Here is a 72,089-nt window from a genome sequence, read left to right as displayed (position 1 = left end):
CTGAGGCGTGGCCCACTTCAATTTTGAATCTGCCTCATTTTTGGCCCCAAATACAAATACAAGAATATTTGCATTTGGTTGGGAAGCAGAGCATGCTACAACAACGTATTCGCCTTTGCATTTTCTTTTCAACAAGAGAATATAACTTCTTGTTTTTTCTTCTTCTTCTTTCAAAAATTCAAGCGAAGGGAAAAAAGTGTTTGTCTGACATGAGGTTGAAGGGGTGGGGAAGTTTTCCTTCGTGGGGTTGCCAACTAAAATAGTTTCAAATGTAATGGAAAATAAAAAATAAAAAAATCTAAGGATTTGCTTCCCTTAATGATAATGTCAGCTTAACTTCTACTTATGTCATATGTTTGGTTTTAGTTTACCTCTAATTGAAGTAGGCCATGACGTGTTTGGATAGTGGGAAAGAAAAAGAAAAAGAGAGGAAAAAACTTTAGTAAGAAAACTATAGTGATTATCTAAAGATGATTTGCCAAGATATCCAATGAGCATTGATTTTCAGGAATTCCATTTAGGGTTTATTTGATTTTTTAGGTCAAAAGTTATTACGTTGTAAATGGTAATGATTATTTAAATAAGTAATTACAATATCGCTGGATGTTGATGGCCAACTTTTTTAATACGAAAATTGAGGACAAGTGCCAAATGGATGTCTACTGTGATGTATGTGGCTTATCCACACTGTTCGTCCGTTATATTAGCTGAATTTAGAGTTGTGAACACCCCACCTTAAGTTGATAAGCTGATAAAGTTTGAATGAATGGATGGACAACTACACTCTGATTCTAAACCCTAACCCTAGAAGCCTAAACCTTAGGAAACTTGGTCCTAAGCCCCAAACTCAGCTCATTCAACCCATTCAACCTGAAAATTAACCCTGTGAACCCAAAACCCCAAAGCCTTAAAGTCGACTCGGCGAGTCAACTCACCTGGTCAGCCTACTCAAGCCGGCAAGCCGATAACCCAGACAACTCACCTAGTCAAGCCGAAAACCAAGTCTGAACCCAAGCCCAAAACCAAACTCAATCGGAGAGATGATCGAAATCTCAAAACAACAACCCTCATGGTAGATGCTCCACATGCTTGGAGGATGATCCCTGCCAAAGTGGGGAGTCCAAGTAAGGACCGACAACAGCCTAGTTGACGTCGTCCACGTGGTACTCTCACTCTTTCGGGCAACATCCCTCAAACATGTGGGTTCCTCTTTTTTCGAACCTTAAGTGTGTGGCTGAGGTGTATTTACTCCAATGTTTATCTCCTTACTCAAAATTACCATTTTTCCAACCCATCCAATCCATGAGATGACGGCATGTGGCAATCTCTAATCCCAGCCATTTAAACACATTTTACCCCTAAGATCATCATGAATTACAAGAAAAATCAGAGTTTGAGACTATAAATAGCCTCCTTCCCTTCTCATTTAAAAAGACACCAAGCTTCAGAGAGCCTTATCATTTCAGAGAAGCTCACTCATTAGCATTAGCCATTCTTCTACCAAGGAGAGAGAGAGAGAGAGAGAGAGAGAGAGAGAGAGAGAGACTAGCCATGGTCTGGTCTAGCCTAACCTAGCCAGAGTCTAAACCTCTTGAGTCACCCAAGTTCAAATCTGAGCCACTCAATCTCGCTTTCATGATTACCCGTGCACCCTTAGATACCTTAAGGGGGCTATTTGATTTTCGATTCTTTGTGGTAAATACAGGTAAATGTAAATAATCATTATTTACATTTTCGCCTGTAAGACTGTCGGGTGGAAGTAGTAGTTGGGTGATCCTGTTTGCTTGCTCCCGTGATGGCTGTAAATAGGGTGAAGACTTACCTGACGCTGTTTGATTTGTAGCTTGCAAATGACCTGCAAGAGTACGGCAGTCGTTGGATGGAGTGTAATAGTTTTCGCCACTACGAATGACCTGCAGGAGTACGGCGAATTTCGTACATGACGCGGATTGGGTACTAATCCCTCACGTCCATCTCTGAGGAGCCACTGTGCTGTATGTATTTTATCCACATCGTCCATCTGTTTTTAAAGAAAATTTTAGAGTAGGAGCTCAAAAGTTTGCCATATCGAAGTCTCAAATGGACCCATATAGTGGGATTTAACGCCTGCCATTAATAATTTCTTAGGAGCCTACGGTGTTTCATGACATCTGATATTTGTGTTCCCACGCATCCAGGTATATGTTAACCTTTTGAACAGGTTGGATGACAAATAAAAATACCATGGGCCGCTCGAATGTCTCAACAGCGAATGACATTTTCACCACAGCGCCCTGTGGTGTGGCTCACTTGAGCCTTGGATCTGCCAAAGTTGGGGCCTTATTCACTAATATGATCTGTCAAAATGGATGTACGGCGCGGATAAAATACATATATAACGGTAGTGAATTGGAGCTTCCTACATCCGTGGGGCGTTCAGCGAAGCTACAATATTTCTGTATGGATGGCTCTGGGGTGAGTGATCATACTTTATGGTTTGGGATTTCATTTTGTACAACTAGAGCCTACTTTTCAGTGATTCAGTCTATTCTTCCACGCCATCCATTAGTTGTGGCTCACTGTCCACTGTCCCGTGTACTGTCCTTGTACAAAAATAGTCCAGTCTGCTCATCCAATGGGCCACAATGTTAGCCTTAAATTTTCTTCTTTGTCCACGTTATTTAGTAACTGTAGCACATATGATCAGTATTATGCCTCAAAATTTTGCTAGGAGATCTACATGGTGGAAGCCGTCTGATTGTTGGCTTGAATCATGTGTAGGCCATGCTTGCATATGACTCCCCTGTAAATGTGAGCAGTAGTTGAACGGTGTGGATAATCCCCTGCATGAAGGTGGCTCCTCAGAGCCTCTATCAGTTCCTAATATATTAATTTACCACTTAAGAATTTCCAAATCAAAAAAGCAAAGTCATAGAAGACCATTAAAACATGTTCTACAACAACATCATACATGTGAATGCATGTTGGACATCCACCACTACAAGTTTAATGGTTCAGAGAGATGAGGTGAACCGCCATAATGACAATCAATACACCTAGTAGAAACAGTAGTGTAGTACCGTCGTCTTCATTTGAACTGTTCTCCGCCTTCAGAGGTGGAGGGTTTGAAGTTGAGGCTTCATTATATAAGGTATCATGACGGCTAATATAATTAACTTCAATTTCATGACCATGCATAGCTTGATGTATAACCGTACTGTCATCGTCACCAGTCAGGGGTGGAAATTCTCGGTTTGGCATCTCTGGATGTTGTGGTTTTGCATGAAAAGCCTCCCATGCACAGACCGCCAATTCCTACGACTTGTACGATTGGAATAGCGCCCGATGGAACCCATCTACCTTGGCATTACACGCCTCCCAAGTAAAGTAAATATCATGTCTTCTTCCCCTAAATACAACGTACACCTTTCCCATCTAACATCAAAAAGCAACTTTCATTAGAAAACAGATTCATATTTCAATATTAGTGTAAATAGAGACATTAGAGAGATTGCAAGTAGACGTTAGATGTACTGTAGAAATATATTGGAGTTACTACTTCGACGATAATGTAACATGTGATAGCAAATGATCGACCTATTAGATGTTGCGCAACGTGAAATATCTAACATAGTAAATGGCAAGCAACACAGAAGACAGATAAGAGTACTATCTCTATTAGAAATTAAACCAGCATAGTAAAGCGTTAATTATCCTGTGGTGTAGCATCACAATATTAAAGTCAAATTGTCCAAAAAAAAATAGAAAGCAAGTCTCAAATGATTTTCAGTGGAGCATTCAACAACAACTCCTCCGCAAACTCATATGGGTGCCCAAAGGCTTCACTGGTTGGACATTATCAACATCCGGAGAAAATTCAGCCTCTTATGATTGGGCAGGTTAAGGAAAGCAGCACCATATTCTTCCTCCTTGGAAAGTAGTTTTGTTGCGAAAAGTACTTCTTGCCCGTTCAGTCCATCCAACTGCTCCAGCTCTGGAATGATAACAACCATTCTTGTAAAAAAAATTTCTTTTGTCATATTTGTTGCAATCGATTGCAGAGCTTCAGCCTTGTCAGTCAAACCGTGACCAATCACATCAGTTAGATGTGTAGCCCTCGCCCTCTTCCTGGAGTTTGCACTGCTGTTTGTAGTGTTGGAGTTATTTCCCTTTGCAGGTGGAGTCGAATGTGGTATATTGGCGGCTTCACGACTGTCCCACTCCCAATGGATAGTTGGGCCATTGTCCCCAAAATCGTCAGACTCAAGATCAACTAATGTGGAATTGAAGTCCACAGTCTATGTCATCGGATCATTTGGATTCCTTAGGCTACAAAAAGAACCCGTGTCAAAATTATAATTTTCAGTTGCACATCTTTTACTAGTGGCACGATCGTCTCCAAAAATGTACTCTAGGTCATCATATCCCAGGTTCCGCACACCGACGTCGGCTTGATCCGAAACCTATATCTTGGCGACCGCGCCGTCGCCGCGGTTCCAACGCCGCGACTTGCGCACCGAACCGATACCCAGGCTAGGAGATGTGGACCTGCGTTCATTCCGAAGAAACGCCGCGCGTTGCGAATCTCGAGGGAATCTCTACGATATGTCCCATCAATCAATCAATCAATCAATGTCAAGTACAAGTCAAGTCACACCTTACCCAAGTACAACAACCCATCCCTCTTTCTCCACAAAGTCAACTCTCTCTCTCTTCACCCATCCCTCTTTTACCCATTTTTCAAATCAACCCATGCTTCATTAATTACACCCATCACTCCATCACCTCATATCACCCATCACTTCTCTCTCTCCCTCATTTCTTCCAAGCAAAAAAAAATTCACATGTCCAAGCTTCCCTCTCCCTCCCAAGTGTGGTCCACCTTCTTATCTTCCATCTACACCCTCTCATCTCTCATCCACACCATTAATCTCTCATCATCCACCGTCCAAGGAAAAGGCAAGGAGCGTTTGAGGCCAAGGGAGCAAGGAGGAGGCTTAAAGGTGGGTGATCCACCGTTGAAATCTTGATCTTTAGGGCCCACTTATTGTGGGACCCATTTTGATGTATGTGTTGTATCAATGGAGGGCCCATAGTGGCAGGGTCCCTCCTCTCTATCTCACCATATATTTCTCTCTCTCTCTCTCTCTCTTGTTGTGATGGTGTAGATCCCACCAATATGTGTTATATCTACCCCGTCCATCTACATCAGACGGTGTGGCCCACTCTATTGCAGGTGATGATCCACACCATCCATTGTTTGGATGGGCCCAATGCATTTATATATATATATATGTTATATTTTATATATTATATATATAATATATATAATATAATATATATATTATATGCATATATGTTGGTGGGCCACATCTACGTGGGACCCACCACAATAATGTGTTTATGTATGCCGTCTAGCGTCCCTGGACGCTGGACGTTGGCAAACAGTGAAGTGTTAACTGACATGGGAGGGTACTACCAAGTTAACCAAAGAGAAAGGAGAGGTGGGCCACTCATGCAGGCCCCACCTTGATGTACATACAAAATCCAAGCCGTCCATTTCGTTCCCCAGATCATTTTAGGCGTTGAGCCAAAAAATGAAACCGATCCCTTTTCTTGGTGGGCCATACCATAGGAAACGGTAGTGTTTACCGTTGAAAACCACCTGGATCTTTTTATTCGCCAGAAACAGGCCGCATATTGGACTCTGTTTGACTGTATCGAGCCAAGGAATGCAATGAGTGGGATAGATTTCCTCGATGTGGGCCCCACCTGTGAAAAACCACAGAAAACCCGGTTTAAAAAAAACAGAAAGCAGCAGAAGCAGCAGCGCTGCTGCTGTCAAAAGACGCAGGCAGCGCCTGCGGCTGCGCTGGCCGCTGATGGACGGACGGGCTGGGGGTCACGGCCCCAGCTGTGGGCCCCACTTTGATGCGTTTCGTCCATCAGCACCGTGCATTTGATGGGTCCCCTTTGTCCATGGGATGTCTCCAAAAATCAGCCGTAAACGGAACTCAGGTGGGCCATACCATCTAAAATCATGTGTAGACATGCCTAAAACTTATAAAATCGCTTGGTGGGGCCTACCTAGGTTTTGGATGTTGCTGAAATCTGGTCTGGACCGTTAGTCCAGTGAGACACACATAATGGGTGGGCTGGATCGTGGACCACATCACGGTGGGCCCCAGATTTGGGTGGCTTCTCAACCGTTTGCATGATAAATAAACATTACTGTGGGCCTGGTCCACATGACCCCACGCGACCCTATCAACCGGTTGGATGGAAAATAAATAGTATGGTGGGCCCTTTGGTCCACGTGGCCCTATCAACTGGTGGGGTGAAAGATAAACATTACAGTGGGACCCCCCCCCTGACCGTGTGACCCTGTTAATTGGTTGCATGGCAAATAAACGTTAAGGTGGGCCCCAGTTTCCCAAGGTCCACGTGACCTTATGAATAGATTGGAATGCAAATGAATATTATAGTGGGCCCTACCTTGGTCCACGTGATTTTATGAACAGTTGGGTGGGAAATAAACATTATGTTGGGCCCTAAATTGGGTGGAAAATAAATATTATATTGGGCCCTAGGCTGGGTGGAGAATAAGCATTATGGTGAGTCCTACTTAGAACCCACCTATGTATGTATTGTAATCCACACCCTCCATTAGTGTGGGCTCCATCATGATGCATGTGTTTTATCCAACTGTCAAACCATTTTGGAGATAATTTAAGGCCCATTGTTGAGGCTCATCTTCATGTATTGGTGGTCCTTGTTGAGGCCCACCTTGATTTGTATTAGGCCCATATTATGAGGCCCATTTGATGTACTGGAGGCCCATGGGTCAAGGCCCAATAGGACGTACATAAGGCCCATTGTAGTGTGATTCCACCATGATATATATATATATATATATATATATATATATATATATATATATATATATATATATTGATTTTATAATGGGCTATACCTTGGGAGCAATGATGGTTTGATGTCCACATTATGAGGATGATGTTGGTTAGATGTCCGCATTGTCACTCTCTCCCTAGGGCCCATTAATAGGCCCATACCTGTAGTATATAGGCCGTCTAGGCCCATCTTCATTTTGATCAAAGCCCATCACCGCATAACATGCTTAGTATAGATTCATGATTCATGATCATACGCATCATATGTAAGCCTAATATGAGAAGTGATTGATCATAGCATATGCTTTCGGGCAGATCGTTTATGGGCTCCCGGATAAGCGGAGTCGCCCCACATGAGCGCTCGGTACGCGCAGGATTGTTGCATGTTTGGTAGGGTGATTCATGCACTTGCATTTGTGTGATCATGATCATTGTATGCCCTAGCAACATCAGGGCCATAGCCTCCACAGACACATCGTGGGTGGCTGGGTTGGATACCGAAAATGTTTGGTTCTAGCATACGGGCGCCATAGATGTCCCTAGGTGAAAATTCCTAAACCCGATGGTACCAGAGGATGACTCCAACGTCGAGACCGAGTGGATATATGAGCGCATGAGGGCCGAATACCAGGAGGCCACGTCTCCCACTGTGTCGTGGTCGGTTGGAAAGGAGTGTGGCCTTACTCGCCCGAGGGTAGGGGGCAATACTAGGCTGAGTTTGACCAGCTCATGAATGGGTCCGCTATCGACGTGTCGGATAGGTATTGGCAGACTATTGGCCAGGCGGATAGTGAGGTTTCTTACGCTCACTTGGACTGTGCGGCTAGGAGAGCGACAGTGCCATTTGGAGTGTATTGAACCCCGGTGATTATCCAGAATGAGAATTGTACTGATATATGATGAGGATTGGCATGTTTGAGTTGCATCTCGCATCGCATAGCCGTGTTATGGCCGATAGCGTTCATATCTTGCATCGCATAGCCTTGGTACGGCTGATTGTATTCATGTACTCATCATAATGATTCCGCATTACTCTGACCTTGCATTTTGAGCACGCTTATATTGCGCACATACTTACACCACCCTCTAAGCTTTCTATAAGCTTATGCACGATTAATGCGTGCAGGTGACGCCAAGACGCAGTCGCAGCCATACTCTTACTATAGTTGGAGTGTGCAGACGAGCTTTAGAGTTTCTATCTTTTGCATTATCTTTGTATTTCCCCTTTCAGACGCATTGTACTCAAAAGTTTTTTTTATCATAGTGAATTTTGTGGTGGTGTTCTTGTGGTTATTGTTCGTGGGTTATGCTTTTGGTTACGCTTATTATGAATCAGACTGATGATTATAAATCCTCCTTATAGTATCCCAGGATCAGAACCTGGTGAATGGGTGTTGGGAGCCGAGAATAGGGTTCAACTGATGTGGAATTAAGGTCCACAGTCTGTGTCATCGGATCATCTGGATTCCTCAGGCCACCAAAAGAGCCCGTGTCAAAATTATAATTTTCAGTTGCACATCTTTTACTAGTGGCACGATCGTCTCCAAAAATGTACTCTAGGTCATCATATCTTGAACACGGCTTACCACGAACATGTTGTGCGTACGGGTGTGACTATTAAGAAAATAAGAAATTTGAATGTCAAGTTAAGGGATAAATAGTCGGCCTAAATTACAATTGAAATTGATTTAAAGGTTTGAAAAATAATATTGTCTAACAAACCTTTATGTAGTCGACCCAAACATCATCCGTTGCTACCACCACCTTCAAACCATCATCCCACCCGAAACCACTAGCACTGCACAGATCCCGTATTGTAAAGTACAATTTTTTCACAATACGTAAGCGGTTAATGACGTTCTTCAACGTGAGAATGATCCCCAACTTATCTCTGATGTTGTCAACACATGGTTTGTACGTCTCCTTCTTAAACCCATGCTCACTCTTCTTCCCATTTGCAACCTGCTCCACCAGACTATCGATAAGACAGTTGTCCATGAGTTCTGTCCAGCGAAGTATACCGCCAGGGGAATGCGCTTCATCTACAGATTTTCCCGCATTCTTCTTTGGTGTCCTTCTTGGTGTTGTTGCTGCATTGCATCCGGTAGCCCACTTTGTGAGGGTGGACGGTTGAGATCTCGCATTCATTGGAGTTGATGAGGATGAATCTTCAAGTATCTAAAAAAAATACACATGTTTGAGTGAAATGAGAGGAACCACCTGAAGGTCTAAAGTGGCCAAAATGTTCATTGTAATATTGCCTATGAATGTGATGATCAAAATATACAATGAGTAATACGGCAAAAGAAAACAATAATCCTCAGGACATCAATTTTTTTTCAAAAAAAGCAAAATTGAAAAATAGCTTATACCCTTTGACTCACTGTACTATAATCATTCCACATCCTCTGTGCAATGCTGTCACAAAATGCCATCCATGCATCCCTCTGTCTGAGGGGCATTAAGCACATTGCGTAGGTCATCGATAGCAGCATTCTCCAACGTTGATGGTGACAGTCCTACATCACCATCTCTTGATGTACTATCAGCATCCACAATTTCGTCATCCCCCGACAAATGAATAAAATTGTGAAGGACACAACAAGCAAGCAGAATCTTGACCTGTGTCACTATTAGGTATTGTGGAGCCATTTTTAGAATGAAAAATCTAGACTTTAATACCCCAAAGTAACGCTTAATAACATTTCTGAGTTGTGCATGGTGATAATTAAACAGCTCTTTTACATTTGCGGGATTACATTCGGTACGATATTCATTGAGATGGTAATGGACACCTCGATATGGAGCCATAAATCCAGGAGAATACGCATACCCAGCATCCACAACGTAATATTTCCTTTCACGTACGGTAAAATGATCATGTTCATTGGTCAAAGCACTTTGTAGGACGCGTGCATCTGAAACAGATCTCTACCAACCCGCAAGCATGTAGACGAATTTCATATCAAAATCACAAACCGCCATTACATTCTGAGAAATTATTCATTTTCTATTACGGTAGACGCCACTCTCATTATTAGAAACAAATGCAGGTATATGCGTCCCATCTATAGCACCAATACAATCCTACGGATGCATATAATGAAAAAAATCATTATTATTTATAAGCTGAAGAAACGCTATTACTTCAACGACGAAATTGCTAATCAAGTGATAAATTACTAACCTGAAAGTAGTTATTCCAATTTGGATTACTGGTAATCTGAGGTGGAGTTTCTAGACCGGGTAGTTGTACATAGACAGGGTATAAAGACACTATAGCATCTAGAACCTGATTAAAATAACGACTCATCGTTTCACCGGACCATATGAATCGATGTCCAATGACTCTGCTACGCACATTATGTCCTAACGTGTGGAGAAACATCACAAGTTGTTCTTCCATACTTACATGCTTCGCATCGTTTAATTTATTAATATCTCGTAGTACTGAACATAGGTGGAAAAAAGTCGTCCTTCGCATTCTCAACTGAGAGATGCAATCGTTGTCTGTAGCCCTAATTATTCCGTTGATGATCCAAGCTCGTTCATTATCCGCACGCCTTGGTGGATTCCGAAATAAATAGTTGCGACAATATTCTCCGGCTGCCATAGCTGCTGACACAGATGCAAATATAATTGCAAACATATTCATCTCCTCTTCTGTCCATTCGCTTGGATCCATTGTCCGGAGATTGTAGTATCTACACAACATCATCCCCCAAAATCAAGGCTCTGGGTTCCTTCTTGTATATGTTAATTAAATGCAAGTTTGCGTGACCTTATCGACAGGTTGGATGTAAAATAAACATGATAGTGGACCCTAGGAAGTTGTAATGGACAACGTTTAATCAGCACTATTTTCCTGTGGTGTGGTCCACTTGAGATTTGGATCTGTCTCAATTTTGGGATCCAGATCTAGAATAATGATCCAAAATGGGCGTAGCTCATTATTTAAATTTTTTTGGCAAGCTTTGTAGATAGGACTGACGGTGGGATGGGCCTAGATCTGCACAAATCCAGCCCTTTCAAATATCGGGACTGAAATGAACAACCCGCCTGATAATCAGGCAATTCTTTCCTGCCTGACCAACCACAGAACTCTGCATGGCCCACCACTGTCAGTTGCACTTGTGGCCCACCTGAAATATGGGCCAGGGCATCGTACGTTGCCGACCTGAAGAATGGTCGATATGTAGCACATGTGCCATGTTTGGCATCTGTGTGGGACTGGGTTCCGGTGGACCATGTTCCACTCTGGGAGGAGGGTTCGAAAAATCTCCCCAGAATTGATCTGCAGATCTACTAGTGTAGCATCCGTGGGTGGAATCCGGACCATTCATCATGTGTGCCATATTCCAAAAGTTAGGCTGGTGCGGTCCGCATTGTGCAATGGAGGGCCAATTTTTTGAACTGATCATTTCCTCGTGTGATCTTCATTGAGTGAGCTGGCGTAGCTTTGGGTCGGGGCACATACACGCTGGGGCGTGCCCACTGAAAGGCATCGATCATGCACACGTGTCCGCGAGTAATTTTAGCCATTGATTTTGGATCATCCAATTTTTAGGCCCTATCATGAATGGATGAGTGGGTCATCCTGTTCCTTCTACCATTGTCATCTTTATTTTCTACCGTTAAGTTATGGGCCACTGATCAGATGGATGGGCGTAGCTCAGTACAACCTTTCACTAAAATAATGATCCAAAATGGATGGACGGCGTGGATAGAAAGTTTTAATGGTGATCCATAATGATCCTAATTTTTTGGGATCTTAGCTTAAAATGATGTACTAACGAAGATCAATGAGGTAGATAGAATACGTACATTGAGGTGGGCCCCAAAGCGCCTTGCCCGGACGGAATACAGTCCGGGTGGAAATAGGATTGCGTACTGAGTTACTCAGTACACTTTTATCGTACTGAGTAAACTCAGATGGGCCTACTATGAATGTATGTGGGTTATCCACGCCGTCCATCCGTTTTTACAGATCATTTTAATGGTTGAGTCTAAAATACAAGCATGCCCAGAGGTCAAGTGGACCACACCGATGGAAACAGTGGGCATAATGACTTCCACCGTTGAAACCTTGCTAGGGCCTACGGTGATGTTTATTTGTCATCCAACATGTTCATAACATCACACAGATATGGATGAAAGGACCACACAAATATCAGCTTGATCCAAAAATTCTGTGGGCCCGAGAAGTTTTCAACGGTAGAATTTCAATTCACATGTTTCCCGTGGTGAGGTTCACTTGAGATTTGGATATATGTCATTTTTGGGCTCAAGACATACATCTATCTTTTAAAATGGATGGATGGAGTAGATAAAATACGTGTATCATGGTGGACCCCACAAAGTCTACTCAGTATGCTTATCGTACTGAGTTACTTAGTACGCAATGCGTTTCGGTCTGGGTGGGGGCCTTAGCAAATCTGTGTCCATATCCTTTGTCGTACAGGGTTTGGAACACAGATTGGCTAATCCCCTGCCACCAGCCACTGGATTATGGTCGGTGCTCTATGGGCCCACCATGATGTATGTGTTTCACCCATTTATGGCTACGTTTTGAGATTCAACTGACCTGTTGAGAGGATGAAGAACGGTAGGAAACCGGCAACTCGTTTTACCTGTTGCAACAGAAGATGATAAGTAGGTTGCATTCGTACTGAAAAATGAAGAAGACGATCCGGATAGAACAGAACACATACCAGGAGCCCAGTGACGGTGGAGGGTGATTGTTAACACGGACGTTGTGATGTTTTTATAACATTACTCCGTTGCAGGCACAGTGATTATTTACTCCCGAGGAACAGATTCATATTTCAACCCATCCGTCTCACGTCACTGGTGAAAAATGATGGCTACGGGTGATAGCTGTTTGTAGTAGTAGGCTACGATGGAGCTTTAGGTGGGTGGAAGACCCTCCATCTGATCTCAAATATGGCCCACCATACATGTGTTTGCTACAATCCATGCCGACCAGTATTTTCGTAATAAGGATTAAGCTGTTTAATCCAAAAATGAAACTTCCACCACGACGAAGTGGATCACAATATAGAAGAGCCCAGTACAAGCCGATGCAACCATTGAAGGAGATGGGAGACCCAACTCCTACATCGCAAAACCGTCCAGGGTTAACCCATAAAATCAGCCACCTGGTGTGATGGAGGGTGCGGATCTCCTTTGTCGATGACGGTGGACCCCACATGAAGCTTCCGAACACCCCGTGCGTTGCATATGCGTGCACCGAGCCATTACATACGTGATTTCGTTCCAGTGCGGATAACCATTGCATCTCTTCCGCAGGAAGAAATCCTGTAGGAAATCTCACTTTATATTCAAACGGCGGAAATATCTCTGACAGCCGTAATTCCGAGAATTTCACGGGTGAATTGTGAAATCAAACAAGCCCTAAACCTCTATCAGTTTCATCAAATCAATGCATCGACATCGTGCAATGTTCGTTCCCTTCTCAACTCCATGCTCCTCATATACATTAGCATCGTAGTGCATTTTCATCATTTTTATGCATATGACTGGCGGGCATATACTTTGTGGCTTGTCGATATAATCGTATCATGCCCATAAAAAACCTTAGCCAATTAGCCGTCGTTTTAGCATATACATTGCATTTCATCATTTTTCATTATATTTGACTAGCGGGCGTATGCTATAAGACCTAATAATATAATCACAGCAGGTCCACCATAAACCTTAGCCGATTGGCCGTCATTTTATCATAAGCATTCATACAGCATCAAGTGTCCTATACATACACACACCCTATACTTAATCGTTTCAAACGTATGCTCTGCGGCTTGTTGATATAAGTGGATCCTGCCCATCATAAATTTATATCAATCAATCACTAATATCATTGCATTGCATTACACTTTCTATAAGAAAAAACTATCATTATTCTTCAAAAATTAGTCAGATCTTGTGAAGTAAAGACCATACATCCGAACGAGTAAAGTGGGTGTCCAACACCTTCCCTCTTTGTAACCCTGGTTCTTTACTTGGAATCTCTGGAACGTAAACTCACGAGTTATCTTAGGATTAAGAATTTTCAGGTGCATTTCTACGGGATCTAATCGACTGCAGAATTGTAATAATTGGTTAGTGGTGATTATGGCCAAATATAACACTTTCACCCCTTAACAAAAGCCCTCGACCAAGGTAGCCAGTGGGAAAAAGGGAGTAGATTTCCCGAACCCTCGGAAATTGCGCTCCCTCCAGCGTCCACAAGGGCATAAACCTAAAAATGAGGTAGATCAAGCTGATTTTTGTGTTTTCTCCTTATCCATGTATGTGTAACCTTATGAACAGTTTAAATGACAAATAAACATCAATGTGACCCCAGCGAAAAAGATAACTTTCAATAGTGCACGTTTTATGAACACCATTTCTTTTTATGTGGGCCACTATTTAATTTACCTATTTTTTCAGCTCATGCCTCAAAATGTTATGCTAAAATGGATAAACAATACATATATGTCAAATATTTCACTATACAACCTATAATTTTAAGTCAATTTTTTTGATCGGTTTTCAAAGCAAAAATACAATTGGATTATCAAACAAGCTAAAAAAGTAATCATTATCTATTTACAGTGCATTTACAATTGAGGTTTAAAAAAAATCAAATAGGAGGTCTCAATTAGATAACATATATGAAAATCCAAATAAAAGCTCTTAAGAAAGTCACCTTGTATTTCGTGTATGAGAAATTGAGTTTCCTATTTCGTCATGATTGCACTCTCCCAATCTAATGTTTCCAGTTTCCTTTTGATATATAAATATGGTGAAAGGTCCCATTATAAAAAAAGGTCATCCATTTTCTTTTTTCTTTTCTATTTTATTTTCCCATCATTCAAATGGCCCTTAAGATTGCAATTTCTAGCCATAATGATTTCTAAAGGGTTGTTTAGTTGTTGGTTGTTATTCTTAGCTTAATAATCCCCTGATTTTCACAAGAAACATGTTTTGTTTGCTCATTTTCATTGGTTTTAATTAGGGCTGAAAGTCAGGACGGTTAGGTCGGGATGGTGCTCAACCCTATCCTAACCCAAGGTTCCTATACCTTAACCCTAACCCAACCTAACCTCAGGTTGGGAATTCTCAACCCAAGCCCAACTCAAGCGGGCTCGGTCGGGTGGATACATCATACATGCTAATCATTTGTTATTACATTAGTTTATTATATTTCAATACATGTCTTATTTTTTGTATCTATGATTTTATTAATTATATATGTAGTTATTTATCATAAAGAACTTCATTTTTTTTTCTAAACAAACAAGTAAAATATAGGATAATTACTCCTTTAAAAGTCTTGTTGTGTAGCACACAATCTATTTGGGAGAGAGAAATTTGACGTATCTTGTTAGCTTGAGTCATCGGAAATGACGTGGAGTAATGAGACCTGGCGACACTGGAATTTCCTGTGCCTTCAACACAGACGATCCACGCTTAATTATAATTTATAAGTAGCTTATATATTGATCAGGTTTGGGCAACCCGAGACCTCAACCTGAGCTCGACCCAAGTTTTATAGGGTTGGTGTCTGTATAGCCCAAGCCTGAGACCAAACCCGATACATCCTTTCTGATCCTAACCTAATGTCGAGTCGGTCACGGGTGAGTCGGGTTGAACCCGCCCTAGTTTTAATATATATTTATAAGAAATCTATTCCCCAACTTTTCCTTATAAAACTTGCCCTAGGTTTTAGACTTTTTGTAAATTATTCAAAAAACTTGGTACATAAACCAAACAAAAATTTAATCATTTTTCAATAAATATTAAGCCAACTCTAACATTCCTTGGAAAACATCAATATCAAGGAATGAATCTAAAAAAAAAAACTAAACATGCTTAGGAGGGATGACAATCAAGGGTGGGACCCATGTAATAGACAATTTGGATAGATGTTCATACCATCCGTGGTGGACCAATCATTTTCCTAGCCATTTTATTAGGATCACAGGCAAAGTGATACTTTGAGATGGATGGTCTACCTCCTACATTCCCATCATAAAAGCAAGCATGGCTCTGGGTAAATTGATCTAGGACCGCCCATCTAGTGAGGCCTAGATGGACCATACAAAAAAATCTTAGTCACTGACTTTTCCATGTAACCACTCACCACCCAATAAAGCCCCCTTTTATATCTTTCATCATCCATCTTGTGTGTGTGTGTGTGTGTGTGTGTAAACCAAGATACATCAAAATCAGGGACTATTAGATAGATGGTGTCCATTCACCTCATCCAGTGCCATGAGGATAGGGCAATCCTAGGGTACCCGACATATTATTATGCCATTACATCACAAAGGGTAGGTAAATTATCGTATACCACATTATGTTGTGACCCACATACCTATTTGTTGCACAAAAGTGGGTTGCATCCTGCTCTTACCTAGACGAACATGTCCACGCAAAGGCTCTGTAGGGCCCACCATGGTGTGTGGGTTTTGTCCATGCCGTCTATTCATTTTGCCGGATCATTTCAGAACATAAGGACAAAAATTAGGTAGATCCATGGCTCAAGTGTACCAGAAGTGGACTATGCCATTGGAAGCAGTGGTGATAATGATACCCATAGTTGAAACTTTTAGAGCTCATGGGGTGTTTATTTTCCATCTGATATGTTCATAAGTTCGAGTAGACCTGAATGAAGAGAAAACACAAATATTAGCTTGATCAAAACTTCCGCGGCTTTTAAAAAGTTTCTAATGATTGGCATTCAATCCCTACTATGTGGTTCACTTGAGCCTTAGATCTGCTTAATTTTTGGGGTCACGTCCTTAAACGATTTGATAAGATGAACTTTCCTTTCATCAATAAGCTCCCCTTTTCAACAAAAAAATAAAATAAATTCCTAAAATGATTTAATAAGATGAATGGATGGCATCAATAAAGCTCATATATGGGCCATGTGGCCTCACCCAACACAATGCATCCTTGACCCTTGTGGCCCACTTGGTGTATTTATTGTATATCCACAGTCCACCCATTTTAAAGCTCACCGTAGAGCATGAGCCCCAGGGGATTGTTTGAAAATATGCATTGCATTGTATTAGATGAAATTAACACTATTATTATACAATGATTACATGTCTAGAAATACTGTGGTAATTTGCCGGTCCAATACCATGTTTGGTATCAAATTATTCCTTTCAAGAAACATCATATTTTGTGAAACTAGTGCCCAGTGGATGTTAGAATTGAAATCAATGAACTGGATTTCATAATTAATTTCCGTCACTCATTTTCATATGCAACTCGAGCATCACACTAAAAGGGCGCATATGAATGAATGGTGTGCATAAAACACATGCATCAACGTGGCCCCATAGATGTAGTGAATTCTTCCCATTTGTTCCAAAAACATAATGAAATTTATGTCTCATCAAATGCAATTCAATAACATATAATTTTGAAACCAAATAGGCCCTAAAATGAAGTAGATCCATATCTAAGTTAAATCAAACTATAGAAAATAGTAGTGATTGAACACATATCATTAAAAATCACTTAGGGGTCACATTAATGCCCAAACATTCTAGGCCCACATCAATGTCCACGGCAATGTTTATTTTCCATCTATCCTATTGATAAGGTCACACAAACTTACATGAAGGGAAAAAAATCAGCTTGATCTAAAACTTCTGTGACCCAAATGAAGCTTTTAATGGTCAATCACCGCTATTTCTTAGTATATGATATACATGAGATTTGGATCTGCTTCATTTTTTTGGGCTCATGCCCTGTAGTAATTTGGCAAAATAGATGGACGGCCTGGATATACGATGCATATATATTTAGGTGGTCCAACGGTCAAGGCCGCACCTAATCCGGTCCCAGCCCGGACGGAGTCCTTCGAGGTGGGTATGCTGGACGCAAACCGCTTCTTTGTTGCACGTGGCTCCATCTAAGAACCGCGCTGGAAGTTTCCTATAGCATGTGCGGGTCATCGTATGGTGGGCGCAGGTGTACGTGTGAGCATGCACCTTCTCATGCACAAAGGTCCAATAGTCTCGTGTGGGGCAAAGAGGCACTCGGTCCATCATAGTTTCCGTGTTTCTCATGTCCTATCCAAGATGAGGCCCACCTATTGAACGGATGGCATCACTCGCATGACAAGTGCCCTACCGCAGGAGCACAGTTCAAATCGTCGTCCCTCGTTTCAATTTTTTTTCCCTTTCCTGAAACAATGATAAAATAAATAAAAGTCAAAGGAAAGGGATGTTTTTGATAGTCTGGTGATTTATGACGCTTGATACACGCACGCTGAAAAAAACACTGTAAATTGTAGTCCGCTGTCTCTACGTCAGTCGGACGCTGATTGCGTACTATCCTGCTGACTCTAGCCACGAACGGGCAGTTTTGCAGGCGGGCTTACCGTGATCTATCTATTTATCCTGCCGTTTATTTCTTTTCTCAGGTCTTTCTAAGGTAGATGCACAGAAATAAGATAGATCCAACGTTCAAGTGCACCCACCACATATGTAACTCTCGCATTGAATGCAATTGGCATTTAATGCTTCATGCATTTAATACAACCCAAGCTTATTATTTGATGCGGTCCACTTCATTCATGGATCTGTCTTAATTCTCCGTCTTAATTGTATGTACATGCATTAAAATGATTTGAAAAAATAAATGGAAATTATGAATTAACATATGCATCACAATGGGCCTGCCCGCTAAATTGATCCTTTGGAGGTAGAAACAAGTAGGGTAGTATGCAATCTAAGTTAATAATGTCAGTCTCAAAATTAATTTGGTCAAACTTACCCAACTTTGATTATCGACACTTGTTTATTGAAATGGATGTACATTAGGGGCCGTTTGGCACAATGGAAATCCCCGGTTTATTTCGCAGCATGAAGTAACTGCGAGTTCAAATCTAGGGGGTTTCAAATCCCCCTCAAAGAGGAGTTTGAAATTCACGGTAATAGCTTGGATTACACCTAAATCCTTTCAATAGTTGCAAGTGTAACACGTGTCACTATATAAAATCCCCCTCAAAGAGGAGGTTTGAAATTCACAGTAAAATCTTGAACAACATCTAAAACCTTTTAATAGTTGCAAGTGTAACACATGTCATTATATTATCATTCTATGAGACACATAACCCACTAATAATATCCAAAAACAATTAGATTATTAACTGCATTACTATAATTACTTTAATATATTGATTAACATTGTCCAAATATTGTCCATGTAAATCATAGGTTAAAAATTATTAGTTAGTCGCTTGGACATGGCCTTGTGTCTGTGGCTCATTTGAAACTTGAAATTTCATCATTTTCAAACAAAACATATATTTTAACGAGCTTATTACAACATTATATCAAAAATTACATATATCACTAATTAGATATATTAAATTTATTTTAGTACTTAAATTCAAACCCCAATAAATATGCCATCTATAGCTATTTTTAGATTAAAGTTTCCCAAATCAGGTCCAAATACACTAGAAGGATTTCAAATCAGGGGGGTTCCAAATCCACACTCCCAAACAGGCGGTTGGTACCACCACCGTCCCTCCCTAAGTAGGGAAAGTGGGTCACCATTATGTACAGGTTTTATCTAAATCACCGGTTCATTTTGCCCAATCATTTTAGGGACGCAGGTTAGATACTCAAGACTTGCTACTGAAGTGATGTCACTAAACTCGATAGGCCTAACCATGATGTGTGTGTGATATCCACACCATCCACTTATTTGAAGAGGTCATTTTAGGAAAAGAGTGGAAAAAAATGAGGCAGGTCCAAAGATCAAGTGGACCTCACCATGGAAAACAGTATAGAAAATAGTGGGACAGTGACATCCATTGTTCAAAACTTCCTACGAGCCATGGACGTTCTGGATGAAGCTGATATTTGGTTTTTCACTTCATCTACTGTTAAGTTATGAATAGCTTGGATCTCAAAAATACATCAAGTTGGGCCCTTGAAAATTTTCAACGGTGAGTGTCACTGCCCCACTGTTTGCTGTGGTGGGTCTGCTTGTACTTTAGATATACCTCATTGTTTTGTTCATGCCATCATGGTGGGGTACAGCACATACATCATGGCGGGATACACATAGCTTGGTGACGTCACTTCAGTAGCGATTTGGCTACTGGCGTTGTCAGTATCTAATCCAAATCCCATTTTAGTATAACACGGAGGCAGATGCACAGCACCATACCGGGGAAAAGCATTGAAGATTGAAACTCTCCACCGTGATGGTTAGTTACCATCCAACCTGTTAAAAAGATCACATGGGCGATGATGAATGGAAAACGCAAATATCAGCTTATCCAAAACTTATCTAGGCCCTAAAATGTATTTCAACGGTAGGTGTTTAATCCCCATTGTGTGGTTCCTTTCATCCTCAGAACTGGCTTATTTTTGAGATTGTATCCTAAAAAGATATTGGAAAATGGATATACGGTGCGGATAAGACCCATCCATAACGGTGGCTCCTCATAGCCCCCGTCCGTTCCTATCTATAAACCTGTTCGCTTGATTTCAACAAATTGTTTTGAATTAATTACTTGTATGACACGTATGTAAGGGCCTGTTTGGGAGCGTGGATTTGGAACCCCCTGGATTCGCAACCCCCAAGGATTGGAAACCCCCTGGATTGGCAATCCTCTGGGTGTGTTTGGTACCCTTGAGTGTGAATCAACTTTAATTCAAAAATACCTATACATGGTATATTCACGGGGGTTTAAATTTAATTACTAAATCAACTTTAATATCCTCAATTAGTGAGATATATAATTTTTGACACGGATGGTTGATGATACAGCACCATACCGGGGAATATATGTTTTGTCTAAGAGTGATGAAACTCTCCAAGTCGTGATGGTTAGTTACCATCCAACCTGTTTAGTGACTAACCAACGATTTTTACATGGGCTGATTGATATGAATGTTTGAAAACGACAATATTTGCAGCTTATCCATAGAACAATGTATCTGAGGCGCCTAAAATCGTATTTCAACGGTAGGTGTTTATGTGCCCATTGAATGTGGTGTCGACTTTCATTTATACAGCAACTGGCTTCAAATGATTTTGAGATTGTATCCTAAAGCTCTCACTTGGATTACAATGGACCTCATACGAGTGCGGATTGAAGACCCATCCATAACGGATTGGCTCCTCATAGCCCCCGTTGCGTTTCGCTGCCTATACAACCTGTTCGCTTGGATTTGAAACCCCCTCTAATCCTCTCCAATCCCCTCCAATCCAAGGTGCCAAACGACCCCTAAGTGAATTTCAAAGAGCCAGCGTATCATCGCTCGGCCAGAGTATAAAAGATTTTTCTCAGAAGAAAAGGTCGTCTTCTTCGTTACATTCTTTGCTGTCTTTACCTTCTCTTCCCCTCCCTCCGGCCTGCACCCACCAACCCAACCTTCCGTACAACCTAAGATCCCAAAAATACCCTTATCCTTTCTAAAAAAATCCCCCAATCTTCGCTCCAAATCCCGATTCCCACCCTCACCTCTCCAAAATCCTCCCAATTTCTCAAAACCCCCAAAACCCTTTCCTCCAAATTCCTCCAAATTAGGGTTAGGGTTTTGAGATTCTGATCTTTACAGGAATTTATTTTTGTAATTTGAATTTTGCCGATGGCGGTCGTGTTGGAAGACTTAATTCATTCGATTGAGATATGGTTGAAGCTGATCAAGAAGGAGCAGACTTTTGTAAACCCTAATCTCGATCCGGTCCTCCTCGTCCCGGGAATAGCTGGATCGATACTGAAAGCCGTTGATGATGCTAACGGCAGCGAAGAGCGGGTGTGGGTTCGGATTCTCAGCGCTGATCGTGAATTCTGTACGAAGCTCTGGTCCCGGTTCGATCCTGAGACTGGTGAGTGATTTTTTTTTTTTTTTTTTTGGTGCAAAAAAATAACTTTTTCCTTTGAATTTTGAAAAAAGAAATATGTTGAATTTTGAAATTGAATGCTGTTGCTTTTGTTTGGGATGTACATGAATTCTTTATCTTGAGGTTTACCCATGATTAAGGATAAAGTGTTAGGTGTGCAAGCAGCGGCCTGGAACGTGTGTGGCCCACCTATGCTGATCCGTGCCTCTTATCAGGTGGGCCCTGCTGTGGAGATGCATTTTCTTCAAAGTCGGGGATGAATGTATCGGCAGGTGGGCCATATGCGTATGAAAGATTGGAAGGTTAAAGTGAAATTCACTGATATTGGCATTCAAATTGCATTCCTGGCCCACCTGATGCTTGGGTCTTGTTTTTAAGAGAAGGAATCAATAGAGTGGTGAGCCACCTCGGCGCCTACTTTTAATAAAATTCCAGTTATCTTTAAAAAAAGTAAATAAAATAATCTATAGTGGGGATGGGTATACTCCTGAAGTAGGCATGTGTGGTTGCTTGCCTACAGGTGTAATTGACCATAAATGGATGATGATTATTGCTCGTATTAGATGAAATATTTGTTATTCTGATGGAGTACAGAGGATCATACTTACACATCCGCTGCACACGTGGCATACATGTAAGTTGATTGGGACTGTCTGCATCTTGGATCTGTTGCAGATGAGGTGCAGACCAAGGGCACATTGCTTTGATAGCACCACCAGAAGGGAAAAAAAGTGAAACGGCTAATGTTCCGAATTCAACAGGTGAAATAGGATGATTATGAATTGTGTCCCACACGGTCTGACTTTGGATGGTCTGGATTGGCACTTGTTTTTGTCATATCTATGCTAGAAGCGTGTGTCTATATGATCAACATACTTCGGCCAAGAATGATATGGTCTATATTCCCTCTTTTGATGGTCTGGATTGGCACATGTGTTTGCCTATGCGTGGTCTAAGTGTGTGTATGTGTCATCCAACAGTCTCTGCCCTTGGATGGCATGATCTATATTCCCTCATTTTTATAATGAGTTGAGAGCTTATTTGCCAGGATTGGGGAGCTTGTGATGTTTATTAATGGAGAATGACGTGTTTGAATTTTTTTTTCGTTGGTATTTACGGACTTGGGACAAATACTTATGGAATGGGAAATACAAACTGTTATACAGAAAATTGTATAATTGAAAATGTGTGCATGCTTGTGGATCTCAGATTTTGATGGGTTTTGATTACTTGACCCTTTGTTTGTTGGTTGGCAATCTGGGTCTCGTTGCTCTTGAGTTGGTTGGAAGTGTTGAGAACAGGAAGATGTCATCCAGGCGGAGACTGAGGTGGTGGTTATGCAAGCGGCTCACTCTCAACTATATTCATATGTCATTGGGTGACTCTTTAGCATAAGAGGCCTTCAGTTATGGCACTTGGAAAATGAGATTAGTTACAACACTTGTGAAATGACACTTGATTACACTCTTGAAACTGAACGAACAAAGTTTCATACTTTCATTAATGTTTGCATCTAGTGTACAAACTTACAAGCCATGTTTGGTACAAATGCAAGGTTGGACATGATGACTTATAAAAGCCACCAACATGACCATACAAATCCGTAAGATAATAAATGTTATATCTGAATTATGTGTTGTACTCCAATTTCAGTAACAATAGTAGTGGAAACGAGGAACTAGTTGAGGATTGTTGACCAAGAAGTATCCCAAAACGACCCTTTTTTATATTTTGGCTGGATAATGTGAGATTAACTCACGCTAGGGCCCCCTTGTAAGAAACATGCTGCATCGGAACTTGGGTGTAGCGAGAAATGGGCAAAGGTTGGCTAGGGTGTCCCCAGAAGCGATGCGTTGCAAGAGTGCTTAGTTGCTATGAGAAGCAAGCAAGGGTTACTACGACATTCTGCCCGCACGCGGGTAAAGAAGCTAGTCCAGGAGAATAGGATCCGTCTTGCAACATGGAATATAAGAACATTGACAAGTAAGAGCATGAAGTTAGTAGATACAATGAAACGAATGAGAGTTGACATAGCTTGTGCTCAGACCAAGTAGAAAGGGGCCAAAACTAGAGAAATTGATGGATTTACACTTTGGTATGTAGGAAGGGACACTACTAGATTTGGGTAAGGATAGTGGTAGATAAAGATTTAAAGGATAAATTGATAAAGTTTTAGATATTAAGAGAGTAAGTGATGGGATTTTATTAATAAACCTTGTGTTAGGAGAAGAAATAATTAATGCTATGAGTGCATATGTGCCATATGTAGGGTTAGATGATAGAATCAAGAGTTAATTCCAGGAGGATATAGAATTATAGATGGACTAATTGAAGAAATTCTGAATGGAGAGGATATTTGTAGGAGGAGATTTAAGTGGTCATGTTGTAATGGAAAGTAGAGGATATGAGAGGGTATATGGAAGAAGAAATGAGATGGGGGAAGCTATATTTGATTTTGCTATTGCATACAATCTAGCTTTAGCAAACACGTACTTTAAGAAGAGAGATGAATATTTAATAACTCTTGAAAGTGGATCATATACAAGCCAAGTTGATTTCTCTTTACTTAGGAAGATAAGCATGGTGTGCCGTAAAGGCCGTTACGGGGCCGTAAAGGCCGTTACGTATAGGTTACAGTGGCAACCGTTACGTGTTACGGGGTCGTAATGGCCGTAACAACCGTTATGGGAAAAAAATGACTCGTGATTGCCGTTAACGGCATGTTACATCCCCTATAAAGGCCATAACAGCTCCGTAATTGTCTATTATGGGGCAGATACAGGTTTTCCATACTTTTTAATTAACATTACGGGGCAAATATAGGTTTTTTGGGATTTTTTTCAATAAAAAAAGAGACGGTAATGGCCGTTACGGGATGTATTGTAAAGGTAACGGTGGTGGCCGTTACGGCCACCGTTACCGTTACATAACACCTTGAAGATATGACAATCAATATGTAAGGACTGTAAGGTGATATTTGGAGAGAGTTTTGATTGCACAACATAGGTTAATGGTTATGGATTTTTATTTTATTTTTCCTGAAGGGTAATAAGAGCTTTTATTCAAAAGGCGCCGAGCTAGCACTACAAATTACAAAGAAAGTAGAAAATCTAAATTTCAATCCTCTAAATTTTTTATATTTGAAGCCCATTCTAAAACAAAGGATTTAGCCCTTAGAAGAGTGTCTTATTCCTTGCTAGAGGCATTACGAAAGCGTCTACTATTTCTTTCCCCCCAAATCGCCAACCAAATAGCCAAAATTGTCATCCTCCGTATGGCGGTTTTCACTTCCCAATTCTTAAACCATGTCAACTTGTGAGTAACATCTCAACTGACTTAGGCATTACCCAAGACATGCCAAAGGAAGTAATGAATTAGCTCCACATTTCCGCAGTGGCCTTGTAGTGAATAAAGTGATGATTGATCAACTCTGCAACGGCCATACACATGACACACGTTTGGAAGAAATGTAGATCTTCTTTGAAGGTCATTGATGGTGAGAACTCTCTTCCTTCTAACCAACCAACTGAATGCCGCAACTTTCGATGGGGCCCCGTAGTACCACACATGGGATGCATAATCACACCGATCAACCATAGACGAGGAACGCAAGCATTCTTAGAGTGTCCGAACCGAGAAACGACCTGACTTATTCTTGAGCAAAAGCGCTCATTTTGGAGCGTACAAAGTAAGCTTATCCAGAAGCCTCACAAGCTCTCCTACTTCCTCATCATCTTAAAGATGGAAGAAAGGAAATGAAATTAATAAGTGTCCAAAAACTAGGTGGTGGAATTTAAAAGGAGAGGAAACAATGTTATTTATAAGTGAATTGATGGAAGAAGGAAATCGGAATGTTAAGGAAGAAGTAAATGTTATGTGGAATAAGATGGTTGAGTGCATTAAGAAAGCGGCAAAAGAAGTTTTAGGAGTATTTAGAGGGAAAAGGCAATCATAGAAGGAAACTTGGTGATGGAATGCCGATGTGCAAAAAGCTATTAACGAGAAATGTGCATGTTTCAAAGTCCAACAAGAACTAGAAACAATGAAAATCCTGAACAATATAGAAATGCCAAAAGATTGTTGAAAAGTAGTGAGGCTAAAATTAAAGCTTATGATGATCATTAGGTTTAAAGCTTATGATAATCTTTACAGTAGATTGGGGACAAGAGAAGATGAGAAAGATGCCTTCAAACTTGCAAAAATGAGAGATAGGAAGAGTGGGGACCTAGATCATGTTAGTTGCACAAAGAGCAATGACTATAGTTACTACTCAAGGACAATGAGATGACCAAAGGTACTAGTTAAGGAACAATGAAAGGTGGAGAAGCTATTTTCAGAACTTGTTAAATGACAATCACTTTAAGAGCTTAAAGATAGAAGGAACCATCAACTTAAATAATGTCCGAGTCCATAGATGCTTCTGTAGGATTAGGATATCTGAAGTGAATGAAGCTTTGGAAAGATGAAAACAGGAAAGGCCCTTGGACCAGATGATATTCCAGTACAGGTTTGAATTTGTATGGGAAATACTGGCTTATTTTGGTTGACAAAGTTGTTCAACGATATTGCAAGATCGAAGAAAATGCTAAAAGAGTGGAGGAAAAGTATTGTTCTACCTATTTATAAGATTAAGCTATTGACTATCGTGGTATTAAACTTATGAGCTATACTATAAAACTTTGGGAAGAAGTTATTGAGCAAAGACCAAGGCATGTGATGAGTTTATCAGAAAATCAGTTTGGTTTCAAGCCAAGGAGGTCTACCATAGAAGCTATTTTCTTACTTAGACAATTGATGGAGAAATATAAGGAGAAGAGGAAGGATCTCGACATGGTCTTTATTGACTTAAAAGAAAGCTTGCGACAGGGTCCCTAGAGAGTTAATTGGGTAAAGGAGTTTCAAGAGGATATATTTACATGATTAATGATATGTATGAGGGAGCAGTAACAAATGTGAAGACCATTAGTGGAGAGACAAATGCAATCCCAATTACTATAGGCTTGCATCATTGGTTGGCATTGAGTTTGTACCTTTTCGCATTGGTTACGGACGAGTTAATGAAGCATTTACTGGAAGAGATCCCATGAATGTTGTTTGCAGTTGTAGATGACATAGTTTTGATTGAGAAGACAAAGTAGGGCATAAACACAATGCTAAATTTATAGAGAGGTGTTTTAGAATCTAAAGGATTTACAATTAGTCAGACTAAAACAGAGTATATGGAGTGCAATTTTAGTAACAATAGGAGTGGGAATGGGGAATTAGCAAAGATTGCTAACCAAGAAGTTCTCCAAAATGATCACTTCCGATATCTTGGGTTGATAATTCATGAGAGTGGAGAGAATGAGAAGGATATTCCCCATAAAGTTCAAATGGGTTGGAAGAAATAAAGATGTCTTGTCACGCCTCAAACTCGGGAATTGGACTCACAAAATTCCCGGCCGCCGAATTCAGTGCCGATAGCCTCCGTAGTACCCCATTATCAGATCCCAACTCTCATATGCCAAGTTCCGATCTCGGGATTCTACAAGGAGGATTTTCATGGTGATTTTATTTATTTATTTTGTAAAGGAGCATAACCATAAGTGTACCCAAGTCACAAAATAACATTATCATCATATATCTACTAATATAATCTTTGAGTACAATGCTGGAAAGGAAATACAAGATATAATCAAAACTTAAAAGAACAGGCTCATGCTTTGGGCTCAATGCTGCTGATACGCCTTAGCATCACCTGCAGTGTAAACAAACGTGCATAAGCCTCCTACGAAGCTCAGAAGAGTGCGTGTGTGCACGCACAATGCATATGACAATAATACAAAATCAAAGTATGTGGAAGATGATGGAGGGCTAAGCTGCCAAGTCCATGAATTCTGTTAGCCATAACAAGGCTATGCAATGTAAGGCATACATGGTTGATGTCATAAGCTAGAGATGTAACACAAGTATGCCAATATTCAACTAGACCACGTATCAGTACGGTTTGTCACTGGAAATATCACCGGTGTCTAGTACACTCTAACACTGGCTGCCGCCCCATTGAGCGCATGACCAAGTAAGTGGAAAAGACTTTACTATCCGCCTCATTAGTGGTATGCCAATGTCCACTTGGCTTGTCGATAGCGGACTCATTTACGAGCTGGTTAGACTCAACCTAGCTTACAATTCCCTACCCTCGGGTGGATAATGTCACACCTCTTTTCAACTGACCACGACACAGTGGGAGACGCGACCTACTGATATTAGGCACTCGGGTGCTCATGTTATCCACTCGATCTCGACGTTGAAGAATCCTACTGGTACCACAAGGGTTTAAAAACTTTGACGTAAGGACATCCATAATACCCTAATGCTAGAACATATATTTCCAGTAGCCAATCCGGCCATCCACGATAGCCCTGTGGAGTCCACAACCCCGATGTTGCTAGGGCGTAAAAGTGATTGTGACATATAGATTCAAAATACATTGTCATACTATCCAAGTCATTCACCAAACCTGCGCGTATCGTGCGATCATGTGGGGCAACCCTATCTCACATGGGGTCTCCTAAGTATCTCAAGCCAATAGGTGTATGCTATGATCAATCGTCATCCACAACAAGCATGCAAATTATGTGTGTGGGCATATTAATGGGTATGATATCCATTATACCAGACATGTTATCTGTGTGTCCTACCAGGCTAAATACACCAGCATGTTATCTGACATCATGAGATAATCGGCCTTAATTGGCACATCATATACAAAGAGTGAGAACCGAACGGCAGACCCCACTAGAAATATAGAAGTCTGTGGTGTGGCCCACGTTAGACTAACATCGGCTCCTCATGTAGCCTGTAAAGCATGGATAAAATACATATACCAAGGCGGGGTCCATTGGGAGTGACCCGGATGGACACCCACATGTACAACATGTGTGCCATTAGGCTACCAATCTATTTGGGCATATGGCCCACTGATGATATTCCAAAACAATCAAATTATCAACGAAATCACTATAATTACTTTAATAGGATGATCTACATTGTCTGAACATTGCTGACGTAAACCGACGGTTATAGATTGATGGTTAGTCACTAGGATGTGATCCTGTGCTTATGACCCATCTGAGTATCATAGCATAACTTGAGAATACCTGCGAATGACATCACATATTTGCTAATGGTCTTAGATTAACTACTGTTTACTGCGTGATTGTTGTGAACTTAGAATGATTAGAATCCTAATATTGAAAATTTTGAAACACACCCTAGGTTTCCATTGCAATGTAGTCTAAATTAGCATTCCCATTTGAGAACTTAGCAACTTTAAACATAACACCCTGGCAAGTGTGCCTTGTGTAAGGTTTGTTTGTTGAGAAATTTCAAGGATGAAACTTTTTTGTTAGGAGGGTAGAGTTGTAAGACCCGTAACCCTATGAGACCGACCGTATGCTTCGTTTTTGGTGCAGCACGTTCCTGGTGGAATGGATCAGCAAGCTTCGATTATAACCCTATTTCTGTATCACAATGACTCGAGACTTGTACCCTAGCGACTGCGTAGGTGTTACGATTCCAACGCCGCACGACATGCTCTATTGTGACACCCATATTAGAAGTTGTAATTTTTGGCGTAATCCGAGGTGGACCGTGTAGCACATGCGTGGCGCGGGCCCCACTTGTACAAATCCCAAAGTAGTCCAATCAATCCATCAATCAATCAACCCATCAATCTATTACTCTCTCTTCCCTTGAGGTCAAATGCTACACCCCTACCCTACAAAAGCCCATCATTTCTTCCCATTTCTAGCCCTTATCTCCTTTTCTATTTCTCTCTACGCAAAATCTCCAACAATAAAAATCTCTGAACTCACGTATGGATTTCTTCCATTTATTTTTTTCAAGCATTTTAGAAAGAAAGAAAGAGATGGGAGATTAAAGGGAGATTACTTTCCTTTGGACCGATCCTCTCCATCCATCCTTGCCAAGGGGTTTTGAAGGAACCATCCGAGCCGTTGAATCGATGTGAGTGCATGGGAGGATCAAAACCTTCAATTTCTTTGTGATTTATCTGTTTTTGGTGAGCCCACAAGGGTAGGACCCACCTTGATCATGTGTGGAGTGTATGGTGGACCCCATAGTGGCGGGGACCCCATCAAAAGTAAGAGAAAGAAAGGGAAAGAGAATGGAAAGAAGCAAGGGAAGGGGATCTGGCCATTGGGGTGGCCCCCGTCAAAAACAGATAAATCACAAAGAAATGGAGGGTTTTAATCCTCCCATGCACTAACATTGATCCAACGGCTCGGATGGTTCCTCCAAGACCCCTAGGCAAGGATGGAAGGAGATGATCGACCCAAAGTAATCTCCCTCTAATCTCCCTCCCCCCCCCCCCTTTCTAAAATGCTTGAAAAAAATGAATCGGAGAAATCCATGTGTGGGTGGGGGGATTTTTATTGTTGGGGATTTTGGGTAGAGAGAGAAATAGAAATGAAGAGAAGGGGCAGAAATGAGAAGAAAATATTGGAGAAATGATTTGCTTTGGTAGGGTAGGGGTGTAGGCTTTGACTTTAGGGGAAGAGAGAGAGTGATGGATTGATTGATTGGACTACTTTGTGATTTGTGTAAGTAGCATGCGTTGAGCGGTCCACCTTGGATTACACCAAAAACTGCAACTTCTAATATGGGTGTCGCAATAGGGCATGTCGCATGGTGTTGGAAACGTAACGCCTACGTGATCGCCAAGGTACAAGTCTCGGGTAGTTGCGGTACTGAAATAGGGAAATGATCGAAGCTTGCCGATCCGTTCCATCGGGAACGTGTTGGCACCGAAAACAGCACATATGGTTGGTCTCACAAGGTTACAGGTCTTACATATCCCTCTAGAGTTTTACGTGATCGTCATGTGCCCCTTAAATTGAAAGGGAAATATTATAAGACGGCTATAAGACTAGCTATGCTTTATGATATAGAATGTTGGGCAGTTAAGAAACAACATGTCCATAGGATGGGTGTAGCTGCAATGAGGATGTTGAGTTGGATGAGTGGCAAGACAAGGAAGGATAAATTAGAAGTGAATGCATTTGAGGGAATTTAGGACTAACACCAATTGTTAACAAGATGAAGGAATCTCATGTGCAATGGAGATCGAGAATTGTGCCGATTAGAAGGATTGAGTTCGCACAAGTTGAAGGCTCTAAAAGGGCAAGGGGAGGGCCCAAAAGGACTTGGGTGGAGGTAGAAAAGACTTGATAACCTATGGTCTAACTTTTGGCCCTTGATGAAGTGGAATGGTAGAAAAGGATTCATGTAGCCAACCCCAGTTAGTTGGGATCTTCTTGTGAGGTCTATCTCTGTGGGCCCCACCGTGATGGGTGATGGACATCCATCCCATCAATCAGATGCACCCTTCTATGGTGGGGCATTGGAAAAAAAAAAATTCAGGCCAATCCATGACTTAGGTGGGCCACACCATATGCAACGTTTAAGAGTGGATGCTCGCCTAGTGAAACCCTCCTGATTGTATATAAGGCCCAATGAGATGTGATTTGGACATCCAGCCCATCCATTGTGTGTGTCCAACTTGGATGAGGGGTCACACCAAATTGCAGGCCATTCCAAAACTAAGGTGGGCCCCGCCAAGTGCGTAGATGTTTTAGCCATGATCTTCCATGGTTTTAGATGGTGTGGCCAAATTGAGTTCTGGATACAGATGGTTTTTGGCACATCCCATAACCTAGAGGGGACTTACCAAATGCACGGCCTGGACGTCCATACTCCATCACACATCAGCGTGGGGCCCATAGAGCTCGACCTCATGGGAAGCTCCCAATAGATTGACCTCATAGTACCATTTCCTTAGATAATGTATGCATGTATATATGTATGTATTAAATTTCGTAAAGGAGGCCATTTGAAAACAGAATTTGAATATGTGGACTTACGAATCGTAGTGATGTCTAAGCTTTAGAGCTTAGTTCAGAAGTTTTCTAGAAGTATGAATAATTTGGCTGAAGCCTACCTATGCCAATGATTCATGTTACTTTCTACGATCAAATATAGAAACACAACCACACGTTAAAAAAAGAGAGGGTGAAATGTAACTCTTGTTGCAAGTTGTCACTCTGTGAAAGATGAAACTGCTTGGCGTAGGATGGAACCAACTCGTGCTGTTATCTTGATTCAATATGGCTTCCTTTCTTTTGTATGTCAAACATGCATGTTTTGTTAAGGATATTCTAATTTCTTAAATTATTGAATGTTGCAATATGATGTCTGGAATGTGACTCTAATAACTATCCAAGACAGCATGGACATTGTTATCTTTTGTCTTTCCGCCACAGCCGGATACTTTTTACTGTCATGATTTTATATGAGAGATGTTGAATGCTTTTGAAGCTGATATGGAAGATGTTGAATGCTGTGGAACAGGTAAAACCGTGTCGTTGGATCCAAAAACAAGAATAGTTGTTCCTGATGACAGATATGGGCTTTATGCGATAGATTGCCTGGACCCTGATTTGGTATGTTTCTTGCTTCTGTACAACATGTATGTTCAAACTGTTCCAATAGTGCTTAAACTATTAGCTCTTAGAAGATTCCCTTTTCTTCTTCCTGTTTTTTTTTTTTTTTTTTTTTTTTTTTTAAATTTTTTTTTAAATTTTTTTATTATTATAAAAAAAATTAAATTCTTCTGTTAGATTTGTTACTAAATGTGTCATTATTTATAATCATTTAGAAGTCTCAGGGTACTGATTCAGAATTTAAGTCAAGGATGCTTGGTTATGTGAAAGTTGCAAATGTCTAAATATTTAAATTTCAATTTGTTTTGGAGTGTAACGTAATCCTAATATATTTTTCCATAGAAACTTGGTTACTTGTTTCTTTCTTTTTCATTTTTTCATTTTTACTTTTATTGGTCATCTCTCATATGAGGTTATTTTACTGATGGAGCATTTTCTTGCATTCTGTTAAATTGTAGATGTTAAAAAGGATTTGCTGCATCACTTTCTGCTTATTAGTTGATTTTACAGGCCTCTCAAAAAATGAGTGATTGTAAAGGGTGTGCACTTAGTGAAATATATATACTTTTTACGCTGTTGTGATCTGAGCATTATTTTGGTTCCTCGAGCGTTCATTCATTCAAACTAAACTTGGCATCTGCTTGGATTTGTTGAAATATAAATTGCGGAAACGCCATTTCCATGAAAATAGTGTTTCTGTTGTTATTTATTTATTTATTTCAATTTCTTGGAAATGCCATTTCCATTTCTCTCTCATTTCCTGAAAAATGTTCCTTTTTCGCTTCCTTGCCCAGACTTAAGAAATGTTATTTCTAAGAAAATTGAGGGAACTGAGAGGAAATGGCCCCTCTTTTTATAAAGTGCCCCATATGGTAGTCACATATGCCACCGCCATTCTAAGTGCCCCGCATTTCCAACCATCCATCTTCAAGTGCCCCATATGTGCAGCATGTGCCATCATTCATCTTAAAGTGCCACACGTGCTATTATGCCATGTGTGCAACATGTGCCATCATCCATCTTTTAGGGCCTGTTTGGTTGGATGTATTTCGGAATTGCAGTGTATTTTACACTTTTTTAGCATTAATTACATGCTACATGAATTTGTGATGGAAGGGATGCTGTATGACATTGACAACAGCAATTTTTGGTATGGAAAACGAGATGGACTCTGTGGGGCCCGCCATAATGTATATGTTTTATCCACGCCATCCATTCATTTGGCTAGATCATTCTAGGGTATGCCTAAAAAAATGAGATAGATCCAAAGGCACTATGGGAAGAATATTTAAATGGTTAGCATTCAATCTCCAGTATTTTATGTAGTGTGGTGCACTTGATCTTTGAATCTGCCTCATTTTTGGGCCCATGCCCCAAAATGATCTGTACTAATTAATGGATAGAGTGGATATAACACACATATCATGGTGGGGCCCACCAAGCTTTGGCTTCAAATTATCATGAAATCTGATCCGGGGCAACTCCTCTGCATTTTCAAACACATGTGGTGTTGTTTGATGTATGCATTTTATGCTGATTTGAGAGAAATTACATGAAAATACATGTAATTACATCAAACCAAACGGGCCCTTAGTGATCCACTTTTCAATGTACCACGTGCAAGATGTGCCACCCCCATCTTCAAACGGCAACATGCGCCATATGTGCTATTGAGCAACATGCGCCACATGCGCTATTGAGCAACATGCGCCACATGCCTAAGCTGTCAATGGGCCCGGCCTGGGCCTATGTGCGACATACGCAACATGTGCCATTGACCACCTTCCAACTGCCCATGTACAATAAAGTGCCTCCAATGTGCCATGTTCCACAATCCATCCTAAAGCACTATACACATGCCAATGTGTCACGTGTACGAGATATATAGGACCATAGGTACTCATCTTCAATTGTGTCAATGTGCCATTGTGCCCCACCCACCAATGTGCCACATGCGCAACATGTGCCATGTACAATCCCTCATCTTCAAGCACCCCACGTATGCAAATGTACCACAGGTGCTATTGTGCCATGTGCTGCCATCCATCATTAAGTGCTCCACATGTGCCACACGTGTTAGCATGCCACATGTATAACACGTCCCACCCTCCATCTTCAAGGATCCCACATGTTGCAATGTCCCCAGTGTGCCATTGTGTCACGTATGACAATGCGACGCGTGCCCCAATACATTTTCAATGCACATGTGTCACCTTCCATCTTCGAGTAAAACTTTCATGAAAAATCTTTCTTTCTGAACAATAGATTTGGTAATAGAGATTTTTTTTTTTTCAAGAAAATCTTGTTAAAAATCAATAAAGGGAAATGACATTTCATTTCTCACTATTTTCTAGAAATGTTGTTTCCCAAGAAACTGGTGTTTCCCAAGAAACACCATTTTCCTGAAATTTTTTACCCCAAATCCAAATAGGCCATTAAGGAATTTGGAACTTGGTGGCTAGATTTGTTTCATAAACCCTGTTGACTTCTTTCCTAGAAGCAGCAAGCCCCACCATATTTAGGTTAGTACTATCGTTAGTACCTTATTGAAGTGTGCACTTTATGAAGAAATTCTTATCCAGTCATTTCCCATTGACGCATGATGTAAGCTGTCAGCAGCATGATTTGGTTTCGCAAATGGTGTGGATCTGACATGTTGGGCATGTAGGGAATAGGGATCGAAGCCACTAAGCATCCAAGATTTCTTTTAAAATTTTGAACATTGACGAAAGAAATTTTTATTAAAGAAGCAAGAAAGAAAGTTTAGTGATCAGCCTTGGCAGTGATCGGTTCTTCACCTAATCAATTCAAGGGCCACCCTTAAAAAAAAAGCAAAGAAAAAAGGGAAAAAAAATCTGCAACAGCAAGCCAAAAACAGAAGATCACAAAGCAGAAAGGCAAAAAGCAAATGGCCCAGGCCCATTTTGTATCCATAATGGGCTCCTCTCTCTTTTAGACAGCCATAATATCATCATAAGAGCATCCTTGAATATTTGATCTAGCAGGTGCCCAGTCCACAATCATCGAGGTAGTATTGCGATTGACAGTTGATCGATTTAGATTCTCTTTAGAATATGCGGAGTTTCTATTCCACCACATGCCTAGTTCACACAGTAGGGAAGCTTCCTCCAAAGGAGATTCCTTCTCTACCCACTCTTCAACCATTCATCAACCAGAAAAGGGCACCATTAATGGCCCAGTTCACCCTAAACCAATGTAAAAAGTGTTTACTCCCTTTTCCATCTTTAGCCACCGTGTTTAATTTTGCTTTCGGGTCATGTCTTTTCTTTGGTTTGGGGTTGTGCACGAATATGATTAGGAGCTTTTGTATTTATTTTTTTCTTGAACTCTCATTGAATTTGAAGTTAGGAGATTGCCAATGAAGTTTAAAATTTTGGTCTGTTTACTAACATTGTTGATTAAGCACTTATTTATTCATCTCCATTTTTAGTGTTTGTTTGGTTATTGCCAAGTTGATGTAAACATTTGGATTTTGGATCCAAAACTATCACAGCATCGCTCGTCACTGCAGATCAACTTGATGATCAGTGTCCAGCACTCCGTGACATTGGATACAATTTATTTATGTTGTCATGTATACTGTTTAACTTGTGTGATTGCGTGTATCCGCAGGGATTATTCTCACTTCAAAAAAGAGGTGGGGACACCCCGTGTGTTCAAGAAAAAATGTATATTGTTTAACTTGTGTGAACTATTTAGTAGTAGATGATATAAACTTATGCATATGGCCTACATCATAACATACTTGATATTTGTTTTACAATGGATGATACTAATGGACTGGAATGCTATACATGCTCTAAGTTGTGCTCATTTTGATATATGCTGTGGCATGATAGAGCGTCAAACATGCATTGTACTGCAAAATACCCATTATTCATTTTCTTCTTTAAACTTTAAAGTGTTGCCCCTTTTCTAATTTTAATTTCTAAAACATTAAATTGTTGTGCACCTTTCTTGGAGCCAGGTCACCTCCGTTTTACCAATTGAGACCTCTTATACATGTTTGACTTGATTCCAACACATGTATCTTTATGAAGGTGACATAGATTTTCGAGAATGCATATGTGGTTTTGAGAGGTTTTCCATTTAAAACTCAAAAAAAAATAAAATTGTTTGTTTGAAATAACTGTCAAAATGTTACATGAAATTAAGCACAGCTAAAAGAAGGTTTGGGCGAATGGTCTTCACCATAGGTTTGCTCCCTATAGGTGAGGGTTCGATTCCCCTCCTTGGCTTTACCTGATACACGTGGTTGTGGGTGATTGCGTGTATGCGCAGGGATTAGTCTCACTTCAAAAAAGAGGTGGGGACACCCTGTGTCTTCAAAAAAAAAGAAAGAAAAAAAGGGCTGACATAAATACTTTTGCTTTTACAATAAAAAGGCTAATTGATTACTGTTTTTGGTAGGAAAGGTTGGTTTGTTATCATATACTTGAAATGCACGGTAATCACCTCTCTTGATTAAATGCTTTATCTGATCTCTACAACTAATGTCTCAATGAGAGAAGATCATGTATTAAGAAGATTTTTTTCTTTCAAACTTGCCTCTTGCAGATCATTGGACGTGATTCTGCAGAATATTTCCATGATATGATAGAGGAGATGATTAAATGGGGTTTCCAAGAGGGTAAAACACTATTCGGATTTGGCTACGATTTCCGCCAGAGTAACAGGTTTGTATTGCCTCTTTTGATGGTATTTTATTTGGAATTATATGATTTAATGCTTTCTGTAAATATGTTTGAAAGGAACAGAATGATAGACTCTTTGGTGATGAAGTTGATCTTGTTGGTGGGATTGTGTACGATGAACTCATCAGCACCATCTAAGCCTTTCTAATCAGGCCAGCTGATCATCCGACTGAGGCTTAGATATGGTCGATGATTCATTTAAGGGTTCGGATTGAAGGTCAGGACCTAGCCAACCATCCAGATTGAAGATGTAGACCGTGCCAAGGGTCTGAATTGACCGGATTGTGGATCAGGGTTATATCAAAGCCATGATGACAGATCTGGACCAAATCAATGGTCCAATTGGATGATGGGATTTCTAGATCCAATCTGATTGCCCATCCAATCAAGGTTGAAAATTGGTTCTGGTCTGTACTGTGTTGTGTCACTACTGAAACTGAGCCTTATAGGGCTGATACAGGTCAATACTAGCACAACGTTCATGGGCGAAACAGGTTGCTATTGGGCAATATATTTCAGTTTTAGCTGATACTTTAAACCTTGCACCCAATGGTCAATCAAGTGTCTTTAAAAGATAAATGCAAACCACAGAATTTTCGCTATTATAATAATTGTACAGCCCTAATGCACATACTGTTGTTTATAAACTCCATACCATCTTTTATATGCGACAACAGTTTATTAAAAGAAAAGAGAGGACTATATCCATTAAGAATAATAAGAGACACCAACGAACAGGGAATGCTTGGCCATTCCACTCTTAGCCAAGTCATCCGCAATAGCATTAGCATCTCTGGGAGTAATGAAAAAGAGACTAAACAAGGAGCACACATCCCATTAATTTCTTTTAGACTAAAAATCCGCTTTCAAGGAGCCTGAATGGAATCCACTTCGGCAGGAGATGGTGCTCTTAGAGTTCCCTTCTAGGGAACCCATAAAACTCTTCGCCAAAACTCAGACCCACCTTGAGTGCTTCCAACTTTGCATGGTTGGAGTCTCCCACTCTGCAAAGCTCCATTTAGACCCCCATACGATTGGTGTCTATAGAGTCTCGCATTATTTGGAAAATTTTCCTTTTTGGATCCTTATTTTGTCCGTTTTTATTAACAACAGAAACAATTTATGAAAGGTTAAATTTTGGACCAATTGGCTGAGGAATTTTTATGTTTCTTTATATAACCATATTGAGAATCTAATGAGGAAGGTTGCTTATATGCCAAAGAGGGTGCCTCGAAGATATCATTCTGTTGTGGGGAGTAATTTCCATTTTTAGAGCTTTGAATACAATTTATACCTGCTTTTATTATCGTATTAGTACAATGTTTTTACTACAAAAATAAAAAATATAGAAATAATTGAATAATCCAAATATAGTAAGCACAATCAATAAATAAGCTAATCTTTGATGCTTTTGTGAAATGTAAGTACATGTTATAGACATTTAGTTATTGTTTTGTGAAGATGCTTCATCCGCTGTGTCTCCAGCTACCTAAGTTTTTTGTGAACCATCAATCTTGAACATAATTTACATATGCAGACATGTAGGTGGGATTAGCAGAACTTCTTATATTGGGTGAGTGCTAATATAATTAGTGTGATTGCCACAGCGTTCTTTTGTTTGATCTACAACGATCAGATTTCTCCAGTACTACTTGCTTCGCAATAACTGCTATCTATTTAGTTCTGGAGATGGTTTAAATTATTACTATAAAGTTATTGCACTTTATATGCATTGAAATTCTTAAGCCTATTTATTTTTAGAGATCTGAATTTAGTTTTTCTCATGTATAGATTGTCAATTAATTTGCAGATCATTGCAGCAAAAGGTTGTCTAGATATGTTTTTTTTTTTTCCTTTGTTGCAAACTAACATTTCTTTGAACAGTTCTCTACTCGAAATTGAGAATTTCTGAGATATCCCTCTTTGTTTTTTCCTTGCAGGTTTCAGGAAACGTTGGATAGCTTTTCTGCAAAGTTGGAGTCAGTGTACACTGCTTCAGGAGGGAAGAAAATAAATATTATCACTCACTCTATGGGGGGTCTGCTGGTGAAATGCTTCATGGGTCTACATAGTGATGTAAGGATGTATCAGTTACTTCTCCTAACCAGTGAATGCAGTATCTATAGTATCGGCTGATATATCAGCTGATATTATCGGTATCGCACGAGCCCGATACGAAACCCCACCTAAGTTCATGTTTTTGGGATATCGGAGATATTATCACGATGTATTGCACATTGTGATATATTGTCGTTAATCTTCGAAAAAATTGTGATATATTATCGATATGTCCGGTGTATCAACGATATCAATGATAGGAGACCAGAAAAAATAAATTGGAAAAAAAGTTCCTCTTCTTCTTCTCTGTCCTGTTTTTCTGTTCTCCTCTTTTGCTTTTCCTCTCTCTCTCCCTCTATATATGTGTGTGTGCGCGCGCGCGCGCGTGTATATATCTGCAGTCTGCAGCAGTCATTTCGAAATTAAAAAAAAAGGTTGCAAGCCTTTATTACTTCGGCAACGCGTCACCCCATGTTAGGCAAAGGGGTCAGCGACTCAGGTGGGCCCCACCTTGATGTTTATGTGAATTCCAATCCATTCACCCAGGTGTGTCACCCCATTTTAGGCTCAGCGCCCAAAACTCTGCCCCATTCACGATTTAGGTGGACCACATGATTGGAAACAGTGTATCGGCAATGCTCACCCTCAAAATTATTTCCCTTGGTGTGGCCCACGTGAATCATGGATGAGCCTGATTTTTGGGCTCCATTTCTAAAATTTATTGTGGCATCTAATAGTTGGAGTGGATTTTATATAATCATCATGGTGGGCCCTATAAAAATTAATGATGGACGTCTCCTTACCAACTGTTTCCTTTAGTGTGGCCCACCTGAATCACGGGCCAGCCTGATTTTTTGTCCCTGTGCCTAAAGTGAGATTACACTTCTAATGGTCGGAGTGGATTTACCATACTGCATCATGGTGGGCCCCGAAAAAAATGAAGGTGGGCCTCCTTGATTTTAGCTAATATATTTTAAAATTTTACGGACCCCTTGATTTTTCATGGGGTCCATCTTGATGTGTATGTGAGATCCACTTGGACAATTATGAAATCGGATTGCGTACTAAGTTACTCAGTACACTTTTATTGTATTGAGTAAACTCTGTTGGGCCCACTATGAATGTATGTGGTTTATACACGCTGCCCATCCGTTTTTCCAGCTCATTTGAGGGTTGAGCTCAAAATTGAAGCATATCCAAACCTCAAGTTGGTCACACAACAAGAAACGTTGGGAATAATGATTTCCATCGTTGTAGCCTTGCTAGGTCCCACAATAATGTTTATCTGTCATCCAACCTGTTCATAAGATCACATGCATGGATGAAGGAAAAACACAAATATTAGCTTGATCCAAAACTTCTGTGGTCCCCTAGAAATTTTCAACAGTAGAAGTTCAATTCACACAGTTTCTTGTGGTGTGGTCCACTTGAGCTTTGGATATGCTTCATTTTTGGGCTCAACCCCAAAAATTATCTAGTAAAATGGATGGACGAAGTGGATAAAATACATAAATCACAATGGACCCCACAAAGTTTACTCATTACGCTTAGCATGCTGAGTTACTCGATACATTGTCTACTTCCGTCCACTATATGTGCAATCCTATGTTAGGTCCACAGCCAACAAATCAGGTTGATGTGTGATTCAAGTGGGCCACACCAAAGGAAACAATTGGTGGAGAGACGCCCACCCTTGATTTTTACAGGGCCCATTGTGATGATTATATGATGAAATTCACTCCAACCTTTAGATGCCACAACAAAATTTAGACATGGGGCCCAAAAATCATGCCTATCCGTGATTTAGGTGGGCCACACCAAGGGCAATAGTTTGGAGGGATAGCATTGCCATGTACACTATTTCCAATCGTGTGGTCCATCTAAATTATGGATGGGGCTGATTTTATTAGCCCTGGTCCTAAAATGGGGTGACACATCTGGTAGTCGGAGAGGATTTCACGTAAACATCATGGTGGGGTCCACTTGAGCCGTCGGGATCCCTATTATTTATTTAAAGGCATGCACAAATTGTACATGTGAATGCTTGCACTCAGAAATTATATGCATGTCATGTATTAACTCAAATTAAATCAATTAATTGTGGAACCACTTATGGTCCCAAGATTGTTTGAATGATCCTGACCTTTCATTCGTGGACACTTGTCTATTGAAATAGGACCATTGGATATTTTTCGTTCTTAACTGTCCAAGAATCTCATTGTCTTATGCGGAAATAGACTTGATTTTTGGGTTAGGAGACATAAAATGGACACCTTAATTTCAATTGGTTGTACGCCACGTGTGCAATTTTTAAAAATAATTAATCGATTGTGTTTTCATACATGTCTTCTATGATTTATAAATTATATTAGTTGATTTTGAATATAGTTGCATCACTTTGTAATCTTTTGATTTCTAAGTGTGCAATGATGTCTTTTTGGGCATCCCTTGAAGTGTCATTAAAAAATTTGACCAATTTCCTAGTGTTTCCCAAAAACAGCGACACATTACGTGATACATCTGATATTTCCCATGTGATAACTGATATGTTTTCATATCCCAAGGGTGCGATGCATCCATTGATATTGATGCTGAAAACATTGCTCCTAACCCTTGTTTTTTGGAGCATCCATTTGCGCTTCTGTTCTGTACCATGCTTGTGTAGGCACTTGCACATTCATTATTTAAATCATGTAATTTTCATTCCACATTCTTTGTTCCTCTGTAGGTTTTTGAGAAGTATGTGAAGAGCTGGATTGCAATTGCTGCACCATTTCGGGGTGAGTAATATGCTCATGGTTTATGATCTCTATATTTAGTGATGGATTGTGAAACAATATGAAATGGAAAATGGACACTTAATTGGAATAGTTAATATAAATTGTATGTACTGGGTTTCAGACATTGTCTCGAAATTCTTCAATGTAATTGCCGAGATTTTCTCTCGAGTAATAAAATTATATTAACAAAAATGAGAAGAAAAAGGAGAAGAAAAGAAGGGAGATATGTAAAGAGGCTGATTCTTATATCTCCTTTAATGTTTTTATAATGAATCCCTAAGCATAAAAGATACAATAGGATCATCAATGGAAAAGACACCATCACCATCATCTAAGCCCGATCTCAACTACTTGGGGCTGGCTATTCGATTCCTGTTTTGCCATTCAACTCTATCAGGGTCCATATCCTCCACTATAACAATAATACATACAAGCATGCATGTACGTACACGCACACAATCTCCTAAACTCCCCCTTAAGCTAGAATGCAGATGTCACACATGCCTAGCTAGTACACAATCGTCTGAAGTTAACAAGAAGAGATGACCTCGATGAGAATATCTGCTAATTGATTGTTGGACTACACATACGGAGTATATAGCAATTGGGAAGAAATCTTCTCACACACGAAGTGACAATTAACGTCAAGGGGCTTTGTTCTCTCATGAAATACAAGATTAGATGCACTATGAATAACTGCTTGGTGGTCACAATACAATTGACTTGTGGAACTGGAGTGGTAAAATCAATTCCATTCTACTGTGAAGGTTTTGTGTGCTATGGGAGTCTCTTTAATTGCCCGCATTCCTAAAATTGAAGGGGCTTATGAACTTATGGACTTTCGGTCAGTAAGTCATTTGGAAGCCCCCAATAAAATCTTGGCAAAACTGCTTGCCTCCAAATTATGTCCCGTTCTATCCACGATCTGAAGCTTAGGGGGCCTTTCTTGCTAATAGATAGATTTTGGACTGTACCTTGTTGGCCCATGAGTGTATTGATTCTCGGCACATATCTGAGGAAGGGGGTTTTGTTTGCAAATTAGATATAGAAAAGGCATTTGACCACGTCGATTGGAATTACCTAGACTACATGTTGTGTAAATTTGGTTTTGGTTGGAAATGGAGGGGATGGATTTCAGACCGTCTTTCATCGGCTTCCTTCTCAGTCCTGGTTAATGGCTCTCCTAAAGGCTTCTTTCATGCTTCTAGGGGCCTCAGACAACGGGACCCCCTCTCCCCCCTTTTGTCATAGCACGGATCATCTTAGTCGTATGCTTTTTAAAGGGACCTCCGTAGGTTACTTCAAAGGGTTCAATGTAGCTACTTCCCACCACCCCATCTCCCACATTCAATTCATAGACAAGACTTTGCTATTATGTGAAGCTTTTGAATCTATTGTTTTTAGTTTACGTATGGTCATCAGATGTTTTGAAGCCATTTATGGGCTCAAGGTTAACCTTTGTAAAAGTGAGATGCTGGGCATTAACATGACTAGTGATTCCCTCTCATACCTTGCGGAAATCTTTGGGTGCAAAATTGGATCGTTTCCTTCTAAATACTTGGGCCTTCCTCTCTGCATTGGGAAACCTCCCAAACACCTTTGGGATGTTGTTCTAGAGAGAATGGAAAGGAAACTTGCCCTTTCGAAAAACAAATGCTTATCCTTGGGAGGATGCCTTACTCTTATCAAATTCTGCCTTTCCAACCTCCCTTCCTACTTCCACTCTCTATTCTGATGCCTCAAATCCATTATCCTAAAGATTGAAAAAACTAGAAGAGATTTTCTTTGGAATGGAAGCTCCCCTCATCCCAACTTCATCTCCTTGGTCTAAGGTCTGTAGACCTTACACTCAGGGAGGGGCTGGGATTAGAGTCCTTTTAGATGTTAATTCTGTCCTGCTGGGAAATGGCTTTGGCGTTTCGGACCTAAGGCGGGGTGTAGGTGGAGGGAAGCCATTGCTACTAAGTACAGTGTTGAGGAAGGTGGTTGGTTCACTAAACTTTCCTCCCTTTATAGGGATTCTAGCATTTGGAAAGCTATATTAGGTGTTAGGGAAACCTTTACAGAGGGAGTCTCTTTCAGCTTGGAAGTGATAGATAATATTTTGGCTGAACAAATGGGTTTCAAACAGTCCTCTTGCTGATGCTTTCCTCAATCTGGCCAACATCTCCTCTAACATCTCAATATATACTGCTGATTGTTACTCTTAAGTTGTTCAGGAGCCTGGTGCTCCCCTTGCAGAAGAAACCTTACTAAGATGGAGACTGAAGCCTTACTCACTCTCATTCACCTCTTATAAGGGATTCAACCATCTCCAGACCACGATGATAGCCTAGCCTGGACCCTTTCCTCGTCCGGGAACTTCTCAACAAAGACTTTCTACAGTCGCATCTCAACCTCGTCCTCTCCTCAAGTTCAATCATTCTCCTCCTTCTGGACTTATAAAGCTCCTCGAAAGTTGCTGCATTCACTTGGTTGCTTGCTTGAGGGAGAACGCTGACCACTGACAACTTACAGAGATGTGGAATGATCCTCCCTAATGTCTACCCTCTTTGCCTTAGAGATGCGGATTCTATCTCTCACCTCTTCCTCCTTTGTGCTTTCTCATCAGCCATCTGGATCGATATCTGCTCGAAGTTCTCAGTGGTGTGGGTGATGCCAGGGTGTATCCCCTCGTTCCTGCAGGCCTAGCATAGCCCAGGCCTTGACAAGGACTCCGCTGCTTTTTGGAGACTCTCCGGGTTGGCTTCCTTATGGCTTGGCATAGTGGGGCAGAGGAACCAAGGATGGGAGTCGTTGAGTCGCTCTGGAGAAGCTTGTGCTTTGGGAAGTTTAGAAGGAATGCAACAGCAGGTTGTTTTAAGATAAGTCTAGGCTCTGGAGAAGCTCGTGCTTTGGGAAGTTTAGAAGGAATGCAACAACAGGTTGTTTTAAGATAAGTCTAAGCTCTCGAATGCTTCGCTTCTTAAAATTCAGCAGTCTATTGTTGAATGGTACCAAGTGGTGTAAAGTGTTAAGGTCAATCTGGGGTTATGTTGAATGGTACCAAGTGGTGTAAAGTGTTGAGTTCTCCTCATTCGGATTCGAAGAGATATGGGTGTTGATTTGGTCAGTTCCTTTAGATCTATGGAACGAAGGTTTCTTCTTTGCCGTGGCTGCTCTGCTTGGCACCCTTGTTCAAGTGGACCCCAAAACTCTATCGGGAGGAGATGGGTGTCATCAGGGTGCTGGTGTGTAGGAAGAAGCGGATGCCAGCTCCATCAGCTATCCAGATCCTGACTGAAGAGCCCGTTTTTCATTTTCCTGTTCAAATGGAGCGCAAAAACGATCCGATCCAAAGATGGGGGAATCTATGGAGATCCAGAGAAGGGGCTAAGATTGCCGCTGTTAGTGGAGTGGACGGGGAGATGGAAGATGGTGTACGGATTGCATGCTCCGCTGGAGTACCAAACCTGAAGGGCAGTCTAGCCCGACTTTCCACAGACCTACCATACAAAACGACTGATACTTGGCATGAAAATCACGCTTTCGATCCTCACGTGGAAGATGCAGACGCTATCGTGCAGAACGCCTTACCTTTTATCAGCGTTCCTGACACGTGTCGAGCGACTCTCCCAGAAGAAACTGGTAACAACAAATGGATGGCAGAGATTCCTTCGGATATTAACCGTTGCCACATGGAAAGCTCGTGCGATTCGTGCTAACTTCCTCTTATTCCTTCGAACATATGGAACTTCACTTGACAGATGACATTCATTCACAGACTCCTCGCGCATGTTCAACTCTCACCCCTATTGATCCGAAAGATCTAGACGATCGGTCTCCCACGCTTTAAGCCTCCCTCAATCTCAACCTTCCCACCTGGCCTCCCCCTCTTGCAAATAGGTATGTGAATTGTTTGGGGTCTCTGCCCAATTTCCTCAGGAACATAGACCTCCAGATTCCGCGGCGAGAGACTGACTCGTCTCCCTTCTCCTCCCCCCCAAGGGATTTGGTCCCTACCGAATCTCATTCCGTCGTCTCCATCCCTCCGACTGAATGTGACAGATTGATAATCGGTTTCTCCCCGCGAGCTGCCTTTGATCCCCAGAGCATGGAAGATTCCGTTGTTGTTGCCTTATTTCAGGAAGGAACAGGAGGCCACATAATAGACGCTGAGCCGCTCTAGTTTAGAATGGGCTCCCCATCTCAAGAAACGGAAATGGAGGTTGCGGCCGCGAGATCAGAACCGGCGGCCTCCATACAAAAAAATGGTGGATCAGAGATGCTATGGGCCACATCGGAAGATCCTTAGGCCTCTCTTTCGGGGATCATCCTGATGATTTTTTGGCTCTTTTCCACTGCATCGAAGCTCGTGGCAAGCCTCTGAAATGTCAAAAATCTCCAAGAAAATTTCATGCTAAGCCCATCAGAAATAGAGAGTTGTAGAGCCTCCTAACCAGTCCTGGACATTGTTTGGAGCCCACAAAATGTGTTATCCGTGGTGGTCGTAGGGGAAGATCGGTTCCAAAATGAAAATTCTGTCATGGAACGTTAGAGGCGTGGGATCCAAGAAGAAGCGCTGTCTGATAAAAGATATCACGGGAAGAAGCAAAGCTGACATTATCTGCTTCCAGGAAACCAAATCCCCGTTTTTTCGATTTCTCTTTTGAATACGCTTTGGAAAGTTCGAAATGCTAAATGGGAGGTGTCAAATGCGGTAGGTAGTGCGGGTGAGATTCTTATTGCATGGAATTCGGAGATATTGTCGATGGAACGTAGTCGGATTAGTGAATTCTCGGTTTATGTGGTCCTAAATCAGATTGGATCCAATTTTTCCTTCCTCATTTCTTCGGTCTATGGTCCTAATCATGTTGACGAGAGATCTGATTTTTGGAATATCTCGTGCTGCCAGGGAAATTTTCGACAGTCCGTGGTGTATTGGAGGTGACTTCAATATTACGCGGTATGCGGAGGAGCGTTCTCAGCCTGGTCGAGTTTCTGCTGCGATGCGGTCTTTTTCTCGCTGGATTGATGATCATGAGCTGATAGATATTCCGTTATCCGGCTCCAGATTCACTTGGTCAAATTTGCGTGATTCGCCTTCTCTCGCAAGGTTAGACCGCTTTCTTGTTTCTGCATATTGGACCGAAATTTTTCCGAATGTTTCGCAGACTTCTCTTCCTCGGCCAACGTCTGATCATTCGCCGATTCTTCTCTCTATGGAAGAGGAAAACTGGGGCCCTAAGCCGTTTTGTTTCGATATTTCGTGGATGAAGATTGAAGGTTTCGATAAGTTCATTTCTGACTAGTGGAAGGCGATGAAGGTCGATGGGTTCGCAGGCTTTAGACTAAGTAAAACGTTGAACATGTTAAAGACTAATCTTAAAGCTTGGAAATCAGATTTTCTTCTCAAATGGTAGGCCGAAGCAGATGACATTTTGGGTCAAATCCACTCCATTGATGCTGCTTATGAAGATGATCTGACAGATTGTACATTGTCGTCCAGATGTGCTGAGCTTATTAATGTTTATTCAGCTCGGGTTTTAGAGGAGGAGATCTCTTGGAGACAGAAGGCTAGGGGTAAATGGATAAAGGAAGGCGATAAAAACACTCGCTATTTTCATGCTATTGCGAGTGCTCGGGCAAATGTTACTAAGATAAACTGTCTTTCAATAAATGGGGAGCGCACAGAAGACAAGCAGATGATTTCTGATGAGGCCATCTCTTTTTTCTCCAATCTTCTCAAGTCAGATACCCATCACAGGCCTACCTTCGATTTTCTGCCCATGGATCGGATCTCTGAGTTGGATGCTGCCTCCCTGGAAGCTGGCTTCCTCCCTGATGAGGTCAAACTCGCTATCCAGTCACTGTCAAGGGACAAAGCCCCGGGCCCATATGGATTTCCTATCTTATTTTTTCAGCATTTCTGGGAGCTGTTGTAGGGGGACATCCTTGATTTCGTTAATGAATTCTATGAAAGAGGCCATTTGTCAAATGCGCTCGGGGCCACTTTCATAGTTCTCATCCCGAAGGTGCAGGGGGCAGACTCTCTCCATAATTTTAGGCCTATCAGTCTTCTCGGGAGTTCGTACAAAATTCTCGCAAAAATTCTCGCCAACCGCCTTCAGGGAGTTATGGACAATATCATTTCCCACCAACAAAGTGCCTTCATCCAGGGTAGACAAATTATCGATAGTGCCCTCATGGCTGCCGAATGTCTGCGCTCTAGCCATATATCCGGGTCAAGAGGAATCTTATGCAAACTCAATCTTGAGAAGGCCTACGATCACGTTGATTGGAATTTCCTCCTATACATGTTAAAACGAATGGGTTTCGGTGATAGATGGTTAAATTGGATCAAGGCTTGTGTCAGCTCAGCTATGTATTCGGTCCTCATCAACGGATCCCCAAAAGGCTACTTCAAAAGTTCTAAAGGCCTTTGTCAAGGAAATCTGCTATCTTCGTTCCTTTTTCTTATTGTGGTCAAGGCTCTATCGTGTATGCTAAGAAACGGCTAGGCGGAAGGTATTATTGGAGGTTTTCAAATAAAAGATATGGAACATCCCATCTCTTATATCCAGTATGCCGACGACACGCTCCTGTTTTGCGAAGCCGACTGGGATAAAGTGGGCAATCTTCGTACAACTATTCGTTGTTTTGAGGCAGTTTCAGGTCTGAAAGTTAATCTCAGCAAGTCGAAGCTAATAGGCGTTAATATTAGCGACTCCGACACTCGCCGTTTTGCTGATTTTTTTGGTTGTACCCCTGACAGTCTCCCTACAAATTTTGTCAGCCTCCCCCTATGTATTGGCAAGCCCCCGATGGTATTTTGGGACAAAATCATTGATCGTTTTGAGTTCTACCTCGTGAGGTGGAAATGCGGATATCTCTCGCCAGGGGGCTGGCTCACATTGATAAAAGCGGCGCTCTCAAATCTGCCCTTATATTTCATGTCCCTTTTTAAATGCCCCGCAAAGATTCTACATACCCTAGAGAAGCTCAGACGGGACTTCCTGTGGCACGGTAGTGAGGATCAAAAAAAATTCCATTTGGTTGCCTGGACAGATGTTTGCAAACACTATTAGGACGGAGGCGTTGGAATTAGAAATCTCAAAGCTATGAATCGCGCCCTCCTAGGCAAATGGTGGTGGAGACTTGGAGTAGAAGAAGAAACCCTATGGAATAGGTTGATCAAGTGTAAATACGAGAAATCGGCTCAAGGTTGGTGGACAAAGGGGGTGTCTAAGAGTAGCGTTTTTGCTGTTTGGAGAGGAATTATATCTTATCATAGAGAGGTACAAACTCATTGCCATTTCTCCATGGGGAAAGGGGACAAAATTCGGTTTTGGGAGGACATTTGGGTGGGCTCCCAGGCGCTAAAAGAGGAATTTCCAGATATGTACAGGTTAGCCCCAAATCCGTCTATAACAGTGGCCGATTGTTACTCTATTCAAGGAAATGCCGTGGTCTGGGTTCCCCTCTGCAGAAGAAATCTTCATGATTGGGAAGTAGAGTCTTATGTGAAGCTTCTTCAGCGGATAGGAAACTGCCATCCCAATCCGGATCAGCATGATAAGCTTGTGTGGCCCCTTGACAGCAATGGTCTGTTCTCGGTTAAATCTTTGTATCGTTTTCTAGATCAGAAGACTGAATCTTCAAAAGTGACGCTTACCACGAAGATCTGGAAATACAAGGTCCCTCCAAAAATCGCTGTCTTTGGGTGGTTTGTTGGAAAGAGAAAAGTGCTCACTATTGATAATCTGAGGAAAAGAGGGATGATATTATCGAACGTTTGCATCTGCTGCCTATCAAACGAAGAAACGGCGGACCATCTATTTGTTCATTGTCCTTATTTCAATTCAGTTTGGTCAACCATCCTCTCCAACTTCGACGTTTCCTGGTCCTTTCCTAAATCCACTGATACTGTCTTCACGGCCTGGCATGGAGTCCCCCTGGATAAGAACAGAGCTATGGTGTCGAGAATCTCTCTTCTGGCTGCTTGGTGGGCCATCTGGGAAGAAAGAAATTGGCGTTGCTTCAGAGACGAATCCCATTCCATCGTCCATGTGATCAACAGAATCCAGCATTTCCTCTCTGAATGGGCTTGTCACTCTATTCTTGTCGGCACTCAGCTTGGCAGGGTGTAGCTGTTTTCGTGGACTGTTTTTGCTTCTTCTGTTGGTGTCTTGGCTGGGCTCTTATTTGCCTCCTTTTTTGTTTTTTCTGTTATTCTTTTTATTTTTTGTTTTGTTTTCTCTGTTTCTGGGAGCTCTCAGTTCGCTATCTCAGCGGTCTGTATCCTTCCTTTTCTTTTAATGAAATCTTCGTTGCCTTTCCAAAATAAAAAATAAAAAATCTGGGGTTATTTTGTAGGGGATTCAAGGCTTTGTTTATGCTGAGTTTTGGGTTGATAGCTTGTCATCTTTCAGCTCTTTCAATAAAATTTTGGAAACCTTTAAAAAAATCATATGGAATTCACTTGCACAATCTGTCAGAAAGATTTCATATTGTTCATTTCTTTTAATCTCTTGATAGACGAACAGGGTTTAACACTTGCAGAATCTCTCTCTCTCTCTCTCTCTCTCTCTCTCTCTCTCTCTCTCTCCCTGCATTGGCTATGTGTTTGCATTTGTTGATATTGTGATATTGAGATTCCTGAAATTTCATTGAATAATAATGAGTGCCGCCTTTTGGCACTCTAAGTGGAGGAAACGGATAAAGTAATTAAGGCAATATATTGTTTCAGTTGTCCTGTATGGTTATTAGATTGTTGACTCGGCTGCTGCATTATATCATCTACTTCTCCTATTTTGGCATTTTTCTGCTACCCTTATATATAATCCACAAGGAACTGTATTTTGAAGGATGCATGATGAAATGTGTTTGTATGCCAATAGGTGCACCTGGGTATATTACAACCAGTCTCTTGAATGGAATGTCTTTTGTGGATGGATGGGAGCAGAGCTTTTTCGTTTCCAAATGGAGCATGCACAAGCTGGTATATCCATCTTCATATGCAATCTGAAAGACCTTTCGATTGGTAATCTGAAATGATTTATTTGTTGATAGGGATCTAGTTTTATTGAGTTGTTGGTGTAAGATCTGGTTTGGTCATTGTTTTCATTGTCCACCATCACATTGCTTGAGGAAATAACTCATGCTGCTGTATGCAAGTGTTCATTAGGTGCAGTGTCTTAGAGATTCATTTCCGTAGTTTTGTTTTGGGCATTTAACTTGGCTTGAAGTTAGTCTTTATAGACTCTAGAATTTCATTCATTTTGCAATTAATTGGTTATTTATTGTTTGACATCAGATTTTTATGCATTACAATAAAAAAAATTTATTCCACCCACACACTCACGCACTCACACCCCCACACACTCTCGCCCACTCGACTGCAAGGGATGCTCAAACCCGTAACCTTGTGTTGAAATTCCAGAGAGTCTACGACTGAGTCACGGCAACAGTTGCATGCATTATAATAATTAATGTGGTAATAGCACTAGCCATATCATATCATATCAGATCATTTTACACTATGCTACATTATGTTGTATTATAATGTCTATGGATGCTCCACACTCATTCCATCTTTGAGGAGACCTATGTTCTGCCATTCCCATTCCATTTTCACCTGTGGCAAATATGACATGGGGCTGCAGATTCTCTAGGCAATCATGGTATTGAATGGTGTGGTGTTTTACCTTCCTCCGCATCTTTCTGTCTTCGTATGTTTTCTTCTTCTTAGTAAGGGTTCCTAGATGAATGGATATATTTTCAAGAGAGAGGGAGGGTGTGGTTTGTGTGTGTGTATGAACTCTGCTTCTCTATTCCATTCTCTTACACCTGCTTTTGTCTCCTATTTGTGGAAAATATGGCATGTGGCTGGAGATTGGACAGCTAATCATGGTATTAGATGTACGAGCCTAGAAATCAATCCTAAATGTCTGAGAATAGCAGGGCGTCTGCCTACTTTCTTTCTTTTTTTTCAATCATAGTCATAGATGCTACTTTTGACTTCTTTCTCTGCATATATCTGTTTTAACACGTCAGTTTTCTTACATGCTTCTGTTGACTGTTTTCAGGCTGTGTTTTTTACCAAGACCTATTATTTCTCTGTTTTCCTCCTGCACAGACTGACTGAACTGATTGGAGAAACGTTATGTTTGATTTTTTTAATGGGGTTTGGATATTCCAAAATATTACATAGATCAATTTTTTTTGTCAGTATTTTGAATGCTATTTAATATTGTGTTTGGGATTTTTCTTTTCATTCACCCAAATCGCCATTGACCCAAATCACCATTGAGATCAATTTTTGTGATATGAGGATTGAGCACAATGGATATTTTGTGCTGTTTGATGTTGAAAATCCCATGGTGACACTGCCTAAGGCACTGGTGGATTTCCCAAATGGCACGATAAAAGAAACAATTATGTGGTAGTCAAATGGGACAGAAAAGGATTTTGACTGCCTCTCAAAACGCACACACCAAATCCTTGTTTATGGTATTTGGGTAGAAAAATCCCGTTACTTCAGTTCACTTGAGGCTTTGAGGAGTTCAATATACATCGGTTCTGTTTATTACAAACTCGAGTTCAATGTTTTATGTTTAGAGTTGCATGTTTTTTCTGGGTTTTCCACAACTTTGGATTTTGAATTTTAGTGTTTTGCTTGTTGGGGTTTGAAGTTTTAAAGTTTCACAGGATTAGAGATGGATTTAGGTTCTGACAGGTTAGGTTCAGGGTTTTTAGAGCTCTCTCTCTCTCTCTCTCTCTCTCTCTCTCTCTCTGCATCTATTACTCTTCTTCAATAAGTTGAATTACTCAATAATAATACCCAAAAAAAAAAAAAAAAAAAACAGCCATTGATACATTGATATAGCTTGGAGAGAGTATCATATCGTACATGCATCTATTACTCCTCTTCAATAAGTTGAATTACTTAAGAGTAATACCCCCCCAAAAAAAAACAGCCATTGATACATTGATATAGCTTGGAGAGAGTATCATATCGTACATGCTTGGAGGTTTATAGCATGCAATAGCTTTAAAAAACTAGCCATTTTAGTGTGGGAGTCTGACTTGGCCTTTCATACTCAAGGAAGTAGGGGAAAAGAGATAGTAGAAACAAGAAATGAATATGATAAACTATAATATTAGATTGCAATGACAACGTGATTAAAAGATGGGATGGGTATTTACATCTTGATTTGATCTTAAAATTTTAAAAGTTCATTTGTGTGGTGCACTAGATTAGTACCTGGATCTGGATTGATTTAGGATGGGTAGATTTTGAACAATGAGGTTTTGACATAAAGATTCAATATTTTGGGATCCCTTTAGAGGATAGCTATTTGTCTTTCTTAAGGAGATTAGAGTTCTGAAGATCTGGATTTTGAAAAGGATTGTACAGCTGGGATTTGCGTAGGGAGAGGTTATGAACTGGATTTCTTAGAATTTGTGTATTTAGTTATGTAGGTTTGCCTGCTGTTGACCTTTTCCTTTGTAGTAGAGATGATGTTGTATGAACATCAAGTTTGAAAAATGCTACTAGCTTCCATTGTTTGATGAAATTTTTAATCTCCCGTCTTGGTTAAATAGTTCATTTAGTCATGTTCACAAGGAAGGCAGTGAAATTGCGGATTACTTTATAATGAAGCGGGTTTTAGATGTTATCTTTGTATTGGGGATTTGTGGCCTTGGTATGATGTTTCTTCTTGTTGATTTTCAATTAAATAATAGTTATCCATTAAAAAATTACTAAATTTTAGGCAACTTCAGTTCGTCTGTTGAGAGTTCCAAGTCTAGAACTCCTTTGTCCTGTTCTTTGGTTCTATCCTGCATACTTTGAAGTTTGTTCCATTTCAGTCATGTATGTATGTTCGCATACTCAAATGTCAAATGAGTTTTATACAAAAGTAGCTGTGGCATACAATGTGAAGACCCACATTCCATTAAATATTCCATAAAATGCACATGCAGGTGACCAGTACCCACAAATAGAAAAAAAAAGTTTATGCATATTATTATTTATCATGTTTCATGACGTGCCAATTAAACTACTTGACATCATCAGTCATAAAATGAGTGTGTATTATGCAAATGTTGTGTATGTTTATTTATTTTCTGTCCATGCAAAATTTATTTCCTTGCATTGATATACATTTGTTGCCGAAAAATGCTTCTATTTCAGTTGATTGAATGCCCATCAATATATGAGTTGATGGGAAGCCCCAATTTTGATTGGAATATCACTCCACTTCTACAAATATGGAGAGAGAGACACACTAACGGTGAGAACTCGCGTACTATGCTAGAGTCATATGAACCGGAGGAAGTCATTTCCATTATGAAAGAAGCTCTTGCGAATAACAAGGTAAAATCACTTTAAGATTATGCCTCTTAAGATAAGTTTCTATGATATTTGAATAATGTTTATTCATGTGGATTTCATCAAGCTAAGATTCTAGTAGGTCATTTATTAGGTCTAGCAAAGGGTGTTGCTTGCAAAAGAGTATTTAGATGATCCTCAAGCTGAGGATATATACTGTGCTTGGATTTTGAGTTTGTACAAGTAGGACCCATGGGGAAGTTATCCCAGACGTATTTTGTTCTCTATCGTGGATGAACAATGCCTAAAAAATCTCTCAGATTGGAAGATCCTAGCAACCAATCTTCTGCCTTTTTCAGTTCATTGTGGGCAATTTCTATTTTTCTCTTAACCGTCTGTTTGCAGATGAAATCGAAAGGCTATGATTGTCCTACCAAGAAAATTTTGGGAGATGTTCCATCCATGGTGGGGCCGAACAGATCAAGGGTCTAGATCACTGTACCATGGGCTCTACTTGCAGAACATCCAAATACGCTTATATCCTCGGTTTGAGATTCATATAATTCAGTATCATTATCATTTTTTTAATTTAAATTTTATTAATTCCTGATCATCATTATTGTTGCCTTGTCCTAGCTTTTCAAGATTGGCTTAACGAATCCTATTTGGCCAATAACAAGATTGAAATAGAATTCTCATGATTGATTGGCAAATGTTTGATGACTGTCCAACAACTCAAGCAAGAACTGGCAAGTCAAAATTAATAGTGAATAGTTTGAGCCCATAGCTCAATTGTAGATGGGGAGTATTTCAACATTTTAGGTTTTGGTTTCAAGCCTTGCTTGCCTATTAAAAAAACAGGTTTGAAGTTGAAGACCTGTTGCCCACTAGATGCCAATGTCCTCACCTGGCATGGGCTTGGCTAGCATGTTGCAACGAGCAGAGTTTTTGTCGTGTTCCATATGCTAGAATGAGCCATACGAAATGCATGATTTTTATTCCAGTAATGATGAATAATTTTCTTACATTGTCTTCTTAGCATCTGAATTATGTTGTTTAATTGTCGGATATCTGTCCGCTGCATTGTTTCATGACAAACCTTGACTAATTTGCTACCCGCTTGCAGGTCAAGTGTGATGGTGTGGAGCTGTCTTTACCACTCAACCTAGATATATTAAAATGGACCAGTGAAACTGAAAAACTCTTATCATCTGCGAAGGTTCCCCCAACAGTTAAATTTTACAATATATATGGTACAGCCAATGAAACGCCTCATAGTGTCTGGTAATGCTTCTCTCAACTTCTATTGATGTTTAACAGGCTTCCGTAAGTCTGTCTGGACCAGTGTTGTCCTATGTGGTCATATACATGGTTATGTGATCGCATATGCCATTTGGTGACGATAGTGGCATATGCAATTTTCGTACCGTTGAGCATTATCTGGTCACATGAAAGCCAAAATTATGCGAATATGCCGTCCTATGCTAAGTATGTGATGGCATAATGTCTCCCTTTTTTCTTTTTCTTGGCTTCCTTTTTTCTCCCTTTTTGCCTATAAATAGGCACTCCCACCCTTCCATTTTCCTCTCTCTCTCTCTCTCTTTCTAATAATCTCATTCTCTCGTAACTCTCTTTTTTCTCCCTCTCTCTCACTCAAGTACTCTTGTTCTCTCACAACTAGTTATCTCTCTCTCTTTCTACTACTCTCATTTTCTCTTGACTGTTGGTTTTTTTCCTTCACATTTTTTAGTATCTGTATTCATTTGAGTACTTGTTAGTTGACTTGTTAATGTAATATCATTTGGGTACTTTTTAGTTGACTTGTTAATGTAATATCATTTGAGTACTTATTAGTTGACTTGTTAATGTAATATCATTTGAGTACTTGTTAGCAGTGTTTTAAAAATCGACGATATCGGCTGATATATCTTGTATCCCACCTGTGTGATACGAAACACACAAGTAGTGGGATATATCTCACATGTTCGTTCCAGTGAGCATTTTTTTATTTTCGATCATTTTTTCTGTAAATCATGTTAAATCAGTGTCAAATTGTTACAAATTCATGATTTTTCATGTTTTGCATGGCATGAAAAATCATGGATTGGGAACTTTGATTTCGAGATTTGGAGAAGAAACGAGTTGTGGAAAATTGAAAAAAAATCAAAATCAAACATGTATGTAACCTAATCTAGTGATTCTTCTTTTGCTTTTGTATGTATTGCCTGTGTTTCCACACATCTTCTTACATTTATCAATGATATGAATAGACTTTGAATATACTTGCATCAATTCAGTTAGACAACGCATATATTAGGACCCCATACAAAGAAAACCTATTATGTGCACTTGTTTATTGTAATGTTTTGATTTGTAAGTGTGTATTGATGTCTTTTTTAACAATCACTGAAATGTTGTTGAAAAATTCGACCAATTTCCAATGTTTCCCCATGTTTACAACAACAGTGATACATTACACGATACAACTGATATATCCCATGTGATAATTGATATGTATTTGTATACCAAGGGGGCGAAACGTAACACAATACTGATATTTCGAACATTGCTTGTTAGTTGACTTGTTAGAGTCTAATAGTCTAATTGATGTAATAAATATAACAAAATTTTAATGAAATTGGTGATAAACTATGGAAAACAATTCCCTACACTTATAGTATTTTCTTTTACATATTTTACATTTAAAAAATAAAAAATAAAAAAAAAAATCCATTTTCCTTGGATTTTTTTTTTCTTCCAAAAATGAAAAAGACTTTTGGGGGCTGTGCGATCGCATATGTGCATGGCCCCCTTGGGCCGCATGCGATTGCTCATGCCATTTGACAACATTGGTCTAGACATGAGTTGCATGCTACTTTAATTAATTAATTAATTTTTATTTTATGTTTTTTTTTGAAGCAAGCATCTTACTTTAAAATTTGATGGTTTATTTTTTTATTTTATTTTTATAAATCTCAAATCTGATGGTTATGCAGTTTTCTCTAGCATCCTACTCTCATCTCTTTTGTTTTATGAATGAATTTTTTAGCAATAAAAAAGAAAAAGAAAATGATAATATGATGGTTTATGCTGCAGAGTTAATTCAAGTTGAAAAATGCATATAAGAACCCAACCATGTTTGTAAATTTTGTATCCAAATGTGGTACAGGAAAATCAAATTGTGGATGTTAACATCGTGCAGTTTTGGCTTCTTCTTCTTCTTCTTTTCTTGCAAGAAATAAGTATTCTTTTGATTGGTAGGTTGCCCTTCTGTCCCTAATGCCAGTTTTATTGCTCTGCAGCTACGGGAGCGAGGAAACACCTGTTACGGACCTACAACAACTGCTGTCATTGCAGGTTGTTTTTGTAACATAATGATAGTGTGTTACAATGTATATATGTTAAGGTTTTGAATGAAGGTAGTGGTGATATTGGCCTGGCCCAAAAACGATATAATATAGGCTGGCCCATATCGGTTGAATTTTTTTGGTACAAAAAAATAAATAAATCTTGAAAGAATAATTAAAAAATAGGAAAAAAATGTAAAATACCAGAATCTATCTTGTTGTGTTTTTAACATGTATTTGATGGGGTGTCGGTCACTCTTTAATAAGAATGTTGTCTGTCAGCTTGACTTGCTAAAATTCAACCAAATAGGTCCCAATCAGACGCAAATCAAGCATGATTTGGTGGGTTAGGTCCCATTAGATATGAAATCAACAAAAAGAGGATGAAAACATGAAAAAGTGATGATTTACCCCTCTTCCAATATTTCCAAAAAAATGGTTCATTCTGCTTCGATTCACCAAATCGCACTCAAATCGTGTGTTTTGATCTTCAAAAATAGGCCTGGATCTAGTCCAAAGTTAGTTTATAAGGTGCATCCATGGTTCAAATGTAGAAAGAAATGAAAGAAAATTTGCAAGTAAAAATTTCAAAATAGGGCCTTTTCACTGTATCTGCTTGTATTGGCCGCGGCCCTTGTATTGGTCGCAATTTTCCTCAACGGTCCAGTTGACCCCTACATCGTGTAACAGGGATGGCCGTTACAGTTGCAATACATTCAAAACCATGACTACAGATATCAAGCAATTTATCTCAGTTTTGTTCCGGTTCAAACTTTTGTTTCTTGTTGCTTTTCAATTTTTGATGTTTTGAGGGATGGTAATCATGGTAACTTTTCTATTTAGACCCAAGGCTATGCATAACGTACCCGGATTTTCAGTTTCTACAAGTCAGGCCCATAGTAGAGTTTTCCAGACCATTGCGATTGCCTCACCAGGGATGGACTGTGCTCCCAAAAATACCCAGATTGGAAAATCCTGGCCACCAATTGTGAGCCTCTTGTCAGTTGAATGTGGGCCATTGCGGTATCTCTCTTATTAACTGTCTATTCGTGGGCAACAAATTAAAAGGTCAAGCAACCAAGGTTCGAAATGTCACCTGATACTTATCAGGTGTTCATACCCAAAATTCACACTAATCAACCTGTTTGGCTGATATGACTGGTACAAATTGATATAGGCCAATATATCAGGTACTCAATAGTGAATACTTGTAAAACTATTTTCCTCTCTTCTTTGTTCTTTTGTCTTTTCTTCTCTTAGAGAAAGGGGCGGAAGTTCCTTTTTGTTCCCCTCCTATAGAGTTATAAACTTTTTTCCTTTGGAAAGAGTTATGAACTTATAGCATCAATCAAAAAAAAGTAGTCCATATGTTACCCTTTCACACAAAAACACAGTTCCATGTATTAATTGATCTACAAAACTGAAGGCAATGGGGCCAACGAGAAAATTCTAAGTTCAGCATTCATCATTGGACAAACAGACAATGACAGCCATGCCACAAGTAGATAGATACATGCATAAAAGTGTACTGAAAATAACAAATAAATATCAAAATAGGGAGTTTCCATCTTTTCTGATTTATTCCATATTTGTTTCAGACTTTTTTACTTAAAAAATGACACCGGCAAATCTGGGTGTTCAGTTTTTATATGGCTGGTATGGGCACTGATGCCGATATTTAGAACGTTGGAGGCTTGGACGCAACAGACCAATGGTTCAAGTCACTGACAATATATAACGCTTGTCAGAAATGAGAACCTGAGCATGCTGTGCGAACCCTCAGGTTGAGGGTCCTCGAATTCCTCCACTGTTCTTTCTATGATAGTGAATGAGATTAAAGTGCCCTTTTGCCCTTGCTATTGGTTTGTGGGTTTTCTTTCTATCCATGGTTCATGTGTTTAACCCTGAATATTCTGTACGAAGATCCTATGTACCCAGGCTAGGTGGTGCCTGCAAAAGAAAAGTTAGTTTGAATTTAATAGGAAATTAGTTCAACCATTGCTATGATAACCTGCCTGGGGTTTGGGCGAATGGCTAGCGTTGTGGGTTTGCTCCCCATAGACGCTAGTTCGATTCCCCTCCCCGTGCTTTACCTGATGCATGTGGTTTGCAGGTGATTGCGTGTATACTCAAGGAATAGTCTTGCCCTGAAAAAGGGGCGGGGACACCCTGCCGTCATTTAGAAAAAAAAAAAACCATAGCTATGAATATTAATCGGGAGGCTGTTGTAAAGAAATCTTTCTTCTTCTTTTTTAAAGGAAAAGTTAAAATGGAGGCTGTTGTAAAGAAAATCTAAAATGGCAAGGGTAAGGCCCAAAAGGATGTCTGTGGAGGTAGTAAGAAAAGACTTGATGACCTAGGGTCTAACGGAATTTTTGGCCCTTGATAGAGTGGAATGGTGGAATAGGATGAGTAATTGATCCCAATTAGTTGGGATGAGGCTGTGGTAAATAAATTGAGAATCAGAAACAAAACTATCATTTTATTAGTATATGTGCGTATATTGTACAACTTGCATATTTCTTCTTTATCATCCTTTGCACATCTAATTTATTCTCGGATATTTTCAGGCTAAATACACATGTGTTGATGGTGATGGCACAGTTCCATTAGAATCGGCCAAGGTTGGTCACTTCAATATTCTGAATGATCTTTTCTCATTTGATGAATTACCATTTTTTTTCTTCTAACATGGAAGCTTAAATATAAACGATCTTTAAGATTTGGGTTTCATTACTAGGACTTGTGATTTTCTTTAGGATGAGTATCAATTATTTGATTATGTCATTACTTTTCATCATTAGGGTTCTATGAATGTTTTGATGTTCTTCCACAATGCTTTGATTTGATCCTTTCATATCCCACAAAGTGGATCAAGTTGATGCTATATTAGGCATCATTTTTTCTAGATCTCAGTTCATGGCCATGATTTCAATTTCTAGGACTAAGCATTTTTTCTTAGATTTACTCGTGTCATAAATATGAGCTAAGAATTGCTTCCCATAACTCGTCCGCATCCTAGTGTTTAAAACTGTCTCAGCCATGCGACTCAAACTCTCAGCATCTATATTGTGCTAATGGTGCATCTGCCAATGCTTTGCAACCCAAGTCCGGACTTCGTTGTTCCATATGAAGAGCATCAGTCAGAAATCTTTCCATCTCTTGTAGTGGTAAAACACATGGTTTGAGCACTTATTTCCAACATGGATTGATTAAGCAAGGTTATTTTAGGGGAGAACCAAAAGGTAGTTTAGTTTCCATTCCCCAGACTGTCAAAAAACAAAATTTTCTTTTTTCCTTTTTCATTCAACCTCTATGATGGGATCGTAGCTTAGATTTGTGCCAAGGTTTCAAACAGAAAGGAAATAGGATCTTTATCTGAATACCATCTTTGCTAATCTTTCAGAAATTATGTTTCTGATAATTGAACACCATTATAGGTTTAAAATAGATCAGCAAATATCTGAAATAGGAAGTCAATGTATCCACACACACACACACAAAAGAAAAGAAAAGAAAAGATTGTCAATGGTAAGCACTCGACTGTTGTTCACTGACCACACAAAGGCCGCTATCTTTGGGGGAGCGTCGTAGCTCCACACAAACTCTGAAGGGTAAGGGCCTGAAAACACATCCTCTGAAGAGAGGAACCTATAAAAAGACCGGACAGAAAACTTGCCTGAATTTTGAAGGGTCCACACCAAAAAGTCATCCTCCCCATGGCACAAATAAACGCCATGGCATCTAGCCGATGCCCTTACAAATTCATCTGTCTCCTCATCAGAGATATTTCTTCTAGAAAACAGGGGATCACACCGTCTCCATGCCAAGAGACGAGAAGCAACTAGCCATCGAAGCACTAACATTCGACTCTAACCTTACCAAGCCAACCAAGGAAACACGGCACGGAGCAGCACTCGCCCCCTTTTTAAAACTCTCCCCCACTTTTTCTATATCCTTCCACAACTTGGAAGCTCTATATAAGGATGAGCTCTTGACCCACCAACCCCCCGCTTGAACCCCATACTTGACTGCTGCCACCTTTCTTCATGGACTATTTTCCTCCAACCCAAACTCCCACAACCATATAACCAACAAAGCCCTATTTAGTACTTCCAATCTTCTAATCCCAGCCCCACCTTCTTGGATTGGCCTACAAACCTCACCCCACTTTAAAAGGGGAAATTTATGAGATTCAGAGGACCCTTGCCACAAAAAATTCTGCCTCAACTTGTCCAAACACTCCATGACTGCTATCCAGTATTTGAATAAGGACATGAAGTATATCGGCATATTATACAATGCTGCTTTGGTCAAAGTAATCCTCCTCGCAAGTGACAAATACCTGCTCTTCCATCTAGACAACTTAGCTTCAACTTTCTTGATGATGCTATCCCAAAGGTGCTTTGGTAACTTGCCGATACAAAGAGGGAGGCCAAGGTACACGGGAAAAGAGCCGACCCCACACCCAAACACCCTCAATAACCAACCCAACTCCTTGGGAATCTTAACCCCAAAATTTCACTCATTGAGATATTGACACTCAACCGGCACCACTTCAAAATATATTGCGTTGAAGATAACTTGCATCATCAATCATGGCATTAAGTGCTATGGTAACCCAGTACAACAATGACACCTGAATCATGGTTGAAAATATCTAAATGTATTGCATTGTATTGTATTGTATGGGTGATTCATCATGATAATTTCTTCCAGCTATATAATATGAATATCCATATCGTCACATTAGAAGTTTGGACAAGGGCTCTAGATCCTAGAGTCGTAGAACCAATATGGAGTATGTGGAGTGCTGCCTTAGTTAGAATAGTTGTAGAGCAAGGCTTTAGCCAAAATCAGTTGTTGAGAGATTTCTCAAACTGCTATGCTTTGTTGAAAAAAAAAAAAAGAAAAAAAGAAGAAGAAGGCTGTTTCCTTACCTTTGCTCTGTTATTTAAAGTGAGCGAGGATCTCTCCAACCCAATGATAGCTAGATTGATGAGTGGAGATGTGTCTCTGGAGTTCTTGTGATCATTGCATGCGTATGAAACTCAAGGGAACATTCTATAAGGCAACCATTCAACCAGCTATGCTATATAGGCAGAGTTGGGCAGAGATTGTGTGTTGCATGGATAAGGATGTTTAGATTGATGCATGAGAAGTCTGCGAAGGGTAGAACTGAGGATGAAGTTATTTGGTAATTTGGCGATGCTGGGAATGCTGTGGTTGAGATTGGGAAATGGTGAAAAGTTCGCATCTTCGTAATATTCTAGTGGAGAAATATGGACTGCTGATAATGGATGGGATGTTAGAGTTGCATCTAGCAGGGGAATGGATCCCCCATTTGACATTCAGTTTCTTGGACCCAGGAATTTTGTTCCAGGCACCTGCATTGCAGAGTGGGTTCATGCATGAATCCTAGATTTTGGGAACGCATCTGGTGCACAGGCATTTCGCTAGCAGAGAATTTCACCAATTTATATTCCCTGTTAGTTGACAAAGGAGTTCTGGTGTATAATTCATATCAGGGGATGCATGGTTTGGTGTCTGATCTTTCACCTGGACCTAAGAGAAGAAATTCTAGCCTTCCCAGACTAATGGATTTCTTAAAGTCTGTTTATATTCCTCTCTCGCATGAGGATTGGATGATTTGGGTTCGATGGTTGGTTCTCTATCAAAATTGTTGGCTTGATCTCTTTTCACTGGAGACTGTAACAGATCTAGGGAGTTCTGAAAGTTTGGTCAGCTGAGCTCCCATCCCTCTGAAAATCAGAGCATTTGTTTAGACCGTTGGCCTGGACCAAGTTCTGACCATAGATCATCTAAAATTTTGGGGGATCATTATGGCAAGCAGGATTTAATTATGTTGAGCTATTTAAGAATCAGCAAGTCATCCCCTGGTGCATTGACATATGGTATGGATGGAAGTTATCTCAAAATTCGATATGAACTGGGCATTTCTAAACTCAGTCTTGGATGCTGTTGGTATATGGTTGGTGAGAGCTTGGGGTCCCATTGGTTGCATGCTCTTGAAAACAGTGGGCCATTCCACTCTGTGGTCCCTGTGGCTGGACACGAATAGGCGGGTCTTCACCAGTAAGTCGCGTTCAGTCAGTGCAGTGATCGGAAAGATTTTCAAGCTTCTGATTAACTAGGCGAGGGTGGATGATTCAGCTGCATCCTGAGATGTTGATTTATAACTGAGCTGCAGCCATCCAATGCAGCTGGAAACAACATCCAGTGTTTGTTCCTTGGAAGAGCTGCACTTTGGGAACTTTTTAAGCCAAATTTTGATGGAAGCGATCTTGGTAATTGCAGCCTACAGGATAGCAAATTTCTATGGAATTCAATTGCCTTCCGTTATAGTTGTAGGGGACTATATGGGGGATCCTACCCATGGAAGATTGCAGACATGGTAGAGGAAATTTGAGACCTATGTGGGACCCTCTAGATCTCCTTTGTTCACGATCCCAAAAGAGGCAAATGATGCTGGCAATCTTGCCAAATGCAGTGTGGACAGATCTGGGCTCATCACAGAAGTGCGCTTAATCGTTGCTTGGGGTTTTGGTCTCTAGTTTTGTCTTATTATGTTTGCTTGGGCCCCTGTTTTTTTTACAGGTGTCTGGTTTGGGGATCTCAGGGAGGGAGGGAAGTATGGAAAAGGAAGGGCAGGAAAGGAGGGGAGGGGTCCCTTTAAAAAGAACTACACTTTCCTTTTTTCATGTATTATGAGTTTATTAGTTGGGGGCCGCCTTTCACTCTTTGGGTGTTGTCAATGGTGGAAGGGCAATGAATGAACACTGAGTCTTCACATTAGCAATCCGAGGCCCATGTGATAGGCAAAATATCAAATGGCTAGGATCCTCAGCCGAGCAAAAGACACTGGTAGTTTTGCCCATGCATAGTGACTTTCCTCATTAAAAGTTAGGAGACATTAGACATACCTACAGCTCGGAATATTCATTCCACGAATGCTCTCTGAAGGTGCATGTTTTTTTTTTTTTGTTTGTTTTTTGTTTTTGGTTGCAGGCAGATGGGCTTGATGCAGAGGCAAGAGTTGGTGTCCCTGGTGATCACCGAGGTATAATCTGCGACCGTCACGTTTTCCGGATACTCAAGCATTGGCTGAAGGCTGGGGACTGGGACCCTTTCTACAATCCCATAAACGATTATGTAATCCTACCCACTGCATTTGAGATTGAGACACACAGAGACCATGGTCTGCAGGTGACTTCAATGAAAGAAGAATGGGAGATCGTGCCAAGAGACGACGACAATGGTGACAACAGCGATCTGGCTGAACAGGTGCCATTAGTGGGCTCCATATCCGCTTCTCATGTGGGGAAGGACAAGTCTCGTGCAGAGGCCCATGCTACCATCATCCTTCATCCCAGGAATGAAGGAAAGCAACACGTCGAAGTTAGAGCAGTGAGTGTGGCCATGGGCAGCTGACAGGTCCAAAGGCACTGGACCCTCTAAGGGTTTTGGGGTTGGGGTGTGGTCTGGTTTTGTACAGGTAAAAGGTCTGTGTAATGTATTATATGTGGACTTCTAAGAACTTTCAAAGACTATTTCAAATGGCCATGCAAAAGGCATTGCCACCCATCTATGTGGGCAGACTGCTACATATATCTAAGTTTGTACATGAAATGAAGATATTGATTTAAGATGTGCATTAGGGGCTGTTTGGATGCCTGTAAAATCCTTTGTTTTGAAGGGTTTTCCAGTGTTTGGATGGCTGAAGTTGCCTGTAAAGTGTTTACAAATTACAAGTTCTACTGTAAATAATCTATAGTTGAACTCTCTCTCTCTCTCTCTCTCACACATGTTTCAGATTACAGGCAAAGGTCTTTACACCTAGAACACATTATACATAGCAGTACATGATGTTTGATACACATGCATGCTGCGTTGGTTCCACCATGATATATATAGTACATCCAATCCGCCCATCATGTGCGTCCCTTGATGCACTCCTTGAGCCCAAATGAGAGGCTGGTAGACCATCAAGAGGGCTGCATGACAGGGAACTATTGGGATGGGATGCCGACTATCAAAAACCTTCCAGATTGTTTGTGGGGCCCATTGCATGACATGTACTGTATATCCAATCCACCCATCATGTGCGTCACTTGATGCTCTCGTTCAGCCCAAAAAAGGGGCCGGTCAACCATCAAGTGGACCGCATGACAGGGAACTATTTGGTTGAAATGCCAACTATTATAAACATTCCAGCTTGTTTGTGGGGTGAAAAAATTACCAAAGTAGACTGTCTTTTAGGGTAATTATTTTTCTCGCTGGTGGGAAAGTTTGTCAACGGAAGAGGATTTTTAGGGTACGGACGGATGAAAATACCCCTCGGGCCCATCGGGTTCAGGTAAGAAGCAGGTGAAAATGGAGGGTTAATTTTGTCCAAAATATGTTGTCCGTACAAATAAGGGTCTACTTTGGTTATCTATGTTTGTGGTATGTCAAGACCGGTAAGGTAGGTAAAAGGTGGTGTCTACAGTCAAAAAATTACCCTTGTGGGGCTCATTGCGACAGTTTAGGATAACCAGTCTTAAATAATTGAGCCCTTCGTGGGATTTAAGGATTTTGGAGGGATTTTTTTTTTATCATAAGCTCCGCATAGTGTGAATACTCATCTTATGCAATCACGTCCTAAGTACTACTTGGTGTGAATTCCCATCTTGTACAATGTGTAAACGCTTGACTAGTTAGTGAGATAGATGCGGATTGGTGACTGTGGGGCCCATCCGTTTTTTCTAGCTCATTTTAGGGCATGAGCTAAAAAATGAAGCAAATTGAACGCCCACCATTAAAAACTTCTCAGGGGAGGGTGCAAAAGTTTTGGATCGAGCTGATAGTTGTGCTATCCCTTCATCCTGGTTTGTATGACCGTGTCAACAGATTATATGGCAAATAAATAATTATTGTGGGCCTTGGGAAGTTTTTAATGGTGGGTATTTAATCACCAATGTTTCCTGTGGTCTGGTCCACCTGAATTTTTTTTTTCTGCTTCATTTTTTGGGATCATGCCCTAAAATGAGCTGGCAAAACAGATGGACGGTGTGGATATAAAGCACATCATCACAGTGAGCCCCACAATCTTTGGATCCATTGAATATTTAGGAGTAGCTCTTTTACCTCTAAACAGTTTACCACTTGAAAGCCAGAATAAGATAGCATATAAAAAACAATTACAACTGAAACTCTCTGCAACTTAAAAACCTTACATGCATCCAAATGATCCCTTGTGCCACTGCTGAGGGATGTCCGAGCAAAGGGATCACCTCATTGATGGACCATGCCTTATGGGATGTTCCTGACAGTTGTGTAGATGTTCGTTGATTGGATGGTTAGGATCCTTTTATAGTTTGTCATTACTTGTGATGTACGGTCCATCGATTCGATGGATGGGATGTCTGCATGGGTTGGATGGTAAAGATAGTTAATATGCCAAGCTCTGGTGTATGTCGACACAGGGAAAAGCTGTCCACAGCAAAGTTGATTTTTTATTTTTTTTATTTTTTTGGATTGGTTAGGGAGGATCCATAGGGTCCAGAATCTCCATCATGCATATGGGGCCCATTGTTTGGAAATCCCACCGTCGGATGCCCTTGCTTTGGATTAGATGCTCCTAAAATATCTTAAAGACTGGAAAATCTTGCATTTATTAGATCTTTTGGTTTATTTTGCATTGAATGTGGATGGTTGCTGTAGTGGTTGGTACTATAAGGTTGAGGTCAAGCTGTGTGGGCTCCACCGTGATGTGTGTCAAACATCAACACCGTGCATTTGATCGGTCCCCTTTAGGTTACGGGATATTCCAAAAATCAGCTGTATACGGAAATCAGGTGGGCCATTCCATCTAAAACTATGTGAAGACATGTTTAAAACATATCGAAGCACTTGGTGGGGCCCACTTGAGTTTTGGATGCGGCTGAAACTTGGTCTGACCCCTCATCCAAGTGGGACACACACAATGGATGGGCTGGATTTGTGAACCACATCTTGGTGGGCCCAATAAATGATTATAAATGTTTTAATGGGAGGATAACCCCTCTCAACTGTTGTGTGATGTGGCCCACCCAAGTCATGAATTGACTTGATTTTTAAGCCCGTGGCCCACCATGGAATGGAGCTAATCAAATGGCCCTTTACCCCTTGAGTGTAAACACATTGCATTATTCTTTGTAACCGTCCATTTGCAAGCTTCTACTAATTAACGGTTGCTTGAGCATCAGCTAATTGAGCACGCTTTCTCACTTTGATCATGTGTAGGCATCACTAGCTTTAGTGATCTAAGCCGTTTATATTGTGGGCCACATCGTAGATTGACCATGTGCCAAAAATCTAGCAGATAGAGATATCCTGATCCTTCTAATATTGCTTTAATTTTAGCTGGGTCCACAGATATCTCTTTCTCTGACACAACAGATCCCAAGAATTTTACTCCATGCTTCCCGAAGTCACATTTTAACAACTTGTTATACAATTGATTTTCCTTTAACGTTTGTAGAGCGGTCCTGAGATGTTCCTCATGCTCCTCATGAGTCTTAGAATATATAAGAATATCATCGATGAATACAATAACGAATCGATCTAAATAAGGTTTGAATACCCGATTCATAAGATCCATAAATACTGCTGGAGCATTTATCAATCCGAATGGCATTACCAAGAACTCATAGTGCCCGTAACGAGTCCCAAAAGCCGTCTTGTGCACGTCTTCGTCCTTTATTCTCAACTGATGGTAACCTGACCTCAAATCTATTTTTAAAAAAAACCTTGCTCCCTTAAGCTGGTCAAATAAATCATCAATTCTAGGAAGAAGATATTTGTTCTTGATTGTTACTTTATTCAACTGATGATAATCGATACATAATCTCATAGTTCCATCCTTCTTCCTTATAAATAAGACCGGTGCTCCCCATGGCGACGTGCTGGCTCTAATGAATCCCTGATCTAACAACTGTTGGATCTGATCTTTTAATTCTTTTAATTCTACCGGAGCCATGTGGTAAGGTGCTCTAGAGATGGGTGCATTTCCGGGCATTAGATCGATACCGAAGTCCATATCTCTCTTTAGAGGTAACCATGGAATGTCCCGAAAAACTTCTGGAAACTCCCTAATCACGGGTATTTGTTCAATCCCTTCTTCTGATTGCTCGATTCCAACAATAGCTGACAAATCAATCGGCGCATTCCTTCTTCGTGTCCCACAGAATTTCAGTGGAGATCGTCCTTCTATGTTCAACGTAATCGTCTTCCTGAAACAATCTATCTTGGCACGATACTGGGACAACCAATCCATTCCTAAGATGACCTCATATTCCTTAATAGGCATAATTATGATATTTGCTGGTAGTATTTCATTTTCAATTATGATGGGGCATTCTTCACATATTTGCTCTAAATTCATGGACTTACCGAGAGGGGTTGCTACGATAATTTTCTTATCTAATCGTACGGGTGATATACCAAGTGAGCATACGAAAAAATAAGATATAAATGAATGTGTAGCTCCTTAATTGAATAATGCTCTAGCAAGAGAGGTGTAAGCCAAGATAGTACCTTCCACCACATCATTAGTAGCTTCAGCACTATGTTGAGGAGTGATATCTACAGGTTGTGCTGGGTCCTCATAAGCAGAAGCAGTAGTCTCATACATCTGTGCAGCAGCATCTTAAGGTGGCATTAGATCATCATAGCTTCGATTTGGATCCTCATACTCCTGAACTTAGGATGGATCATTTGTGAATGAAGATAGAGTGTAAACACGTCCTTGAGCTTGAAGTCGGGGCGTCTGACTTTCTGGCCTCAGTTGCTGATATTGGGGAGGCTTAACCTGTTGTTGCGATTGTTGAGGTGGTCTCGGATAAGCTTGAGGGGGTCCAGGTTGCTGAGATCGTGGATGTAGCTGTACATGCCTCTGAGGATAAGGTTGTGATGGTCTCGCAGCTGGCTGAATCATCTGAGGGGGTGGCGGCGGAGGTCGTTGATACGAAGTAGACGGTGCATAATGAAGAGGCGGCCTGTAAAACGATCGTGGTGGTCCTTAATTCCCTGGATATTGATGACGAGGTAGTAGAAGACAATGGCGGGCAGGATGGCCCACGTTTCCGCAATTATGGCAAGTCCCAGTGAATTGTGTTAAAAGTTGCATAGTGGCATGCCTGGGTACTGATGTTGGCATCATCTTCTGCCGCTTAGTTGCTTCATGTTGTGTGAGAGATGAATGAGGCGTGGTCCTGGCTCCACTCCTCATGTTCTTCCTCGGCTCGCAGTTCTTCCAATGCTCATCAAAGTCTTTTTCTATTGCGCTAGCGCGTTCCAGTGCTTCTGCATACGTTTTAATGAGAAATGGCGTCGGTCGAGTACAGATAGAAGGTTTCAGTCACTCAACAAACTTCTGCTCTTTACGAAGCTCATCCGGTATGAGAAATGTTGCAAATCGTGCCAACTCTGTAAACTTTGCATCATATTATGCACCGTCATATCTCCTTATTCTAATTTCATGAATTCTGTAACCTTTTGAGCACGCACATAAGCTGGAAAGTATTTATTTTCAAATTTTGTGCAGAATTGGTCTCATGTCCACCTTTCTATTCCCGGGTTCTCCCTGATCGTAGATTCCCACCAATGATCGGTTTTTCCTTCTAACATATATATTGTTAATTCAGCTTTTTGTTGCTCGTTACATCTCATAGTTAAAAATTTTTCTCCATCTGCCTTTTTCAACCCTCAACTTCACTTGGGTCAGACCCACCTTTAAACGTAGGCGGTCTCTGCCTCTTAAACTTTTCCAACAAGGACCCCGTCCCTTCAGGGGCTACATGTGTTGCTTGAGTCTGCTCCTGAGATTGAGTTATAAGCACTTGTGTTCCCATAAATGAGGCAAATCCTTTCATCGCCTGGAGGATCTTATCAATAATTGCTCCTTGCTTGGCTGCATCGGGTACTTGAGTCTCCGATGCGGCCCCGAAGTTCATACTTTGATCCATCATAGCCTGGGATAAATAAAGGGAATTATGAATTTTACTAAATAATTTTAAGATTATAAGAAATTAGATGGTTCAATGTAGGCATACATGAAGATATAAGAGAAGTTGAACTAAGATGTAGTTTAGAACTATATGCAGAAATTTCTTGTCATAAGGGTGCTATTTTAATTGATATTTTTGATATTTTCAGACATTATTTTAACTTGAAAATTTTTATGTAGATATATATAAGTCTACCATACCCCTGTAAAATTATTTAATATTTTGAAGTCTATAAAATTTTTAAAAATTCAGAGAGTACATGTTGTCCAGATTTGAATGATTTCTGGACTAGTTTTTCTTAACCTCAAATACATACATGAAGGGTCAGTATTTTTAATTTTTAACTATTTTTTTATAAAATTATACTTATCAAGCTTCAATTGAGTTTTTGAATCACCTCAATCGGAGTTTTACTTAAATAGTTATGATTTTTCAAAATCAGACATTTTATATTGATTATTGCTGCCCAACCTAAGAAATAGTTAGAAAATTCTCAGAAAATTCCTAATGTCCAGATTTGATTTTGTATGTTAATATACAGCCTAAATGAGATCTAAGTATTATGTTACAATAGATTAAAATGTCCTATATATGTATTCTAAATTTCTCATCTCCTAGTTAAGGCCATTTAGGAAAACTTAGAATTAAATCTCTATTTTAAGTCTAATGTTTAAGATCAACCTGGCTCTGATACCAACTTTGTCACGCCCCAAAATTCGGGTACCCGAATAGGGTGTCCAGGACCTGAATTCCAAACCCGTGACCTATATAAAAAAATAAAAATAAATAAAAATAAAACGATAAAGTATGACAATTTCATATGCATTTCATTTTTTCCCCACCATAGCCCAAAACTTTAAAATCCAAACACAAATTAAGATAACTAATTACATAATCTGTTATTATATCGATGCATAATTATTTAACTTAACTTGAAGTAAGAAAATTAAGTCAAACATTAATACATTCAGAGTTCTAAAATAAAATAAAATAAAATTTATCCTAAGTAGAATGACATGCCATGTGCATCCAACCACATTCCATGCTCCACTACTAATAGTAGTACCCTGCATCTTCAAAATATTCATAACCTGAAATGGTTAAAACATAATGAGTTGACAACTCAATAGGATCACATCAATCCCGAGTTGAAAGTCTCACAAATATTACCAAATTTAACCTCAACATATTAATCAAAATAAGGCAAACATTGGATGTAAAATCATAGTTAATAATTTGACATTTATGAATATTAAATAAATAAATTGTTTAACATAGCTTTTCTAAAAATATTAAGATTTGGAGTGGACAAAACACTCATGTGTGTTGATCCTTTTAGGGGATGACCCACGGCAGAGCACCGATGTTGATCCTTTCAGGATATGACCCTCGGTAGAGCACCGGTATAACCTTTTAGGGACAAAAGCCCAGGGCAGTGTACTCGTATGTACTGATCCTTTTTGGGAGTCACCCAGGGCAGAGCACTCGTATCGATCCTTTTGGGAATGACCCTAGGCAAAGCACCCGTGTCGTGCTG

At 40.4% G+C, this 72,089-nt stretch overlaps 1 protein-coding gene across 1 annotated transcript; it reads left to right on the top strand.

Moving 5' to 3' along the window:
* Positions 1-21,254: 21,254 nt before the first annotated feature.
* LOC131221012 (lecithin-cholesterol acyltransferase-like 4) lies at positions 21,255-64,982 on the top strand. Its single transcript, XM_058216066.1, has 11 exons — positions 21,255-21,770; positions 32,196-32,287; positions 36,866-36,984; positions 38,943-39,078; positions 41,789-41,840; positions 50,720-50,820; positions 54,019-54,201; positions 55,283-55,440; positions 57,459-57,513; positions 60,074-60,127; positions 64,533-64,982. The coding sequence occupies exons 1-11, from the start codon at positions 21,530-21,532 to the stop codon at positions 64,953-64,955; spliced, it is 1,614 nt and encodes a 537-aa protein (XP_058072049.1). The 5' UTR covers positions 21,255-21,529; the 3' UTR covers positions 64,956-64,982.
* Positions 64,983-72,089: the final 7,107 nt, after the last annotated feature.

The sequence above is a fragment of the Magnolia sinica genome, chromosome 12 (assembly GCF_029962835.1).
Source record: "Magnolia sinica isolate HGM2019 chromosome 12, MsV1, whole genome shotgun sequence".
In the NCBI taxonomy this organism is placed as follows: Eukaryota; Viridiplantae; Streptophyta; class Magnoliopsida; order Magnoliales; family Magnoliaceae; genus Magnolia; species Magnolia sinica.
This window is presented reverse-complemented; position numbering and strand designations above follow the sequence as displayed.

Excerpts from the sequence above, each read along its gene's own strand:
- LOC131221012 (XM_058216066.1), top strand. The coding sequence starts at position 21,530 with ATGGCGGTCGTGTTGGAAGACTTAATTCATTCGATTGAGATATGGTTG. Across the intron at positions 32,288-36,865 it reads ATTGCCTGGACCCTGATTTG|ATCATTGGACGTGATTCTGC; the intron begins GTATGTTTCTTG and ends TGCCTCTTGCAG. Across the intron at positions 50,821-54,018 it reads AATGGAGCATGCACAAGCTG|TTGATTGAATGCCCATCAAT; the intron begins GTATATCCATCT and ends CTTCTATTTCAG.